Below are 68,974 nucleotides of genomic sequence, written 5' to 3' on the forward strand. Positions count from 1 at the left end.
CCACCTAACTTACTATGTTATCTTCTGTTCTGCTTATTGGTATGTTCAATAAATTGCTGTACCTCTGCTTGCACCTCTTCCAAAAAACGGAACTATATTTAGGTACATTTCCCCTACCTCATTTATTCATTCTCATGCCTTTTTCTTAATCTGATCCCACTCAGTTATATGTTCTCTCTTTATATGTTCTCTCTTTACAGATCTATTCATCTCAGTCTTATTTACCCTTATTTTCTCCTCCTGTTGTTTAAGCACACACCCATATAGGAGGAATGATGAAGTAATTAAAGTATATTATTAATATGATTGCATTTATTGTTTGTAGTATTATCTTGATATAGATGATTTAGTAATCTTTTGTGGGCAGCATTTACAAGATGGCTCAGGACATTGGACCAGGATTTAAGACCCTAGTTATCCTTGTCCTCAATTTTAGAATGCTGGTCATTGCGCTCTGTATGTTCTTGCCATACAGTTTTCTGCAGTATGAATTTTAATTTTAAAAAAAAAACAACCTTCTGATTATACTCCCTTGTCTCCGGGGGCTCCCCAAAATCATATTCTTGTGAGCTGCTGCATGGCTCAAGAGGGGAATGATGGAGACACTCACTGATGACGGGTAAGTTCTAAAGGGACACTAAGACTAAGAAGGTCCAGACTGGGATTTAAAAGTAAGCATTAGCATTTCCAATGCACAAAGGCCTTAAAGTACCCATTAGTTCAATGAATGGTGACTGCCTAAGACATCTGGAATCAGCCTCTTTGGCATTTGCCAAAAACCACAGATCTGCCTAAGACCCCCTATAATTGAGTGTCCTCTATATAGACAACCTAAGGCAGGTGATTGGGAGTCTTAAAACCTTCTGATTATACGCCCTTGTCTCCGGGGGCTCCCCACAATCATATTCTTGTGAGCTGCTGCATGGCTCAAGAGGGGAATGATGGAGACACTCACTAATGACGGGTAAGTTCTAAAGGGACACTCAGACTCAGGTCCAGACTGGGATTTAAAAGTAGGCATCTGGAATCAGCCTCTTTGGCATTTACCAAAAACCACAGTCCACGTCTGCCTAAGACCCCCAAAATTGAGTGTCCTCTACATAGACAACCCAAGGCAGGTGATTGGGAGTCTTAGAAGGTATATAGAATAAAACAGTTATATATTAAGGCATGGGGCACACAGAACAAGAGATGACCAAGCTCAATTATCCTCATCTTTTCTCTGCAGTTTAGCAGTTAGCAGGCCATGAAGTAAACGCTGACCACACAGAACATTTTTGGTGGAAGCTTTCAACCAAGAGGAATCTTTTGTGACCTTGCGCATCTTGTGTTATCTATGTAATTTATATATATATATCTATTATCTATAGTAGGGTCATTTCCCTAGAGAAACTGTAAATTATAGCCAAAGACATCACTTGCAGCTGCTGTTCTCTCTCTCTCTGCAGCTTTCCTTCTGCTTGTCACCCCTCTCATCAGACTGCCAGACTCAGCTTGTACTTATGCTCCTATTGCCTCACTTCCTCTAAACTTCTTTCTTTACTTCCCTTTCAGTTCTCGCTATTCCTACTCCTATGTCTCCATTATGTCTCGCTCCCCATTCACATCATGTTTCTCTGGTTTCCCTTTCATTTCACACAACCCCTGTGTAGTATTGCTCCCCCTCCCTCCGGCCCGCCATCACAACTCTTTCTCCCCCCCACTTCCCCATTCTGGTCTTCAGTTCAGTCTCCCTCTACACTTGCCTTTTCCATCAGCAAAAAAGAAAAATCCAGAAAGAACACAAATACAGGTGTTTACCTCTTAAGGAAACGACTAGAGGAAAACTATATGTACTGATATTAGCAATGAAAACAGTTACATATAACAAATTGAAGTGTAGCATTTTATTGAACATAGAAGAAAGCCACAGATTTTAGTACATTGGATTGGGTGCATATGTTGGGGGTGGGTGCGTATGTAGAGGATTGGGTGCATATGTTGGGGTTGGGTGCGTGCATAGTGGGTTGTGATGGGTTGGTTGCTTGTGTCCAGATTGTGTGGAGGGGGAGGCTATTGTATGTATACAGGGGTGGGTGAATGTATGCATTGGAGGGTGTGGGTGGGTTCATGTGTAGGTGGAGATTGGTGGGCAGGGGAATTAGTATACACTGATAGTACATATGAAGCCATGGTCCAGGGAGTAAAACCGATTGCCGTTTGGAGTCAGGAAGGAATTTTTACCCTCAGTGCACATTATCCCAAGTGCTGCAGGTTTTTTGCCTTCTTCTGGATCATTCGCTGTTAGGAATGCCTAACCACCAATTTGTTAATATCAATAAATCCTGTGTCACTCACAGGTTTTCTCAGAAACATGTCTTTGTGTTTTTATTGAATCCCTATGGTGCATACTGAGGGAAGGTTTTCTGACCCTCACTCTGCTAAAGGTGAATGAGCAATTGTGTTAGGGGGTGATAGATACCACTGAACTCTAAAATTTAATAACAACTACACTATTGCTTTACTCAATAGGCCATTAGGCAACAGCATTTCCAGAACTGCACCCCTTTCTTAATATTGGCAAGCTAACCACTTCCCATCAGCTCACTGACACTATACCAGTTATTTATTATATGGATGTGCTTGATATAAGGGAATGCCACAACCTTTTGGGGTGGGTCCTACTAATGCAGTGGTGGAGTATGCTATTCCTTCTCAACCCTACATTTAAATGCTCCATTGTTTGCAAGGCCATATGGGGGAGGTAATAAGGAAGGTTGGGACGAGCTAGCTGGAGAATAGAAGAAGAAACACAGAAGCTACAGAGGCTATACACAGAGTTGGGAATAAAAGATATGGGAAATCAACCAGAGATGTTTAACTAGAATTCAGCAGGATCAACCTCCTATACATACGTATGGCTCACTTAGAGAATGGCTGCTGGTATTAAAGGAGAAAGCAGAGAAATGCAGAGAAGCGCAGTGGAGCTCCTGGTCGCTATCTTGCGGATCTTTGTGTAGTCTTCGAGTCTCCAGATACACAGTTGGGCCAAGTCAGGAATCGGCTTCAAATACACATGCGTAAATCGTCATTGAGACCCGAAGATTACACAAAGATCTGCAAAATGGTAACCGGGAGCTCCGCTGTCTTTCTCTGCATGTAAGGGTGAGAATCTTTTAAAGGTTTTTTTTTCACTAAAGTGGGGAGGGAGAGGGGGCAATGCCTGGAAGCTTAGGGGGGGCTTATTGAAGGGGGTTTAGTTCTCCTTTAAATCCAATGACCAACATGTAGCCCTTTATAGAACTTCAGGGGTAGGCTGACAGAAGTGCTGAAAGTTGAAGTTTAACAACAGTTGAAGGTTCCAAGGCGATATGTACAAAGTATCATCACACCTGCACTGCAATTAAATTTATAGATGTATAATTTGGGGGGCAAACATTAATCATGCTGGGGTTATAGTGTCTCTCCTGGAGCTTTCAATGGTGTATCTACTGGGGTGGCACTGGAGGTGGCAATTGTCCACATTTTTTTCTGCCCTCTTTCTTCTCTACTCCCTTACTGACCTTACGGTGCAAAGACTGGAAGTGGCGGGGTTGTGATGATGAACTGCTTACTTCTGATTTCAAGACCAAACATTCCACTAACAGTGGGTTTACTCTAGAAAACAATTACAAATTACTGGAAAGAACAGATTCTGACAAATCCAAAATGGGTAAAAATATCTACTCCAAACTACCAATTTGCAATTCTTTCCTAAAGTTATAATTAAAGTATACATTTTTATATTAATGTGTGAAATTTTTTAAAAATTACCTCAAAGCTTCCAGTCTACAGCATCTTCTCCCGCATATTATTAGGAAACCAGAGTAAACCCCCTAAATATGATCCCTGGGGTCCGCTAAACAGTTTGATGCCTGATATGCATAGGTTTACCTCAGCATGTGGCATATTGGGGACAGGGGCGATGCTGGCCCCTCCACCGCCTGAGGCAGCAGCAGTTGCTGCTGCCCCCCCTCCCCTGGAAATTTGCTCTTAAAGTACCAGGAGCAGCATTTTTGCTGCCCCTGGTACCTAGTGGGGCGCTGCCGCCTGAGGCGACAGCCTCAACTTGCCTCATTGGCGAAGCACCCCTGATAGGGGACCAAAAATGAAGACACCCTACATGAGCTTCTGTAATTCCAGATACAGCAAAATCCACACATTTACAACAATTAATGAAAGGCAAAGGAGCAGGGGAACTGAGCTGATCTGCTTCTCTCAGCCTTTAAAAATATGCAGGCTGTCCGTAGCCTTAGTAAAATGTGTAGTGTATGTGTAAATGGATGTATGTGTGTAAATGTGCAAAGAAAATGCACTTACAGTTTCTGCATGCAGGAGGATCTATGGCAGCATTGGAGGGTCCCAGGAGCACAGAGCGTGCACAGCAGCAATTGAGTGGGTGGGCAATGGATGAGGGGTCTTGCTATGCGACGTTCCTGTAATGGATCCCATGTTAGGTGTCAGATCAGGACCGAGGTGCCTAGGGGGTTGGGGGTACATTTGACTTGCTGCATGGCGTTAAACGCTGCTAGTGCAGTGAGGAACCGCTATACTGCTCAGCTTGTAGGAACTATGTGCTTGGCAGTTTGAGCATTTTCCTGTCAAAATGTAGTACCTACGTGCTTGGCAGTTAAAGAGGCTATGGGCACACAGGCTGAAGGTTTCGGCTATTGTCAAGCTGAGAGAAGCAGATCTGCTCAGTGCCGGTGCTCCATTGATATTAATCTGACCAGCCTGCGTGCGCACACACACTTAAAGATACTGGGCCCCACACCAAACTATGTTAGGATCCCTAACCTTTGCCTCTCTATTAACAATCTTGGGTTGATCAAAGTCCATCAAAAACAAACCCTCCAAATGAATCCCAGTGCACATATCTGCACAAATATTTATAATGACCAATCTAATATTCTCACATATATAACTATATATACTGTACCAGTACCTATAGCAACTTACTATACATTGTATTAGCCTTGCATATACTGTGCTTGTTTAAGAAATCATCCAAGCCACTATTAATCTCAAAGGAGAGAGACTGCCAAGACCCAAACACTGGTTTTACAAGCTTAATCCTCCCTCTGACTCGGGTTTGTAAGAGAGAAAGATTGCCCAGATCATCACCCAACTGGTAACTTTGCTGGAGCAGAGAGGAGCAAATTGCCCTTTTCGGAATAGTAAAGGAGTATAGAGTAGTGAAGTGTGGGCCGGCCCAAAACCCACAGGTTCTAGCCAGCTTGAAACCCGCAGGATCCTGCACAAATCTTTACGTCACGGCGGGTCCAGGTTGAGCTCTTCTCCTACTCTCCCCACAACCTAGCACTGCCAGCTTCCGGTGCCTACGTTTATAGACTCTCGCCCTGGTGCAAAAAAGGTTAAGGACTACAGTTGCAATCCCTGACATCATTTTGCCTTACTACACACACTATATCAAAGATACAGCCAAAGATACATCCACTACCACAAGACACATAGGGGCAAATTCACTAACATTCGGTGTTGCGCCAGGCGCAACTTCACCGCGCTTCGCCAGGCGTAGTTTCGCCAGCGCTCCGCAAATTCACTAAAATCCAAAATTGCGCACAGGGGTACCGTAAGATTGCGAAGTTGCACTAGCGTTGATTCGCTAAGTGAAGCGAAGTTACGCTAGCGAAGGCTAATTTGCATACGGCGCCAAATTCAAATTTCAATGGAGGAATACGTGTCAGCACTACAAATGGCTAGAAAACCTTCAAAACATCAAATAAAAATTTTATTTTTCCCTACACATGTGCCCACTGTCTAGGTAAGTTGCCATGAGTCAGGAAATGTAGGGGGGAAGGAGGGGAGCCCCAGAAAAATTTTCGATCTTTTTCAGCCTATCACCCATAATGTAGAATACACGCCAGCGTTTTTTGGGACTTAGAAAAAAATGTGACTTTTTTTGAAGCAATCCCTATCTACTCTATTGCGCTTCGCCTGGTCTGAGGTGGCGAAGGAAGTCTAGCGTAAAAGGTAGCGTTCAGTACACTGCGTGCGTTAGCGAATTTGTGTAGTTACGCCGCTAGCAAAAATTCGCCAGGCGTAAGGGTGCGAAGTAACACTAGCGAAACTACGCCAGCGTTCGTTAGCGAATTTGCGCAGTAACGAAAATGCCAAACGCTAGCGAATTAACGCTAGCGTTCGGCGCTTCGGCGCTTAGTGAATTTGCCCCATATTGTCTTACTATACACATTATTTCAAAATGATAGCTTCTACTCCTGTGAATATATTGCCAAACTATACTCGCTAACCCAGTTATAACCCCCATTCTTGAGACCATCTTGGCTTAGTATACATATTTCCGAGAGTTACAGTCCCCACTTCAGTGACCATCTTAACTTACTATACACAATATCTCACAGTTACAAACACTTTCCTTGACAACATATTGCCCTACTGGACATCATTTCCCACAGTTACAGCCCTAATACCTGATACCATCTTGCATTACTATACACACTGTTCCACAGTTACAACCACTATCCTAAAGACCATCTTGCCTTACACTCCACATGATCCCACTGTTACAATCCCTATTCCTGAAACCATCTCCTCTTCTACACATACATTCCCACAGTTACAGTCCCTAATCCTTGCCTTACTATACATACTATCCGACATTTATAGTCCAAACCCTGAGACCATATTGCCTACTATATAGCAGTAGAACAATGGTCATTGTAGACTCACCCAGTATAAGAGGAGGTCCAGGTGCACCTCCCTGAACCTTCACATTCAACCCCTCCAAATGAAAACCAGCATCCATACACAAACTCACGCTGACCCCTCCATACACTCACATAATCTATATTTGCCATTATCTATATTCATTCTAGATTTTTTTTATCACTATAGCCGTGGATATTAGGCTTGTCCAATAAAGTATCCAAGCTTTAACTGAATCACCAATCACAATTGCCCCCAAGGAACATATAATACCACCAGGGCACATGGTGAAAAAAATATACACTGCCCAATTCATACCTATTACACCGCAGGGCACATGGAGGAATGCAGTTCTAATTGTACAGAACCAACTTAATTAATGCAATCCACAACCCATGGCAGTCTTTTAGAAAGTTGCAATTATATTTTGCCACTTCAGTTTATTAGACCACAGCCTCACACACTGTATAATCACCTCTCCTTGCATCCTCTTAAAAATGAGTCATTTCAAGTTCTGATGCAATCACCCCAAAAATAGGGCAAAACAGAAATTGGGGGCAAAAGATAGCCTGGTTACTCAAGTGTACTGGTCCTCAAGGTCCCCAGCTTGGCACATATTGAAGCAACTATGTGTTGCAACTGTATTGACACTGCACATATTGAGGCAGATTTCGGCACAAGAATAAAAGATCTCTAATTTCTTTAAAGCCTTTAAATGCAACAAACTTGCTCTCTGTCACCTACTTTTTCCCACAATAGAATCCTTGGAACAGACCAGTAGCATAACAACCACCCCAATACCTGTCACATGAGCAAATCATTGGCAACCCACTACCCTACCTCTCACCTGGCCTTACTGGTTGCCCCAGGCCCTCCTGACAGATACAAGGTCTGTGCCCCTATCGTTACATCACTGATTAAGACCATAAGAAATCTAGAGGTGAGAAGTGTTTTCACCAAGGTAATGCTATTCATCTAGAGAGGAGATACAAGACTGCTACTGTGCAATGGTTTTCATGATGTCTGGAGACTCTGAAGCAATGTCCTTTTCCAATTGTACACATTTGGAAAACATTTAGGGACTCTATTTGTAGGGGTATAAGAAATGTATTGTTTTGATTTGATAATCCGAAAGTCAAATCATGGGTATGGCCGAATCCTTGTGCCTGGCCGAAGCGCACGGTTCTCTTTCTGCCTTCCTGCCCCTAATTTGCAGTTAGGCAGTTTAAAAAAATAACTAAAAGGTTGAACTTGATGAATATCTGTCTTTTTTCAACCTTACTTACTATGTTATATGCAAATAATATTGGCATAACTACAGACAAAGCAGGGTAAGACTAAATGGGTCTCTCATGTCCTGCTATAAGGTGAAACTAAGTGGGGCCCTGAACAGGTAACTTGTTCTCCTAACGGGCAGCCCTGGCCTGACACACAGGCTGTTAAATAGTTTAATATATGTGTATAATATGTCTAATTCCTTACATATAGGGGAGTCCTAAAGTGATTTTGCTATTGGGCCCTGTAACTTCAAGTAATGCCACTGTGTGCTAGAGGACTGGTTTTTATAGGTGACTGCCCTGGAGCGAATGGAACCCAACACAAGGTGCCTTTTTGCGAGATATGGGTAAGCTGGGCAGCCAGGAAATATAAATAGAGGTCGGGGAAGGCCATTCCTCCCTGGTCCCTTGCTCTCATTACTGAGGCGAAGTCTAGCCCTCGATTTACCCCTAATAAATTTATTTAATAGCATGTTGATTTTTGTAAATTGAGCCTTAGGAATATAGACTGGGGAGTGCCAGAGGGTATACAATAGCTTAGGAAGAATAAACATTTTAATCAGGTGGATTTTGCCTGTGGGGCCCAATGGGAGCGTGTTCCATGCTCTGCATTTGTCTTGTACCCATTTTATCAACGGGTCCACATTACTCTCTCTGTAGTGGGCGAGGGGGAGAGTAACTTTCACCCATAGGTACGTGAATTCAGTAGTGGTTTGAAGGGGGCAACTCAGTGGGGACCCTTCTCGCCTTTGACCATCAACCAGAAAGAGCGTAGACTTGGAACTGCTGGTGATAAGGGCTTATATCCCCCCAAAGCTATGTGTAAGAGACACAAGGGCATCTACGGAGGGGCCCGTATCACCCAGGTATACTAAAGTATCATCAGCATAGAGCTGGATTTTGTTGTCTGCCCCAGTACCTCCGAAACCTTTGATTAGTGGGTGAAGCCTAATTGCCTGGGCAAACGGCTCTGTAGCCAGAGCAAACAGCAGGGGAGATAAGGGCAGCCCTGCCACGTGCCCCTGGCCAAGGAGAACCCCGGGGTGCAAATGGAGTTAATGCGGACCGTAGCCTGGGGAGCCTTGTACAGGAGTTGCACCATGGCAATACACTTTGGGCCTAGACCAAAGCCCGTCAGCACCTGCCAGAAATATGGCCACTCAACAGTATCAAAGACTTTGGCTATGTCCAACACCGCTATGGCTCTGTCCCCTGTACTGTTAAATGACTCCTCTAGGGTAAGGTATAGTCTCCTAATGTTCATGGCGAGGATTTTCCCTGAAATGAATCCCACCTGATCGGGATGGACTATTTTGGCTATCACCTTGCCAAATCTCCTAGCTAAGACTTTGGCATACATTTTTACATCAGCGGTTAAGAGCGATATGGGCCTGAAAGATTTGCACAATTGGGGTCTTTGCCTGGCTTGGGTAGAAGGATTATAGCTGTTTCATATAGCGATTCAGGAAAGTGCCTTTTCTGAAATGCTTCATTAAATAACTTCAAAAGTAAAGGGGTTAGGGTTCTGCCGTGCCTCTTATATAGCTTGATTGGAATGCCATCCTAGCCAGCAGCTTTGCCCAAGGGGAAGGAATCAATTGCCTCTTGTATCTCAGTGCCTGTGAAATCCCCCTCTAGATAATCACTAAACTCCTGCGGTAACCTTGGAAGGGGGGTTAAGAATGCACTTATCTCATCTGCGGTGGCCTGCAGTTTTGAGGCATACAGGTCACGGTAAAAGCGTACCAGTATTTCTTTCACTTTGTCAGGGTCTGTTTGAAGGCTGCCCCTATGGTCCTTCAATGCTGGTATGGACGGAGGGGAAGTATGGGCTTTAGCTAGGTGAGCTAGTAACCTGCCCGACTTTTCACTATGTTCGTAGATATTAACCTTGGAGAAGAAATGCTTGTGCTGGGCTTTTTGAGCAAGGTGCTGGGAATACCGCTCTTGGGCGTCCCTTAGCTGTCTAAGGACCTCGGGAGAAGGATTTTCAACCGCCTGGGTGTCTATCTGGGAGACCTGAACTTTAAGGCTTTCTCAGCCTGGAGGGACTGTGCCTTATAGGCTGCTATTTCAGCTGAGACGGAATTTCTGAGATAGAATTTCAGGGAGTCCCAAAAGTGAAGAAGCTGGTCAGTACTTTGGTTCAAGTTTAAAAAAGCCTGCAAATACCCCTCTACCGTCTCTTTATTGTCTAGAATATTTAACCACACTGGGTTGATAGAGGGCCTAGGCCGCTCGGTTCTATAAGGGAACTGAAGGCGCAGCTGCAGGGGGCGTGGTCCGAGATGCCCCTGGGGAGATAGCTGGTTTACCACAAAATGGAAACCACTGGGGCATTGATGAACGCCAAATCAATTCTAGAAAGGGCATAGTGGGACGTAGTGAAGCAAGAGTATTGCCAGGAGTTAGGGTTAGCTTGCCAGGGATGTCATAAACTTGTTCAGGAGGGTAGTAGAAGGCAAGGGACCGACCGGGTTCTGGCTGATTCTATCAATACTCGGGGACATCACCTCATTGAAGTCTCCAGCTATTATGGCCAGCGCGTGTGGATGTTGTGTTAGCTGGTCGGCTAAGGTATGCAGTACCGCTGGTTCAAATGGCGGGGGATATAGATATTCCGCAGCAATACTTCACATGCGTAAATATAGCAATGCAGGAATAGGTATCTACCTTTTGGGTCGGTTTAAAGGTTAATAAACCTGAAGGGGACGGCCTTTCCAATCAGAATGGAAACCTCAGAGAAGTGCGTGGAAAACGTGGCATGGTATGCCCAGCCTATCCACAGCCTCCTCAGGGCCAAGGTCTTAGCCCCAACTAAGTGAGTTTCCTGCAGGAATGCTATTGCTATGGAGTGGGTCTTAAGGAAGTCAAGGACTAGTCTACGCTTAATTGGGCAATTTAGACCCCTCGCGTTCCAGCTTGTCAAGGACACTGCCATTTCCCCTTAAAGTTGTAGGCATACCATACATACATACATCATTTCAGTGCTGTAAAAGTCAAATATACATTCTTGAGCTAAACAACTGAACTTAAACACATCTATTTTCCATACTAATCACCCCACCACATCATTTCAGTGCTGTAAAAGTCAAATATACATTCTTGAGCTAAACAAGTGAACTTAAACACATCTATTTTCCATACTAATCCCCCCACCCCTTCCGCCCTTTCCCCAACTGGGGGCAGAATTTGTCCCGTAACCAAAAAGGAGTAGAAAGTCATCTTATGTGGGGTAATGCATACCACCGTAGTGAGTCATGGTGAATAAGAACAACTAGGGGATCCGCCTTAAGAACATATAGACCGCCAGTAACCCCTATAAATCAACTGGGTTGCAGCAGGTGGTGTCCAGATAGTTCCCGAGCCGGAGTTGAACCAAAAAGCTTAAATGAGCTGCCATGAGGGCAGGAGTTTCTAAGTTGTTCTAAATGTGTTGAGCTGCTAATGATTGCACTACATGTAGAGTGGCGGTAATGGGCCCCCTACGCCCACCTAGGCCGAGCGCCAAGCTGGGCAAGCATCTAAAGACATGCTGAAGGGTTATGGGTGCCATGCACTAGTGTGAGCGGCCTGGGCCCCGATTGCTTGGATCCGCCCTATGTAAGTGAGGTGTAGCTGTGGGGTTAGATGCGAGCATGGGCCCATGCTCACAATATAAGGGACCCGAAGATCTCAAGCTGGTATTCCTCTCGCATCCATCCAGGCGTTCAGCTCTTGAGGTGAGGTGAAGAAGTGCGTATTTCCTCCTACAAGTACCCGAAAGCGTGCCATGAAGAGCATAGCGTTTGTAGCCTGCTTTTCCCGCTCTGGAAGACTGCTCTTTGACGCTGCACCTCCATTGAATAGTCGGCAAATATTGCTGCACCTCCATCGAATAGTCGCCAAATATTGAGATGTTAGTCGGCAAATATTGAGATGTCGAAGTGGGCCGTGGGCTCTTGCCAGTGATAACACCTTGTCCCTAGCATTCAGGAGGCGGGCGATCAATGGTCTGAGGGGGCCCCTGGGGGGGACCTACTTGTGGGGACTCTGTGTGCTCTCTCTATGGCAAAGGTGTCAGATAGGTGAGCCGCGTCAAAGGTATGCCTTAGCCAGCCTTCCACAAAGGCCTCAGGAGCTTTGCCCTCCACCAGCTCGGGGGAACCCCACAAATCTGAGGTTGTTGCACGGTTCTCAAGGTCATCAGTTTTGCGCTGGCAGACGGTTACAAGTTTTTGGACCTCACGATATTGCTCAGGAAGGTAACGGCAGTTGTCTTCTAGGGTGCTCACCCGCGCTTCGACTTCTGTTGTGCGCTCATGCAGCCTCTGCAGATCGCCTTTGATGATGGACAGGTCAATCCTGATTTAGTCCGTCTTAGACTGTATTAGAGCAGTGCATGAGGTGTTGGCAGCCTTAATCTCGGACATGATGTTTCCCGGTGTGGGTTCTGCTGCTGCTGGAGGCCCGTTAGTATCGCTCACTGGGCTCGTGTTTTGAGTGTCTCCCTGGGCCGTAGCTGTGTTGCCAGGCTGGCTTGTAGCCTGCTCCCCCACACCGCCATTTTGGGAGTCTTCACGAGCAAACTTTTCCAGGCGAGATGCTGCTCTCTTCTGCGCCTTGCTGTACCCCATGATTTGCCTTTGGGGTAAGGGGTGCCTCAGGTGCTCGGCTGGCTCCGTTCTGCGTGATTTAGTGCTGCTAGATCAGGATATTTTGCGGGGTCTGTGGCGGAGTTCTTTTAGATATGTGTGCTCACATCGGCAGCTAGACCACGCCCCTCTAGCATCTTATTAATCCAAAATGAAGATACCTCCATTTGATCTGTCATTTCAGCTACTGCAAAATCAACACATTTACAGCATTGTATAAGGAGTAAAACTACAAAAAAGTACATTCACCCCAGACAGCCATATATTTTTGGAAATTACACATTCTCCTGATTCCAAATGGGTTTGATTTACTCCAAAGTACCAAGCCAAAAAGCTTTCCTAAATGTGGGTACTTGGTTAAATTTCTGAAAATCACCTCAAAGCTTCCAAGATAAATAATGCTAAATATGAATGCCTTTAACAGTTTGAAACCCAATGTACATAGGTTTATCGAAGTACATGGCATGTGAAGACCCCAAAATTTACAGTACCATGTCGATTTCTGATAACCGATTAAAATATTGCAATTTGTCACATTTATCTCACCCCATTTCTTAGATCCAATGGGAAACCATGCTAAATATGAATGCCACGTTATTTTTGGTTTTGTTAAATGTTTTATCTTTTCTGAAAACAATAAAAAAATGTACCTTTAAAAATGTACATCCAAAATGTGCTGAAAAAGTCTACCTCGGCTTATACTCGAGTCAGTGGGTCAGTAGCTCAGATTGCAGTCACTTTTAATCATTCCTATACCAACAGTTTGCTTGGGGAGAGACTGCAATATCACACAGCGCCCTCTGTTGGTTATATGAAAGGATAACAGTGACTGCAATATCACACAGCGCCATCTGTTGGTTATATGAAAGAATAACAGTGACTGCAATATCACACAGCACCATCTGTTGGTTATATGAAAGAATAACAGTGCGCCCTCTCTGTTGGTTATATGAAAGAATTACAGTGACTGCAATATCACACAGCGCCCTCTGTTGGTTATATGAAGGATTAACAGTGATGGCAATATCACACAGCGCCCTCTGCACATGGTAGTGGGACAATGCACACAGTAATCCATTTGGCAATTCTCTGTCACCATCAACTTTGCAAAGAAGTCCGGTTGATCGCTGGGGGGGTCACTTTGACAGAATGTACGCTGCTGGGAGACAGGGCTATACTCGCGTCAATACGTTTTCCCAGTTTTCATAGGTAAAATTAGGTACCTCGGCTTATACTCGGGTCGGCTTATACTCGAGTATATACGGTACTCTCTACCCCGAAGAACATCTTGACTTAATATATTCACTATTCTACAGTTACAGTCTCCACCCTGAGAAACACTGTTTCTTAAAATACACACTATCCCATTTACTCTCTACCCCGAGGAACATCTTGACTTACTATACTTGCTATCCCACTGTTATAGTCCACACAGAACATTGTGCCTTACAATAGACACTATCCTACAATTCCAATCATGTTCCCCAACACTACCTTGCCTTACTATACTCATCAAGACATTCAAAAGGGTTGCAAAGGAGCTTACAGTAAATGATGATAACAACATCCTTTTAAGGGGTAGTCAAATACTTGTTCCATACTGTCTACAAAACAGAGTGTTGGCCTTAGCACATGAAGGACAACAGGGCACAGTAAAAATAAAAAGACTTCTTAGAGAAAAAGTATAGTTTCCTAACATAGATCAGCGAGCAGAGATGGTGGTGCAAAGATGCATTGCATGTCAGGCAACAACACCTGGTATACATAAGGAACCATTACAGATGTCTGTTTTAGCAGCAGCCCCATGGTGTCATGTGGGAGTTGATTTTTACGGGCCATTCCATACCGTAGAATACTGGTTGGTTAACATTGATGATTACTCCAGATACCCAGTAGTAGAGATTGTTAGATCAACTTCCTCTGTTACAGTTTTACCTGCTTTAGACAAAGTGTTCTCATTGCTGGGCATCCCACAGACTGGAAAAACAGACAATGGCCCACCCTTCAATGGAGATCAAGAACTTCAAGAACTTTTCTTCATACCTAGGCTTAAAGGACCAGCGCATAACTCCACGATGGCCCAAGCAAATGGGGAGGTTGAAAGGTTCATGCGCACGATGGGGAAGTTTCTTAGAACAACTACATCTGAATGGAGCCATGGAGGTAAAATCTGTTTTCTTTTCTCAGAGACTACAGGTCCACTCCACATTGCAAACAGACAGATCACCTGCAGAGCTACTGTTCAAACTCAGGATAAAAATCCCAGACATTGGTGACAGCAAAACTGAGACTCTGGATTGAGACCTGCTGCAAAAGGGTCTTAGTGCTAAATCCAAAATGAAAGCATATTCTGACACCCATCATCAAGCCAGACCTTCTGGTTTGGCAGTGGGAGAAACAGAAAAGGCAAAAACTGGATCCTTTGTATGATACACAACCATATAACGTTACAGATATCAAGGGCTCTATGGTGACTGCAGAAAATGATCAGCACAGTATCACTTGCAATGCCTCCTATTTCAAAAGGATTCCTGAACAGAATCGAGAACGATCTAACATTGAGGATGATGGTTTGCCTTTGCAAAGGCTATTTAAAGAGAATGCTGAAACTAGCAACGACTAATGTACCAGGAGGAGCTGTGTAGATGATAGCATATCACAGCCACCTGTGCTCACCAACAGATATCCAGTGAGAACTGGTAGAAAACCTCCTGCATATCTGAAAGATTTTGAGACCTAAATATATGAGGCTACAACTTGAAAGTCACTGTTATTATCTGTTTGGCTACTGCTTTTTATATTGTTTATGTTTTTCTAATTTGAAATAAGGGAGGGATGTAGTATTTAGTAAGAGCCCTTCTAAGGTCATTTTTATTAAGCCATTTTTATGTTTATTGCTATGCAGCACTGCTGACACTAGAGGGCACCCTCTACAGCAGTACAGGGAGTATCCTAGGATTCTATGGTTATGACACATTCCATGTGGAGCCGGCTAGATAGTTCTGCAGTCTATTGAATAAAGACTAAAGCCTTCTGTGTGTGTGTGTGGGTCAAGATTCTACACCTATGACACAGTTAAAGCCCATAATCCTAAAACCATTTTGTCTTCCTATACACACAATCCCAGAGATACCTATTGTTTTTATCAGTTAAAAGAGTAATTCAGGCAGTGTAATTCAGGGGCTACTAAAGCAATTAAAATGCTGTCCTTCATCTTGAGTATGTAGTGCAGTTTTGGGCTCAAGTCCTATATAAATATATTTCTGGATTTATCTTTATAAATATATAGCTGGAGAGAGTGCAGAGACGTATAACTATACCGGTAAACGTTTTGGCTCCTAAAACCAAAAGCTATGCCATATTCGCTTCTCATAGACAAATCCCATAACCTGAATATCCTTTTGGCCACTGACCCAAAAACAACCCTATTGATAAATATCAGACTGACTGCGCTTGACTGAATAACCCCAACTAAAGAAATAGGAGGTTAAGCGGGGGACAGACATATCCTGAGGGACACCTGAGCTGGGAAGGCCTTGGTGAGGAACAGATGTGGAACAAAGTGTTAACAGCAATCTATAGAGTAATTGGGATAAGAGGCCAAATGAGCAGATTTCCATACTGTCACTAGCAAACTCCTACAGTATGTCATGCACACTCACATTACCTCTTGCTATTGCTTCTTACTATTCTGCATATCCTTCCTGCCATATTCCAGCTCTTCTCGGTCCTTCTCTCCTTCTTGGTACCCCTTTCAGCATGCTTACAGCAGTGGTTTTGGTCAGGATGGCTTGCAATCTCCGACCTGCTCAGCTGTTCCAATCATGCAGAAACCTATTTGCAGTGGCGTGATGATCAGGGTGTTGAGGTGCTACAGTACTGCCGCCCATCAGCAGCCAAATGCATCTGCAAAATAATTTTCAGGCGGTCAAAGTCATCAACCAATAGCAAATTAGGACTTAAACTATCAAGGTTGGGGTCTGACAGAAGCACAATATGATGTGGGGGAGAGCAGTACAACCGATACAACCAATACAGGTATGGGATCTGTTAGCCGGAAACCCTGCTAAATTCGGAAGGTGAACGTGACGCTGGGAGCACAAAAGAGCAGCTCTTGACTTGATATGCCCACCAAAGGGGGACGATATCAGGTAAATCCGATTGTTCGGCCATAGGGCTAAATGATCGTTGATCATTGACTTATGGTATTGCTCTCTGCAGACTATGAGCAAGTTCTATTCCAAACATAGAGGAACAAAGAGGAAATGAAAGGATAGATTTAGGGAATATAGGAGAAAAATTATGGGTATGGACAGATAATATGGACTGCCCAAACATTTCTTTGATCATCATAGAGGGGATCCTTCAAGTTTGGAAATCTTAGGCACTGAACCAATTAACTATACTGTAATTAAATCTAACATAATTAATGAACTATATAAAAAAGAGAATTACTGGGTTTATACATTACAAACTTTGGCCCCAAACCGGTCTCAATGAATGGTCTAATTTTACAATTAGTTTAGTTTTGATAAAAAATTTATCTTAGGTTTAGTTCACACGAGGAGATCCGGGGAGCTTTTGTCGCTTGGCGACTAATTGCCTAGTCTTCTGTGCGACAATCTCCCCGAACTGCCTCACCGTGCTTTCCCATAGGCTATAATGAAAAGTTGCCTGCGCTAATGCACACGCGGCGATGCGTTTTCCATAGTCGCCCGAAGTTGCATCGCACAGGCTCAGAAGACGAGGTGATTAGTCGCCAGGCAACAAAATCTCCCCAAATCTCCTCGCGTGAACTAAACCTAAAGGGTGGAGTCCACCAAAGTTTGAACTGAAATCATAGTCTCAATTTTTATATCAGTCTTTTGAGTCATTACACATTTTTTATTTATTTAATATATATATATTTAGTTAAGTAAAATCATTTTAGTTATGTAATTTTATTATATATTGCTTAAAAGCACATGCAATCTTTAGCAATTACAGTATTTATTGTCTTTATGTAAAAGTCCCGCAACTCAGGAAACCATCATCTAAACAGTCTTATAAATCAGCGCTGTCCAACAGGCGGCCCGCTGGTCCTTCTTTTGAGGCCCCTGAACGTCAGGGGAAATAAATGCAGTTTACATATAAACATCCTTGCCGTAAATCTGACTTGCATTGTGCGCTTTTCTAGATAAAGTTTTAAGGTGATTTAAAATGGCTTACTGCACGGCTCAAACTTTTCAAAGACACTCATACTAAGAATTGAAAAGTTTCCTATCTGTTGCTGGATTTAGCCAAGGGAGTGGAGTCTGAGCGTGACAGCGTGAGAAGGGAATGAGCATCTGTAACTGACCCAAGCAAAGCACACAAAGAGATGGAGGTTAACAGAATTTAGCTACGAGGCTGAATAGTGCCGGAGGTCAGTTAAAAAACCATTTCTGTGCAGATTGCAAGCTCTGACCAATGATTTATTGCTAAGGACCAAAGACAGATCTGGACTTTATACTCTGTTTATTGAGAATTCTCTAACCACCTACCACCATAGGGAACATGTGCAAGGCACGGAAACTGCCTTGGTTACTATACTGTTTGCCAAAACTGTGTGCATAATGCCACCAAGCAAATTTTAATTCTAAATGGATGTTTAATCTGCAGGTTGAAAAATGACCCCATGACACTGCATCCAATATGAGTACAAAAAAAACCCAATTATCTCGTCTGCAAAGTCTCCTCACTGAACTGGCTCCAGGATCCCCGTTTCAGCAATTCCTGACACTTTAGCATAAGGAAACCGAGCATCTGTAAACTCTTGATATAACCGGAGCTAAAAAGAAAACGAGATAGCATACTTCTTAGTAAAGAATAATACTTATAAAACAGAACGGATACATTCAGTGTTAGTCAAGCACTGAAAATTATAATACTGCCTGTACAACTACATCCCTTTTTATTCAAATGTATACAAATATGTATGGAACTATTTCTAGTCCATATACGATCACTGGGACCTGTCATTAAGATCTGGCAGTACCCAGTCTGATCTAAGGGCCCCCTTAGCTGATCACAAAGATACAGAAATATAAAAATAAACATTCACCAAGAATATCTAACCTATAGCCTACAGTACATCTCATCCTATCTGACTGACTGAAAGTTAAATATCATCATATAAGGTGCCAGAAGATGACATACATAGTAACATAGTAAGTTAGGTTGAAAAAAGACACACGTCCTTTAAGTTCAACCTTTTAACTCTAATTTAACCTGCCTAACTACTAGGTGATCCAGAGGAAGGCAAAAAACCCATTACTGTATCAGCCTGTACAACTGATTCAGGGAGAGAATCCCACATCTTCACAGCTCTCAATGTAAAAAACCCCTTCCGAATATTTAGGTGGAACCTCCTTTCGGAGTGGATGACCTTGCGTCAGCTGGAGAGACTTACCGGCAAATAAAGTGTTAGAGAGATTATTATATGATCCCCTTATATATTTATACATAGTCCATATATACATATTTAAACATGCCCATACATTTAGGGAATGACCTGGTGGACATGGTAAAGGCAAACAGCAACTAAGTGCTTTATGTATGACAAGTTAATGTATATCTGTAGAGAAATATCCAGCACTTTTAAAATTTTTCAGTACCTTGCACTTGATCCTAACTAAGCCAGCATAAATTTATATTAGAGCTTATTTTATTAATAATTTATTAATAATTATATTAATAAATGAGACTGTGCACTCTATTGCGTATTATGATGGTCTATTTAGTCAGCAATAGCCGACGGTACGTGAGATTAAAATTAATGAACCAAAAAGAAACTCAACCCGCACTCTGTAGGTATAACTCAATTCATTAAATTTTATTCAGTCAGGGTGTACTTAGTTAATCACCAACCATCTATTTCATGTAAAAAGCACATCAAATATAATTTTAATTATTATGAAAACTCATGTATAATAAATTATTCAAATTAATCAATTACAAGTTCATTAGCCATTAATTCTGTAAATAGATGAATTCATGTAAGAGCTCAATTAAAATCCATTGTGATATTAATGGTTTCTGTGCACCAATAAACTGTTGAAAATTCCGAGGGAATACAAAAGAGTTTAAATGTCCCAGGATTATACATCTTTGCAAGACTAAGACTGTGCACATGCTCAGTGTGGTCTGGGCTGCTTAGGGATCGTCATAAACAAAGCTGCTTGAGTTCTGCATGGCTGGGAAGTAAGGCGGGGGCTCCCCCTGCTGTTCATAAGTATGAGTGTTTCCCTGCTCAGCAGTTAGGGACCATCTGACAATTCCTATCCACAGCAGTAAATGAAGGGAGAATTTCACTGCATACAGTCAGGTTTCTTATAAAAACGGTACACATTTTTTAATAAAAACATATTAAAGAAAGTAACAATGGGATTTTATTTTTTTGCCTTTCCTTGTCCTTTAACCTTTTTTAAATGTTAACTATAACAACAACAGAATACAACAAACTGAAGTGCAGTGTGTATGTGTAGGCCTACTTTGAAATAAATGAAACACTGAATAGCCCTATTAAAGGGATACTGTCATGGGGAAAAAAAAATTCAAAATGAATCAGTTAATAGTGCTGCTCCAGCAGAAATCCATTTCTCAAAAGAGCAAACAGATTTTTTTATATTCAATTTTGAAATCTGACATGGGGCTAGAAATTTTGTCAATTTCCCAGATGCCCCAAGTCATGTGACTTGTGCTCTGATAAACTTCAATCACTCTTTACTGCTGTACTGCAAGTTGGAGTGATATCACCCGATCCCTTTCCCCCCAGCAGCCAAAAAAAAGAACAATGGGAAGGTAACCAGATAGCAGCTCCCTAACACAAGACAACAGCTGCCTGGTAGATCTAAGAACAGCACTCAATAGTAAAAACCCATGTCTCACTGAGATACATTTAGTTACATTGAGGAGGAAAAACAGCAGCCTGCCAGAAAGCATTTCTCTCCTGAAGTGCAGGCACAAGTCACATGACCAGGGGCAGCTGGGAAATTGACAAAATATCTAGCCTCATGTCAGATTTCAAAATTGAATAAAAAAAAAACTGTTTCTCTTTTGAGAAATGGATTTCAGTGCATAATTCTGCTGGAGCAGCACTATTAACTGATTCATTTTGAAAAAAAATTTTTTCCCCATGACAGTATCCCTTTAAATGCTAGTGTTCTCATCTGTTTAATGTGACTTCTGCTTCTGAAGCTCCATGCTGATCTTCCCTCTCTTGTCTTGAGTGTGTGACTGCGGTAAGGTTCAAGCAGGAGATCCCCTTGCGTGTTTATTTGCAGAAATGCAACGTTTTGGGCTATACCCCTTTGTCAAGCAATGCTTGACAAAGGGGTATAGCCCAAAACGTTGCATTTCTGCAAATAAACATGCAAGGGGATCTCCCTGCTTGAACCTGCCGTGAGTGCCAGAGTATTCTTGTAATTGATTGCTTGGGAGGGTGCCGATTCCTCCAACACCGTGCATCAGGCAGCTACCTTTGAAGGCCAGGGTGTGCGAGCGGGCCATATTATTCAAAGACTGCGGTAAGTCTTACTGCAACACGGTCTTGCCTGTCACTCCAGGGACGTCTATACACCCCTTGCGCCTGTTGGCGGCTTCATGAGGGGTTGCGACCGAAGTAAGCATATACAGGTATAAGCCACCAATAAAGAAAACTTTAACTATGCAAGAACATATAGCTACTACATTCTTGGCAGTTAGAGCCTTTGCTTGCAAGCATGTAGGAGTTATGTGATTGGAAGGCAAAGTGTGAAAGGACATGTCAACCCTCCTATCAAAAATCTGACCAGTAAAAAGTCTCACTACTTTCTTTAAATACCTGCCACTCCATTCGCTGCAGATGCTTTATTCCTTTGACCATGCAGCATATCTCCTGCTCAACCAGCCCCTCTCCCCCTCCCTTCAGAATTATCCCTGGCACTTGGCGATGGGAGCATGCGCAGATTGAAGCTCCTTGTGTGGGCATGCGCAACAGAAAGGATTTGTTCCTTACTTAAAGTGGACCTGTCACCTACACATAAAAAGCTGTATAACAAAAGCAATGGAAATTAAACATGGAACCAAATTAGTTTTTTTCATTAAAGCACCAATACCTGTTATAAAGGGGTTTAAATATATGAGCTGTCAATCAAATATTACCTGCCCCGCCTCTATGCCTGAGGCCATTCAGCACTTACTACTTGTCACTGCTCTCCACACATTCCCCCTCCCTCCTCTGTAATTGTGTAGGGCAATGTGTATGGGCATTAGGTCCCCCATTCGGGCAAATACACAAGATTTTGGGGTGATACACAACTTGTCTTAATAACAGTGTCCACAAAATGGCTCCTGCCTGCGTGCTGTGATTGTGTCATTCCAAGACTGAAGGAAACAGATTTTAAATAATAAATGTAGTGTAAGTAAGCTTTATTTTGCTCAATTAACATGATAAAAATAATTTGGAATTATTTTTTAGGGTGACAGGTCCCATTTAAATTATCCATCTTGTCTTCACTCCAACTCCAGTCATTTATCCAATAACCAGATGGAATTGGCTGTTGCTATAGTCACAATTCCTTTGTAAACATGAGTTTATGTTTGTAAGGGTTTGAACATTTCAATAAAGTTTTACTGGGCATGAGATAGAATTTTTGAGGTCAGGCAGGAGGGGAATTGCGCACATGGGCAGTAAGAACAGGATTGTGTCAATGATGACATCACGTGGGGTAAATGGCTGCCGGGTAAAGTGCATCTAAGCACATTGAAGAACGCGGGGTTGCAGGACTTTGGAAGAGAATTGGGGTGCTAATGAGATGCTCTATGCAGAAGCAAACTATGTATCCAGTATATATATATATATATATATATATATATATATATATATATATCTATAATATATATATAAATTTATATATATATATATATATATATATATTATATCGTTTTAATCCTCTATCACAGGGGTGTCCAAACTTTTTACAACGAGGGCCAGATTTGGTGAGGTGAAAATGTGTGGGGGCCGACCATTGAGCTGACATGCTGGATCCCAAGCAAAATGAATTGTGAAACCACTACAATTTATGGGATCTCTTTGTACAGAATATGAGCAAACTTAGGGGAACTGTTCCTGCTGAATTGTGCTTAGTACAGGGGAATATCTATATTGCCATAGTTTTATGGCATCTCTCTGTACAGACAATGAGCAAACTTAGGAGCTGTTCCTGCTGAATTGTGCTTAGTATGTTTAAACTTGCAGCAGTGGGTGTAATGAGGGAAATGGGATCTTTAGTTGTGCTCTCATTTTTCCCCTCACTCTTGAGATGTGCGCGCGAGAGAGAGCGACTAGCAGGAAAGCTAATGTGATGATCATCATTGTGTACACCACGTGCATTATTATTATTATATTGTGCCTGTATATTAGATATATGAACTTGTAATGACACTGGATGCCGTGCTGATTATGTGGAGCTAATTTTGCTGCTTAAACATTCAGAAAGGACATTTTGGAGAGAGAGAGAGAGAGACAATGCAGATTGCACCCAACATACGGTGCCACCCCAGACTATTTGGTAACCTGGCTAAAGATGTGCAAACTCCTCCCTCTCTGGAGGGGTTTGTAGTTCATTCAGATTTGGAAAGAAACAGGTTGCCAGTCTTGGGTACATATTCCTGCTTACATTCATGGTTAAAGTGGAACCTTTTACTATAAAGTACCCTTTTATTACACAAAAGTACCCTTTTATTACCCAAAACAGATTTTTCTTCGTCACATAACTTACCTATTCCCATAAAAACTTGGCTCCTGTACAACACAGTTCACAAAGAGCACAGTAGTGTTATACATCCAAGTTATTTATTCATGCATATTTACAATCAGTAGAGATTAGGGAACGAATTATAAATAAGAGTCTATGAGGCATTTATGGACACACAATTTGTAGACAGCCCCAGCATAGGAAAAAACTGCCATCAGAACTATGTTTTTGGAGTTCATATCAGTAGGTATTGGATTACATAGAATTACATTTAGACATATGCTGCTGACTGTACTGATATATAGCCATATGGGATGTGTATTCAGTGGGGGGAGAGAGAGAGAGTGCGCGCATGTGCGTACTGGATTCCCGTAGTATCGCAACAGTTGGGCAGCATTTCCCCCGCCAAGTCTTCTCACTTTACCTCACAAGTGCGCCGGACGTCACAGGGCCCGGAACAAGCGGTTGGCTGGTGATCTTTTTTTCAGCAGGGGGGCAGATCTTTTTCTCCATGATGGGCCGGCCTTTCAGGTTAGCGGGACCTGATTGGTGGGAGAGCAGAAAACCAGACTGTTTACCGGGTAATCTGGCCCTGTCTGCGGGCCAATCAAAGATCAACCACGGGCCGCAGTTGGCCCGCGGGCCGTAGTTTGGACACCCCTGCTCTATCACATGGCAATAGTGAGCAATAATGACTTGTACCAGAAATTATACCAAAAAAACTGACTAATTTACCTAACTTTTTCGTTATGGCAGATTTTTTATATACTTTTCCATTATACCTAATACCCCCGGCACATGACGGAAAAAACACACTGCCAGACTCATACCCCAAGAGCACATGGTGGAATAAATACACTGCCCAAATCATACCCAATACCCTCATGGCACCTTTTAGAACAAATACACTGCCCAACTCACACAAAATACCCCAAGATCCCAGGGCATAATAAATATACTGAATGGCTCATAGACATATTATTCCCAGGGCACATAGCAGAACCAACACAATTCCCAATTTATACCCTGTGGTGATTCTCTACCCCTTGTAGCCCTCCTTGCTCTCCATTGCTTACCATTCTTGTGCAGGAAAGGAGCAGCTTTTTGCCACCCCTGGTAACTTTGGGGCTTCTGCCTGAGTCAAGTTTCTCAACTCACCTCATGACAGCAGCACCTCTGCTTATACCTAATACCCCCAGGGCACATGGCAGAATAAACACACTGTACAACTCATATCTAATACCCTCAGGGCCCATGGCAAAATAAGTGCAATTCCCTGACTATTACCTAATTATTTACATTACTTCCAGAACATCTGCTGGAATACACTGCCCAACTCATACCCAATACCCACAGGGCACAAAGTGGAATAAACACACTGCCCAATTCATACCTTATACCCCCAGGCATGTGACAGGATACAATGACCAAACAAGGGCAGACAGACAGACGGAGAAGCAGGACTGGTTAACAGTGACAGAACTGCCAATCAGTGGGCACAGCTGCCATTCAGTAGGGAGACCCAAAATAGAATAGACTTTATAAGAAGTGATATACAGAGAATAAAACTTACCTTCTCCTAATGGAAGAAATACATAGAAGCTCATACAGGAATATGGTGGGGTCCCACATCGCAATAGTCATGGTCAGCCATGTCCCTCACTTACTGCACAATAATACTCACACACACACAAACACACACCGTATGCTCCCAAAATCACATCCAAACAGAAACAAGTGGATTCAGTCCACATTGCCATTTTCTGACTCTTCTCTCTCCCAGCATCATGTGACCAGGGTGTGGGACACAGACTCTGGATGAAACAAAGTTGCAAGTGTGAGGCTGCAGCTGCCATGGAGATGGTATCAGGAGAGAGGCACCGAATTTGCACTTGTTCTGATCTCAGGAGTTCTTCATCTTCCAAATACTTTTTTCAGTTCAGTTGTTTTCAGATTGTATCGATTTGGAGGTTTATTGGTTCCTGGTACTACAAACATTTAAACATTAACCCTTTAAGAGCTAGCAGAAATTCCCATTTCATTTGCACTCAGTGCCAGGCGCTTTTGGAACATTTTCACTTTAGGGGCATTTCCTTGGGGGGTTTAGTTTATGTAGGAAAATACATTTTTTCAGGAGAACTGAGCTTTCTAATTGTGCCTGAGTTATTGTGTATTTCCACTTCTGGGTAACCATGTCTTTCTACTTCAAACTAGTAATGAGTCGCAGTTTTGATGACATAGCTAAAAATCACCTCAAAGCTTGAATATTCTAGTACCAAGACAAAATATACTAAATATTTATGCCAGGGGTCCAATGAACAGTTTGATGCCCATTATGCATAGGATTACCAAAGTAATGAAGTTAAAACATACAAATTGTCCCAGCAACTGAATAATCAACAGCTTTACTACATTTTTGCGGGGTAAAAACTACAAAAAAAATAAGATGACCCCACAAAACCATATATTTTTAGAAAGTACACATTCAACTGAATCAAAAATCTATATTTTCTAAACTACTGAGTCACAACAATTTCCCAAAACTGGTACTTTGATGAAATACCCGAAAATCACCTCAACTCTTCCACATTTTAGCATCTTCCCACACAGCATTAGGGACCAAGTGAAAACATTCTAAATAAGAATGACAGGAGTCCATTGAACAGTTTGATGCCCATTGTGCATAGAATGACTTGGTTTAGAGACCCCAAAATGAAATCAACACATATAAATTATCCTGGATGTCACTCCAGCTACTAAATAATCAACACATTTAAAACATTTCCACATTTAAATTTAAATGGTGACCCTCTGGCTGCTGCGATATAAGCACTTCTGTGGTACAGAGGGACAGAATTTTTATGGTCTACGCGGTGGAGGACTGATAATGGAAGCCAATGTTGACCATGCCTCCTTTAAACCACACCCATGTTATCCCAAGTACTTGTAAATCCATATCCACAGGCCTGGATTTGTGGCGAGGCCACAAAGGCCCAGACCTAGGGTGGCAGAGTATTAGGGGAGCACAAGCACGCTCGGGAGGGATTGGACCGTGTGGCCGGACGACAGGTCCGTGAAGCCTCGGGGCGACAACCCACTAAATCCAGTGCTGCATGTCCACATTAATGGTGGTAGCACACAAAAAACAAATGTGAAGAATTTAAGTCATACCCTTAAATATACCATACCCTGTAAAAAACACGTCACCCCCCCCCAGAACATGATTAAACAACTTAGGGGTCCCTAACAAAATTTCCAAATGCAAACAAACCCCCAGAACAAACCCTGCCAGGCTCAGGGAACAGAGTATGGCAGGCAGAGTATAGCACACCCATGGAGCAGAGGCCAGACAGAGTATGGCACACCCAACACAAACAAGCTTAAAGTTTTAGCATATTTTGTTTTAAGAACTTTAACTGACTTCATTTGACATGACATCATGTGACATGACACAAGTGGCTAGGACTTACCAATGAGAGTTGTGTTGATAGGGCTGCTGCTAGGCTTATCTATGGCCATATGATAAAAAAAACTTTAGTTTTACAAATATCTTGAAGTGAGGCAGCATGGTGGCTCAGTGGTAAGCACTTCACATTTCTTTGTTGGGTTCCTGAGTTTGATACTTTGGAGTCTGTGTTCTCATGTGTCTGTTGAAGGATGAATGTGCCAAGCAGGAGGGTTGACTGTTAAAGAAGAAAAAAGAAAAGCATGCCCTGTGTCTGGATTGATTTATCAACCCTTACTCTTATCCTCCATATCATAATTATTTTACCTTTGCTTTAGATCGATCACTCCGGTACTTCATTTGACTATTGACATATTACTTTAAGCCTCCAAGAAAGATTTTCCACTGGCCCACAGTGAGAAATGAGCAACCAGGGAGAGCAGGACATAGCCTGGGCCTAGGATGGCAGGATTTTAGGGGGTGGCATGCTGCGCAACCACACCCCCATGGTAGGGGACAGGGGCAATGAACGGCAGTGGGCCTAGGGGCGACTGCTATGTAAATCCAGCTCTGCATAGGGCTCTGGGTTCATCCTTGGTGGATGCTCAGGACAGATTATGCCCAAGAGGGTTGGTTCCTATGCCCAGGCTAGCAGGCTGTGATCACAAAGTCAGGGTTACACTAGGGAAATGCCCCTAACTTTATACTTACCCCTCGGTGCAGATTCAGGGATCGCAGTTCACCGCAGCCATCTACAGATATCAATAAAGATGTTACAAAACTGTTGCTATGGCTTGTAACTCCTAAGATACTGGTTCATCTTTCTTGTGGGGGTGGGGGGGTAAGACTATTATGGGCGCAACAAAATACCGAAACCTTTTCTAGACAGTTGCAAGGGGCATCTATTAACCGGTGTGAAATGAATAAAAAGGAGCAGTCTGATAAATAGGTTGATAACACATATACATATACAGAGTTTGAGAATAACTGAATATTATATTCAGCAATGTAAGTGTAGCTCCTCTTCAGGATTCTTCCCTGAGTAGTGCATTGGTACTGTTGCCATCACCACAATCATCATCCTCATCCTCACTATATTGTGCTATGTGCCTCATTCTGTCACATTTTTCCTTATCCATGCAGGGTGGTGTCAAGTGCTCCAAATTTATAAAAGTGGACTTAGTATACAACTGTTATGTCAAAATGTACAAAAACACCTCACCCACAAAACTCGAGGCTTTGGTGAATTTGGCTTAATTTGACTTTCCATTCATTTACAGTATTTTCTCCTGTTTTAGTTTTTTGTGAATAATCGCAGAAGTATCACTGCTTAGTTTTAATACAAGCTTTACTAGTCGTCAATGTTCTTTCATTTTAGAGTTTCAGATTTACCTGCCATAAAGCTCACCAGTGTAAGAAAATGTGTCCACTGAGGATCTATTATAGTGATTACAAATGTCATTTACCTATGGATAGCAATATAAGGGGTCTTTAAATATGTGCAAAGTGCAAAAACACTAGCAATCCAATATTTTGCAGCATGCTCTGCACACTGAACAATTTGGCACATGTCTCTGCACTTCAAAACAGAGCACAAAGAGACATGCTTCTGAATATATGAATGCCTCTTTTCCACACCACTGAAGGGAAGCATGTAGTCACCCCTGCCCCTACCAGTCCCCTAAGTTGCTGGAGGTGCAGAGCAGGATACTGCCGCTGCCACAGATCCAACCTAAATTAACACTAAGGGGGTTATTTACTAAACTTCAAATGCAAAATTCACGAAAAATGTGTGGTTTTTTTTTAATAAAATCTGACTTTTATAAAATCACAAATTTTTCAGAATTTATTAAACCCAGAGGATGGAAAAGTCTGAATCAGAAAATCCGGAATCTCAGACCTGTCGAGGTTGCATATAAGTCAATGGGAGAAGTCCCAATGATTTGGGTTTTGTGCAATACCAGTTTTTGGGGCAAAAAACATAAGAATTCAGAGTTTTCAGGTGAAAAATCTGAAAAAAATCATGAAAATCTGATTTTTTCGCAGATTTTTGGGAAAATGTAATAATAAATCTTAAAAAAAACACTAGCTGATTTGATCGGAGTTTGCAGCAGAAAATGTTGAGATAAAATCTGACTTTGATAAATAACCCGATAAGCACTCGTGCACTTGTGGCTGTGACAGTTGTAGCAGGCAAAACTAGGGAACAAAGGATTGCACCAACATGACCAGTGAGCTTATATATTTTAATCAGTGTGCAATTGGATGCTAGCACTCATGTATCAGAATCACAGTGTTTTGGTGCAGTCCACATAATAACACAAACCCATCTATTGAAGAAAATTTGCACTCACAGGGGTGCCACCCAGCCCTGAAAAACAGGGCTGGATTTACATAGCGGGCTGATAAAGCTTATTGCAGGTGGCAGGGGAAAGTCTTTGGCATGCATCTCGAGAGGCGCCACTGTGCAATCACGGGGGGGGGGTTGCACATCCTGCACCTGAACCCCACCATGGCTAGTTATACCACTGAGTTCCTTGACCCACATTAAAGAGGAAGCTGAAGAGAGGCAGGATGTAAAGTCAAATAATTAAAAAACAATTAAAAAATTAAGAGGCTAAGAATAGGCATTTATGTAACATACTAGAAGTCAACTTAGAGGTAAACAACAGCCTTAATGGCTATTCCCAGACATTTATACAACAAAAAAAGATGAACTTTCCATGTAATATTTAATGGATGCATTAAGTGCACACACACACACACACATATATATAAATATATATATATATATATATATATATATATATATATATATATATATATACACCTAATTTTCATATTTACATGATCCTGTATATAATGCACGGTGTTCATTAAGGAGGAGTGGTATATCATTTTGTAGGAACAGGGATTCTAATCTACATACAATGTGTCTTTCTTTTTTTCTTGTTCATTCAAGAAAACCCTGTCTATACAGTAGGTGCCCAAGATGTTACATGAAATAATAAACCATTTATCACAACCCTAGTGGCATATACATTGTAGCCCAGCACAAAAGTTTGTAGTGTGCAGCTCAGCTCAAAGACAGCAAGACATATCAGCCCGCTATGTAAATCCAGCCCTGTTTTTATGAGCACCAATTTTTTTTTGTTTTCAGTAAATATCAGATATATTCAGATATTAATGAGATATGGTGAGCCCCCAGTATGATCAGATCAATAGCACCTGTTAGTTCTTTTCAGTAGTTGTCATTTATTTGTACCACTATTGTGCACATGATAAGCAATTGGTTAGGTCCTCTAAACTAAAAATGTAAATAAAAATATAAAAAACAAAACCTCCACTGGACCACCCATCTGCTGCTTTGATTCCATGAATTTCAGCACTCTCAGGTTAAACATTTTTATACACAGTTAGGGGGAATCAACTAGCTAGGCAGGGATCTGATGCCACTCTGCTACACCAACTGTACACCAAACCATACCATCTCTGTTTTGTATAAGCTCCCAGCCTCACCAGGTGATCGCAAGCACTTAGGTCATAGGAAAGGGACTCAAGCTTGACCTCTCAGTGGAAGCCCTTGGGAAAGGGATATGTAACTTATTCTTCAGTTCACAGTGCTGCAGAATTCAATAACTAAATTACAAGATTTGGTACCACACACCCAATAAAAATTAAAACAAATCTTCCCACAAGCTAGAAATGTCTGCTGGGTATGCCAATCAGCTACAGGCACTCTACTCCATATCCTATGGGACTGCACACTGAATCAGCCTTACTGGGATTCTGTATTGCAACTATGTAGACATATCTTGGGCCAGGAAGTAACAAATTCCCCAGCAAAGGTCCTACTCTTCTGGGACATAAGAGATGAAACAGATACCCCAGATTGTACTTTGGAGAGGCATTTGCTTAATGCAGTCAAATTTCCTATTCCACTTAAAATTAAATCGGTCACTTCTACCTTTCCAGAGGAATGGTTGCTTAAGGTAAACTTTCTGCTTCTACATCTAGACAGATAAATGATTTCAGGGATACCTGGCTCAGGTGGTTCCTTTTTAAGGAAACAAATTAATACAAAACTACCATAGGTCCTTGATTTTATAACGTATTGGGATCACAAGAGCCACATGGGAAAAGTACTTTATATAGGTTGACTAGGCTTGCTTTGCATACATCTTGGATTTGCACCTGAATAACTTCACTCGTGTTGTTTATACCTGCATATACTATATTTGTTGTATTGTATTTTGGTTGTATTATTAATAGCTTGTACTCCCCCTCCCTGCCACCATTTTTCTTCTTTCTTTACCGAGCCCCTACTTGACAAAACTACTCAATAAAAATCTATGATAAAAAACATAAATAAAACATTAAACGCTGAATAAATACAAAAATGTGAGTATCTTCCAGCAATCTACTCCTCACCACCTCACTCATTACCTCTTCATATGCATGCATACTGCATCCCATTTCTTTGATATCCTTCCACGTCCTATGGAACTTTCTTCCATTCTCTCTGCCTTTCTTGAAAAACACATTCCTTTAGAGAAGCGTACCCGCATCTAGCATAGAATTCCTTCAGTGGAAACTGTATGCCACAATGAATTTCTAAGTACACTATCATATCCCTCTTTTCTAATGCCTGATCGTGCCCAACCCCCCACACATATTGCTTCTTACCCCTTTCTTGTTTTAAACTTTAAGCTCTATTGAGAAGGGCATTCTTTCTGTATGTTCAGTAAATACACCCATCTGTTGTACAGTGCTGCAGAATATGTTGGAGTGGAATCCAACATATTCAATCAATAAAGTCATCACTGTACAAGGAACCAGTTTTGATGTATTAAATATAGATATTCATAGGTAGGTTCAGACTGGACTGTTCTTTCCGCAGATGCACACAGTTGTCATGTAATGTGCCTAATAAGAACTCTTGACAATTTCTGGATGTTATTTCCTTCTGTACATAGGTGTTACTTCTCCTGAACTTTTAGACTCATTATTGATTTGGTCACTGGTTTTCCCAGGGTTACTGCATCTATGTTTTTTCATTCTCTTTGCACGTTGCTTCCTTTTACTCCTCTCTGTCTCTTTAAGTGTGTGTTTGAGTGTCTCTTCCTCCATATCCCTGTATGCGCCATCTTTTGAGACTTTGCCTGTCTTTAGCACTAAAGTGCTTTCTGCCTCTATTTGCTGGGCCTTAATTGCCTCTTCTTGCCCCAGGCTGATTGCCTCCTTGTGTGGAAGGCTGTATATTTCTGTCCATTTTTGCTTGTGTTTTTGTACAAGTGTATGTACATTATTTACTTTGGGTATAAGGTTTGCTTTGTCAGAAAGCTCTTGGCTGTCTCTTTCAGCGGATTTCTGGCTGTTTCGTTCTCTAAATTTCTGGTATCCTCTAAAAAAGTATCCTTGTAGTTTGTTCTTTAGAAGTCTTCTTCTTTTCTTAGCAATACCACCAAAGACTGGAGACAATGTAGGTGGAGCTTGAGTATGACTTGGGGAAGTGGGTACAAGTGTGTCTCCATGTGAAGAAGCTATAGATGTCTGCAAGTCTGTAGGGTGGGTATAGTTGAAGAAAGCTTGTTTCTGTAGCTCAGCTTTCAGTACCAAATCAAACCTTTTGCATCTATAAAGAGAACATGAAACATACATGAAAAAATTATCAAAGCCAATAGGTGAACAGAAAAAGGTGCACACAACTTTCCCAGATGAACACTCACCCTCCCCACCAGAACCACTCCACACACTGTTCTTCTTCTTTCAGGCTGAAGCAGGACATCTCCAAAATATTGAAGAACATGATGCCCACCAGTGTTGAGATTGTGTCATTAAGACCATGTAAGCAAAGTCTAAATCTGTAGAGAGAAGAGAAGAAGATGTAGTGAGGTTTTTTGGTATCTAGGAAAGTTCACCATGAGGCAAGATGAGAACCGTGCAAAAGTTACACATGCAGAATAAAACTTAATTTCCTGGGAAGCATTTCCTGGGAAGCATATACATATATAGGCTTACATATAGGGCCAGATGTAACCCTCCACATGATTTCTTTGGACTCCCGGTCTATTCAAAGGCTACAATATATGGCATCATAATTTTAATTAAATCTGGCCCTCCAAAATGCTGTGTAAGGTGCAAGGAGTGCAAGGAGATGTGCAGTACATTCAAGTGTGAGGTGGCAGGTTGCAATATCATAATCATTGAAACAATGTGGAAAAGAATTGCATATCCCACTAACAAGTAAAAATAACTAAAAAGAAGACAGTGTCAGGTTTCAGAGGGAGACACAGACAAAAGTTTGCATTTACAATACCAGGCCATGGATTATGTATGCCATAATCTGACATTGCAGCTCCAAAAGCATTTAAAACATGCTCAACACTCCAGCTGTTTTTGAACTACAAATCTAACATTTGGTCAATTTCCACAACAGGTTACACTCACAATACACAGCATGGCACCTTTCTAAGTGACATAGAAGTTAACAATTTTTTTTAATATTCTGTCAGTATTTATTCATTTAGGTGGAGGCCGTTTTAGCATTCCTGTTGACCCTAATGAGAAACAAATACTATGGGAATCACAATTAAAGATACTCTGCAGCTACCTGCTTGGAATGTATCTGCATCTCCCTCTTTGTTGGGAAATCTACACCACTTCCACAGGGGCTGATAATTTATGAAGAGGAATTTATCAGTGATAAATTCCTCTTTATATAAATGTTTAGGATGATATAGATTTACCTATTCTTTGCAACATTTCAATGAGTCTTTTTTTTTTAATTTATGCTCTTATTTTGCAGGTAATTTACAAATCCAGCTCAAGGTACTGTACATTAAGCAGTGGAGCAGGTACAGCGAAGCGCTGTATTTAAAGGAGCAGTATGACCCATTTTTCAACATGAGTGCAGCTTGTGCTGAATATACTATATATATGTCAAATGTATGTTTTTTGTTAGCTACAATCTCCATAATTAAAATAGGCAACAAATGTGTTTAGTACAAGCCCCATTCACTGCACTCATGTTTAACAAAGGGTTTACTAAGGTGATAAGTATAAGGCCCAACTGTGTCCTATGTCCACTGGTACTCCCTAACATGCATGTCTAAATGACCGCAAGTTAATGAGTGGGACAGTTGACACCTACAGTATGTGCTGCACTCATTGTGGAGTCACAAAGACCTTCACCTATGAGTGCTCAGGTCATATTTTCATAATGCAAAAAGGAAAGGTTGTGGGAGCACTCCATGGCTTAATAAAAATGTACTGAAATACAATGGAAGTGCTACTGATCTGGTTTAGTTCTCCCCCACCATTAGCTTTCAAAGGGGAGAGATAATCTAGACCCCAGCATTGGTTGCATGAGATTAATCCTCCCCTGCTTGCGGCTTTTAAGAGAGAGAAACTGCCCAGACCAACACGCATTTCCAAAGGCATGTTCTAGCACCCCCACACCCGTCCCTTTAAATGGTGGAACAATGCCTTTGGAAATGGGTGTTGGTCTGGGCAGTTTCTCTCTCTTAAAAGCAGCAAGAGGGGGAGGATTAATCTTATGCAACCAATGCTGGGGTCTAAGTTATCTCTCCCCTTTGAAAGCTAATGGCGGGGGAGGACTAAACCCTATGACTGAATCCAATGCCCAGGTCGGGAGACCTTTATTTCAGGTAATGCTCTTATGCCGGGAGGCTTTAGCATTTGAAATTATGACCAGCGGTAAATAGTTATAGGTTTTACCGTGACGTGGTATGGTGGTTTAATCAATCTTATGATCATAATTTTGTAACTAAAAAACCCCTGTCTTTGTAAATACATGCATCTGCATAGATTACTGATATGACAGGGGACCAGGGAATGTGCATTGATCAATTTTTCTTCTTTTTTTCTATGTCTCATATTTTTATAAGCAAAATCACAGAACAAAGACATTTACCTTTGGTCACAATGGCAGTGTGACACTGTGTGCAGACGATAATTCCTCATCCCATACTGGAACTGGAATGCTTCAATTTGGTGGGAACAGTGATCATGTTCTCTACAGCAAAGATCTGCCCCATTAAAAATACCTGAACACAGAAAAGCAGCAGTTAAGTGATTGAACCGTAAACTTTGTAATAAGGATGTGGGCTGGTATGTACGTATATTTAAAGAAGTTCAAAAGTCAAAGTCTTCCCAGTCCCACCAATCTGATAATTGATAATGTTTAACCGCCAACAATTAAAATGATTAACTGACTTTATATACATTTATTTCTATCCTGCGGATATAAAAATATTTATATATTTATATATTTTGGGGAGATTTTCTGCCATCATTATTTATTGTGAATGCTAAAAGGTCTCCAGAATTCTCCAGAATAGAACTCTCTAACTGTTATTACCTGGTCTTACTGTGAATAGAGCACATGAGCTGGAATGGCATGAGCAACCAGCATAAGGTGATGTATAGGTTGTAAGTAGCAGTAGGGGCTTCTGGTGGTTGTTAGATACATAACTATAAGAAGTGTTATGGTGACTGTGGAGATTTTCTCTCACCTAGATTGGTAAAGTTATCCGCAGAGCTCCCTGCACCGCACCATAGTGTCCCAGGCATTGTCAAGCCCCTCTTGTACCTGACTCCGGTCTTTGCCCCAGTCACACAATCACATATAATGAGCAGTCCCACCAACAGCACAGAGATGCCCAACACCATTCTGGCAGCTATGTGTTCAGCTCCACTGCACTAACACAAAACTAAAATGTTGCTGCCTTTCAGCCGTTGAGTCAGACAACTGAGCTGTTGGCTCTGACTTCTCTTTTTATAGCAATTACTGACATGAGGTGATGTGTGATACATCTCTTTCCACTCCCAATGTCACACCCACACCACGCAAACCCCAAAGATCACTTCTTTCCTGGTTACTACAACTCTGCTATAGCTGTGGGATTTGTACCTAGCCAGCTAGATTTGCATAAGGGTCAGTTCATTGTGTATTAGTGTCACCATTGTCCTTCCTTTTTCTTCACATCCCCATTTATAGAACAGGAGAACTGTGACATAACTTCCCACACGTTATACGCATCCATATCTGAGATTGGACTATGTGATTTAGCTATAAGATACAAGTCTCCAGGGAATAATAGATATTATGCAACTCAGGTAAAACATGACACCATCGAGGCCCAACCTACATGAAAAGGGAATGAATGAAGGGTGTGTGTGTGTGTGTGTAAACAGATGTCAGCCAGTCATTCTCTCAAACTGATCTCTCAAAGCCACACATGTCCTTCCTTTCAAAGCATGTGGAACACACAGGGTTTGCTTTTACATTCTGACATTCCCTAGGAAGTTGCTTTGGATATTCTTGGTGTCTCAGTTGCAGATTTCTGGAAAAAAAAATCTCATAGTAAAGTCTTTTTTTTTAATGTAACCTTCGTGATATATTTATTTCATTTTGGATTTAAAAACCAAGATTACCACTAAAAATGAATTTACTTTACTCTTTCCTCCTGGAATCAGGCCCAGATTTGTTGCGAGGTCTAAGGTCTAGATTTCAGAGGCGATATGTCACCCAGCCACATCCTAAAAAGTACAGGGGAGCCGAGCTCCCTAGTGAACCGGCTCGTGCGATTGTGTGTTCGGGAAACAGGGCAGACGCTAGGACCTAGAGGCCTAGGGGCACCGTAGGAGGAAATCCGGGCCTGTCTGGAACTACATTTATGTTCTGCAGCTATACATTTCTGTGACACTCAATGGTACATCAATGCTAAGGAGAAAGTGCAATATTTATGTTTGCATATGACACCTTATTCTCCTGTTGTGGGAGGAGTCTCCATGTTTACACACAGTGCGAGTGAGGAGACAAAGTTGGGAGCCCTTGTTGTTCTCAGACACGCATGCAGGGGATGAAAGTCCAGGTTCACTGTGACATGAGTCCTCATTACCGGTAATTCCTATCACATGAGGTGTCACAAAAGTCACCATCCTCTCTAACCAGTATCAGGACATCTTATAAAAGTATTTACCATAATATTTGTATTATTGTCATAATTGGCCACTGAATGTGGGCTGCTTATATAAGGTCCATAGTAGGGACCTCCCTTACACATCACCAGCTTCTGTCTCTATAAAACATCAGTCCCTTCAGCACGACCTACAGTAACCTACCTGCAATAGCTCATTCACCTTTCCCTTAATTCTCTATCCCATTCACCCTAGAAGATAAAAAGATGCAGTTAAGTGATAAGTGACTGGTAGGAAATATGGTGATAATACAGAATAACCATTGTCTAGAAATTTATATCCCTAAATGATAGTGAGTGATTTATGACAATTTTAAAGTCAGTGGGGGTGAGGTAATATAATAGAAAGGCACTAAGTTTGGCCAAGCGCAGTAACTGATAGCAACCAATTAGCAGGAAGAGTGTTCAGGTCACCTGTTTAAAAGCAATTATCATTGCTATGGGGTTACTACTGTGCAAACCGAGAGCCTTTTATTACATATGGTGGAATATTTATTTTACTTCAGTTCATACAGTGAGACAATGAGGTTAAAGGTTACTGCCAACCCTGTTTTATAATATCATTGGAGCCAATGAGAAATGGGATTATGTGGCAGTGTAGCCTTTCTCAGCATCTCTTCTGTTATGTGGCTTTTGAGCCCATAGACTTTCACCTTCATAGAAAATCATAAATTTTTCAGACAACACTATTGACTAGCACTATTGAAGCATTTATTAGTGTGTGTGATACTTCTGAGGTACCCTTACTAGAAATGGAAGAAGACAGTATTTTGGTCAATTTATTTTTGGGTTAATTTGCCAACCACAGTATGTACATTATTTTGTGTGTAGGTCAAAAAAAACTTTTTCAACATAAATTGACCATATCTGTGGTTTTTGCTTATTTGTGCACTACATAGGGCTTTCAGTTTCCAAGTTCTTTGTTCTTCAGAGCAATTTTGGGAAAAGGAGGAAGCAGTTAATCATGTTACCCTTTCCAGTTAGAATAACAGAGGTGGTCATACACGGGCCAAGAAAAGCTGGCAACATATAAAGTATTGTATGGGGCCCTCCAACGGGCTTCCATAATCGATATGTGGCCGAACATCGGCCAGATGACGATCAGGCAGACTTAAAATTCCCATTGGATCAAGGACAACATTAATTCGTTGATACAGTCCTTAGTCCCATCACTTACATTCCTACCCTTTGATCTGATCTTTGGGTGCTAGGGCCCATGTTTAGTCATCTTAAGACAAAGGCTGCTCTTGCTAGGGAAAAGGAAGACTTTGTCTATCGCTTATTATCTCTTTTTAAAAAAAATCGTAAATAGTAATGGCTAGTAACTGTTCTGTGCTTAATCATAGAAAAACATGTAGAAAATATGGATGTTTTACATTAAAAGAACAGGCAGAATACATTTTTCTCATAAGCCCTAATTATTTTGTTCATGTTAAAAAAAGATTTATACATAACTTTGTAGTCGTATACTGCCCCTTAAATGGCACTGCAGTGCTGTAACAGTTGGAATGCTTTGGGATTTTCTGCAGAGCTCCATTCACAATAAAGGCAGATTCTGTTACCAAAGCACATTTCATTCTTCCAGTTGGTTGGACACCTTTCCAGTAGTCTTGCTCGGCACTTAATAACATACCCACAAATTTGATTGACCTGTTATCCAGAATGCTCGGGTCGGATCTTTCTGTAATTTGGAACCATACATTAGAATCTAGAATCTAGATACTAGAAAAGCATGTAAACATTAAATAACCATAGTAGGGTTGCCACCTTTTCTGGGGCCGGAAAATGGGCAAAGGAGCGGATGATGTTGGAGGTGGGGCAGGGCTGGTGATGTCAGGGGCGTGACTGGTAATGTCGGGATGGGACTGATGAAGGTAGCGATGTGCGATTGGCTGGTTGCCATGTCATTATTTTCAATGTCCAGTCTGTATTTCCTAATTTAGAAATCCGGACAGCCCTTCCAAATACCGGCCTGTCCAGGTGAAATCCCAATAAGCTAGTTCTGCTTCCAATTAGCATTAATTATATCTTAGTTTGGATCAAGTACAAGGTACTGTTTTATTATTACAAAGCTAAAATCATTTTTTAAAATTTTGATTATTTGGATTAAATGGAGTCTATGGGAGATGGGTTTTCGATAATTCAGAAATTTTCACATAATGGGTTTCCAGATAACAAATCTCATACGTGTGGTAAAGTTTAAGTATCTCCAGACTTTCTAAGCTGTTTTCGGGCCTGTGCTAGAGCTCACATCTTCCTCACTACAGCTATCTGTATTTAAGCTAACACTTTCAACCTTATAAAGGGAATACTGTAAATAAAGTCTCACATTGTGCACTAGCAGCAACTCACAGCAACTGATCAGATGTTATCTTTCAAATAGGTGATCAGTAAATGTAGCCTGCTCATTGGTTTCTATGTGTAACTAACAATGGGTAACTAGACCTTGTGCAACCTTGCCCAGCTTTTATTACCTCCATAGTCTTTTATTCATGATTAATACAAAAGACAAACTAGTATTAAAGGGTAAAAGTACAAAAAAGTATTAAAGGATTCAGTTAATCATCAATAGTACCATGCAACAGCAATATAACACTTACCTAGAACAGATGATAAAGTGCATTTGAAATCACTCTGTAATGAGCAGTCAGCCAGCATAATCCAGCAGTTCTCTACTCACAGAATCACTGACTGTCATTATGACCTGGGATCCTAACACCAATTCAAGTATCTATTCTAAACTGGATCTATTATATTCTAATCAGTCTGGAGGGGCCTAGTTGGCAGCTTTTATCAGCCTGTATATGGCCAACTTCAGTTGATCTTGTAATTTGAGACTTTAAATGGGAAATAAAACAGCACATTCAAGTATAGGGCACAGAAGAAGAATTTTTTTCTCATTGTTGATCACTGCCATGACTAGTAACAGGAAGTCATATTGCCAAACATTGGGCCATCAGCCTTGCTGTGCTGTAAGGGGTGATGTGGACAGAGCAGGGGTCACTGGAGGGATGTAGTTCCCATTATAAAGTATGCATGCATGAACTGCTCTTAAAAGCATGCAGTATTTAGAGGTATTTGCGGTAATTTGTGTGTCTCTGCTATTTAAAAAATAATAGAAACGATTCATCGTACCTTTAAAGTAAAAAAAAAATGCTAATCTGCCGATTTGGTGCACCTTTCAATAAATCTTATCTTCTGAGTTTGAGCATTATCCGTGTGTCCAGATGTGGTGATTACCTGGGAGTTTAGCTACAGAACTCTTCATTTTACCATTTGTATATCACATCATTATGTGCATTATTAACTGGATTGCTGAGGCACAGAATAAAAACATTTATTCATCTTGATATTTTTCTTCTCCCTGTCCACTTGAGTGCAGCAATGTACAGTTTTCCACATTTATCTATTTACTTGAAAGCCATCACCCTACCCATTCTAGATCAGTAATAATTACTTTACAGACAACTCCAGGAGGAGCCAGCTGATAATGCATAAACATCAGCTGAATCTGGGTGGTCTAGGAGGCTGCACTCCCATTATAATCCTGTACAATTTTCTCCCATTATAAACCTGAACAATATTGTTGGAGTATACATCAAAACTAGTTTTGGGAGTCTTTACCTGTAGATAGTGGCCCATGACAGGCTGCAGAACTCGCTCCATGTCTTGGATTGGGCAGCTTTGGTCGTATGAAACACAAAAAGTAATTGTGGTTAAGAATCGTCGCCTAGGGACCATCTATAGGCTTCTGCAACTACTCATCATTGTGTACTTTGTCTGGTAAGTGGAGAGATTGTGGCAAAAAGAAGGAACATATGGAGAGAGGATAAGCAGAATAGGGTATGATGGCAGGCAAGTGATAGAGGCTTGTATGAAGAGGGAGTTTTATAGAAAGACAGACACAAAGAAAGTGGAGAAAGAGAAACATACATAATGATAATGCATCTGCACCTCTTTAATTATGTGGACACAGATGTGGCAGGGATGGGGTGGAGTAATTAGGGGACCGTGAATGTAGGATAAAATTGAGTGCGGAGCAGAGCATTAAGGGGGCTGCTATTAATGGGTGTCTTTATCAGATCACTGCATGAAGAGGGCACAGGTGAAAACTACAGGCATAACATTAGCTTCATTTACAATTATACTTTAAAGTACTTATGGGCTACATATTTCAATGAAGTGTTACTTATAAATATCTATGTACAGGGCAGATAGATTGTAAGCTCTTTACGAGTAAGTATACTATTTCTTACTCTGTAACACTTGTTTGTTAAATTATTGTTAGACTCTGTCAATTATAAATTAATAAAAAGCTTTGTGTAGCTTGCTGGAGCTCTATAAATAAATACAGTAAATAAATGATACGGACAATGAAGATATAGGAAATATAGGGATATAGAAAATCAGACATAAAACCTCATTGGTACCAGAAAAAGCCTTCCTGGCACCTACGCATCTGTTTTCTCTGCAGGTATGTATTTGTAGTTCAGAAGGGATACCAAGCACAAGAGACAGGCCCAGAAAGTGCAGTCATCACAAAGGTAAAAGGGGTCTCTACCTCCAAGGGCCCCAGAGGGATAAAGAAGATCTGGGATGTAGCTGAGTATGTGAAGCCCCCCGAGGTAAGAACAAAGGTTAAATCCATTGTAAAGCACTGCACTGAGGGTAAAAAACATGCTGAAGATATATTTACTACAAAAGAACATTTGTATGATCAACATTATACACCAGCATTTTCTGCCTATCCCTCTGTCGCTGTATGTCTTTCTTTCCATCTTATTATGTAAACATTTGGCCAAATATCTCACTGCTCTTGTATTCTAATTTGGATGTCTTGTATTATTATAACTCATGTTTCACTCATGTAAAGGCAATATGTACACAGTGTAGTGCCAAATAAATAAGGAGCAAGAAGAACATTTGGAAGTTCAGAGTTTTTGAGCTGTAGAGGAAGATGTAAGAAGTCAATAAGAATAAGTCAGCTGAGAGAATGAGATACAATATTTAGAGAGAATGAGCAGGAAATAAAAACAGGGACGGAAGCTCAGGTTTGAAATGAAAAAACATCAAGATTATGAGAAAGCCCAAGGACTTGTGGGTAAGAATGCAAAAAATGTCAGGGACATACATATATAATGAATGCATAATATTGGACTTATGTATTACTAATTAACTCCTCTCTATGGATCAGGGGGGCAGCGTTTTCACCATTATAACCAGGATAGAAAGCACCAAGCAACAGACCATGGGAACTTGCCCAGAGGTGAGGAGTCTGACATGGTAATGTGTGAAGGGATTGTTTATAAAAAGATTAAGGAGAAAAATAAATACTTGAACAAGGGTCTCCTTGAAGTTAAAGAATGTAATGCCCTTGCTTTTTGTGTATAATTCTCTTCATAACTTCAATATATTTCTATATCTGCTCTTCTATCCCTTCAGTTTCCCTCTCACTTCTCCTGCCATGTCTCTTATAGCAACTCTCTTTCTTCCATAATGGTGTCTTTCAGAGCAGGACTGTACCTAATGCTTTGTGTGTCACTGACGAGGACTGTAAGCGCGGAGAGATGCATATACTTGGGAATGGTGCGTTATCAATATTATCATAGTGTGTTAATATACAGATATTACCTTGCCTAAGTGATGTGACTCCCTTCCCAAAGCACCCAACATCTAATATCTTAATAAAAAGGCAATAGAGATCCTATTCCTAAGGGGAGGTTATATTCAGGGGTGTAACTATAGAGGAAGCAGACTCTGCAACTGCAGGGGGGGCAGGAGGTATAGGGGTGCCATGAGTCCCTAATTCATGTAAAGTTTCAATAAATATTGATAAAACAAGTCAACCTCTAAACATTTTGGGGGCCTGAAAAATAATTTGCTGTGGAGCCCAGTAATATCTAGTTACTCCATTAGTTATATTCAATCAACATATTTAGATATGTTCACAGGAAGTCTTACCTGTAACACGAGTCAAAGCTGCCTTACCGCTTCACCTCCTGTACATTTACTCAAAACAGTGTCCCCCAATGGGAGTTAAAACAATAGTTAAAACCAATTTGTTGGTTTTGCCTAGTTAGAACTAGAACATATTTATGACATAGAATTGTCTTTATTAAAAGCTGTACATATATATACACATATTTAACTGACACAGTTTGCAAAATGTACATACTTGGAGGCTTATTTATCAACATTCTCATTTTAGTGGTTTTAGAGGTTTTTGAAACCATGACTAATCTCACTTTCTCTAAAACCACGAATGTCATGGAATTTATTAATAGATCCAAAAATAAAAAACATGAACAAAAAAGTTCTGAATTATCAAAAAAAAAAATGAATAGCTCTAAATCCTCTAAAAAATTAGAAATTAGATTAGAACTGCATGCTGCACTTACTCATTTTGTATTTGCCAGAATGCATACCTAGCCAAAAATATATGTTTTACTGGGCTTATATGACTCATAAAATGCATGCCAGTTTTTGCGCTTGCAGTAGCCATGAAGATAAGTTTGCATTAGGCATAGTAGTAGCGCACCTTAAAAAAATCCCTCCTCCCCGACCCCCACCTCACTCACTGACTACCTGCCTGCACTATACCGCTAGTTTTTCTTGTTTTCAGGGGTTAATTAGTTAAACTAATTTAAAAATGTCAATATTGTAGAGTTCTTGGAATATAGCTATACAAGATATAAAACTATAAAACACATTTGGAATTGATATATTCAGAAATCAGTTCTATTGTTGCGAGAAACATCTGTCATTTTTTTTAAAGTAATAGAGAAAAAATATATAAAAATATATGTATGTGTGACGTTTTTGGAGGTAACCTAATGATTTTCTCTAGGAAAATGTTGCCATCATTCCCAAATACAATTTTGAAATGTCTTTCCTGCCCTGCTTATGACTTGTAATTCCTGGAATGACAGATTTCCTCTGTAACAAGCTCTCAGCTGCACCCACTCAGTGGATGTCTTATTGGCACTCTCCCTCATGATCTTTTTTTTGCTTTCAAAGTACAAATGTTTCCTCTTATTACTGGCCCTCAGGTTTATTATTATTATTATTGTTATTATTATTATTATTATTATTATTATTATTCTGTTTTTATAAAGCTATGACATAGTCCTTAGATGCACATTCCAATGGATAATAATAATTAATCCTGAAAATTATTTTTATTTTTTCCTATATATAGGGCTCACATATTCTGCAGCACGTTAACAATGTTATACATCATTTACACCTGCCCCTGTGCAGCTTTCAGTCTAAGGTCCCTGCTACATTCACACATATAATGGTCAGTTTTAACAGAAACCAATATAGCATATATTTAAACTTTTAAACTGAGACAACAGAGTGCCAAGCTCTTTTATTTTTCACTGCTCCAGATTCTGGAAATAAACAGAATTATCATTTGGAATGATTGTATCCAAAATGAAATTGCTGTGGGATTTAGTAAAGAAGGTAGTAATGTGATTTCACTGCTGAGGGTAAAGACACTCCTTAGCATTACATCTGTAATATGATCATAGCGATATTATGTTACAGCTGTGACCTCACTAATGCATGATGAGCAAAGATGTTCCAGTTAACTTATATAAGGAAGTTGTAAAAATGTATGTTTGAATCCTGAGCCCTGGATGACGTCCTTTAATGGCACTAGGCCTGCAGGCTATTGCTTAATTAAATTATCTGTGATATCCAATAGCCTTATAGTTTATAGTGAGCATAGCCAATATATATAATACACAAAAGATAAAAGCTATGGATAACTGTGATTTTGTGCCTCATTCATATACAGTATATTGTTACATAACTCAGCAAAACATCATTTATTTCAACTATGTTTACACTTTTAATAATTACATAATTACTTGAATATTTAAATTGAAAATACACGATGTGAATGAATGTGTCTCAGAGCACATAAGAAACGGGAGCTATATACACTGGTATAAATTGTTGGAAAACAACAGACAGAGATTGTTCCAGTGGATGTCACTTAATGCAGGGAAGGTCTATCTTTACTTAGCAATGTGATGTCATGTTTGACCTGTAACCCTGTGTGTTTTTCTTCTTCCTCTTCCTGTGTGTGCTCTCTATGAAAAGTTCCTGTTGCACACGTTATGCTGAGTTGTATAAAGCAACCAAGTTACTGTTCACACAGAAGTTGGTGTGTGTCCTCACTCACAGAGAAGCTGCACATGCAGTTCAGATCAGCTCTCTGCTAACATAAATAATACGCATAATCAAGTTTGTGCACAAAATGATATCATTATATGACAAACAATGTATAATCGCTATGTAACAAAACCAGTGATGTGTACAGTTACTTTCAGAATGAATTAGAAACTTATGAGGCTTGAAGAAAATAAAACTATTCTTAATTCAACTCATGTTTCAGATCTGGTCAGATCTTTCTCAAGGCATATGGTCTTCGACTAGAACCAAAATGTTGACTTAAACAACTTATTCACTTATTTTCAGGCCCCATGAGTGCACCTATGTTCATTTTGTGCACTTTGTCCTATTGGGGTTGCACCTTAGATACTGTTTTGTAAGTTTAGAGTGCATCCGTATACTATAAATTTTCCTATATATAAATATATATAAACAGCTTCCCTGGCGTATGTCTGTCACAGGGGAGCAGACGGGACACTGTATCATTGCTGGACGGGGATCACTCAGAACCTGTGAGATCTTTGCTTGGTGCCCCCTGGAAGATGAAACAGCGATCAGGTCTGTGTCATAAACCATTTAAATAATTGCACAAAGTATATTACATTTTAAACATGTCATGTTATGCAGAATGGGATGTTAAAGGTCTGCCATTGATTGGGCTTTATTTATTATTATTATTATTATTATGAAATTGTGCAGTTAAGGCTTTTTGTTCTCAGCTGATGCCTGAAAAGCTGTACTGTGTCTGCTGTACTATTCAAGGTTAGAATATGTACAAAACAATTTATCCCTGTCCTGGCAGGCATTGGGTAAATACATTTTTCACCTTGGGTTGGCACCTTTTCTGGAAAAAAATACCAGCTTTCTCATGTTTGTATGTGTTTTCCCTATAACATTGGCTTTAAGCATAATTTTTACCAGCCAGGCTAGTAAAAGGTGTACTCTATATTGCACAGCACTGTTTTAATCTCTTTCTATGGCCACTCTTGGATTTACACTTTTCTCTCATTTTACTTTATGATTTAATCAGACTTTTTGCTATTTACCCATATCTCTCATCTGTGAGTTTTATTAATCAAATTGAGTGATTAGTGCATAGCAGCTGAGGTTTAAAAAAATACAAAGTTCAACCAAACTTCTCTGAATCAGAAAAAAAAATCTGAGGCTGTCTCTAGTTTGCATTAGAAAGAGTAAAAAATCCTTACAGCTCTCAATGTAAATACTCTTTTGACACCTTAAAACAAAATCACATTTCTTATCATTTAAAGGGATGCCCTTGTGTCCTCTGTAAAGACCTAGGGGGTAATTCACAAAAATGGAGTAAACAGAAGCTGAAGTAAATATTGTGCCAGATCCCATTTGATGAGATAAACGTATCTGATGGTTTATGACATGAAAACTCTGTGGGAAAAACTGGAACTGGATTAGGAGATACGATTTTCTCATCAAATCTAATGCTGTCTATTACTGGAGTTAAATTGGATTTAAATTCAGAAAATCCTATTTGAGGAATATGGTGTTTTTGTACTCCTCACTAGTTTAATATATTTGTTGACCCAGTATATGTTTTTTTTGTACTGCACATTAAACAATGTTATGATAATAAACACATCATTTTTGCTTGGGTCACATTTAATTGTTATGCAGCAAATTATTTGCTTCCTTAAAGTGTTTTGGGAGTAAGACTATTCAAAGCATTTTCAGAGTAATTAAATTCCACCATGTTTAATACTCGCACTAAACCTGCAACCTTTTCTTTGTATCTTTTCTTTTTTTCCCACAGTGAATCCCTACAGGATTATGTCCAAAACTTTACTATATTAATCAAGAACAACATCCATTTCCCTCAGTTTGGATTTTCCAAGTAAGACTGTTGACTGTCCTGAACACTGATGGGAAGGGGTGGATTGTGGTCTGGTGCCATCGGCAGCACCTGACTTAGAAACAGCCCTACTTTCCGATAACAACTCAAAGAATGTTTGCTTTCAGTAGTCTAACTACAGTACACCAGTAAAAACTGTTAATTGCTTGCATTGCATGAATTGAAGCATTGTTTATTATTGCCCTGGATGCATGAGAAATAGAGAGCTAAGGGGTGCAAAATAATCCCCCATAGTTCCCTTGGACAATGGCTATGTGTACATCATGTGTTGTATTAAAATCTGCCACAAAGTGCTAAGTACACTACTGCTAGATTCAAGGCAACCCTGCGCCAATATCAGGTGGTAAATACAGGGCTCCCCTGCACCTTTCGGCTGCTGACACTTCCTAGTCTATCTTAGTGATGCACAAACTAGGGAAGTCCAATGAATGACCCACCGGCACACCCTGGCCTCTTTTTGTGTGATGATCCGGTGCATGGTAAAAGGGAACGTCACCCTCCAATATCCTACAAGGCAAAATGACTGGCACACAGGACACAATGAAATTGAGGAGACCCTGTGTGTTTATTAAGGTGCAACGTTTTGGGGGCATGCCCCTTGCATCGTGTCCTGTGTGCAGGTAATTTTGCAGTGTAGCACAAACTAGGAAGCATTTCATGGGTACATGTCTTGTTCTTCTCTTTTACCTGCTTTGAAGAAATCTTACACATAGCACCTCTTTTGAATGCAGACAGCCATGTATTCAGAACAAGGTACACTTTTGGTTCCATTATAGGTGCTCAAAGAGCTGCACCTTAGTGCATTGCTAAAAACAGAATAAAGGATATGCCCCCTTTTCACATGGGCCTTAAACAGCTGTCGCTGGGCTATAACACTTCTTTATAGACTATGCCTATGTTATTTAACTTTGCATTTAACTTTACTTATCTTTACTTTGGTTAATCCAGTTATGAGTTTAAAAACAGATATCACATAAAATCTCACATAAGGTCACATAAGACAGTTGTGGTTATCCAAAAGTGTACTCATAATGCTAGCTTGAATTTCAGCCACAGAGCAGAATAAATAATTTGTAAAAGAAAGGTAGGATACTAACCACTTGATTCTACTTCCAGTGCAAGTACAATTATCATTGTAGTTACATTACTCACTTAGTATGAGCCCCATTAAAAGCACATGTAATCAAACATTTAAAAGCATATGAGCTAAACTGTTATATTGGCATGCAGATGTTTTAGTTCAGATCACAGTTAAACATTTACAAACATGCTAATTGGCTTTCTTTACTATGATGATCACTCTGTGTATTCTTTATGCACTTTCCAACAATTTTGCAATATATACCTTTTAAAACTTCCCCACCATATCCAACATGGAGATGTGATATACATACTCTTTGTGTTTAAAAATGGTTGGGCATTTTTTTAAAGGTATATATTGAAACATTGTTTAAAAATGTATAAAGAATACACAGAGTGATCATCATATGAGTGATCATTTTGCCTTCATAACCTCTTTAAATTTAGATGCCATGGTGTCTGCTACAGTATGCAGTTGTCTATGTTTATTATTTGCTTCTCTTTTTCAGGGGAAACATAGAGGGCCAGGGCTTCCTAAGGAACTGCAACTACCACCCTGTTCTGTCTCCTTCCTGTCCCATATTCACTGTGGGCTTCATTGTGAGTGAGGCTGGAGCAAATTTCACAGAACTGGCAAAAAAGGTCAGATTATAGATCAGCAAGAACCAAACTTTAAATGAATATTGTATCTAAGAATTGTTTGCTAACTTTTAACATCATTCTTTTGCAATAAAAATTGCCACCCTGACCAAGCTGACAGCACAAAGTACCATGTCAAGAACCATTAGCAATATTGTAAGTGGCAGTTAATGCAAGTATTGAGCTCTGCAATTTTGGATAGTAGTTGTTCAGGTAAAATGGCCATTATCTGTAATGTGAAGATGTAGAATGAGGAAAATGGTTGATTTTTTTATTGAGAAAAGCATTTTGATTACTGCAGTCCTTTCAGGGAGAAGCATACAGTCCACAGGCAACTGCTTCCCATTTATTAGCTGGTGTAATGTGGGAAAGCACTTGGGAATGCTCACAACTTTCAGAGAGATCTTGTTAGCACCAGCATTATGCATGGATTGTAAATTTTTTAGAAAGGGAGGGGAATTTGATACTGTATATATGTCCCAGTCAATTGATGAACTATGAATATGTGATGGATTTTAGCTGAGATCCCACTTTTAAGCACAAATAAACATATTTATATAAAAAAAAAAAATGTATCAAGGTGCTAATTAACTGCTTGTTGGCTGTGTCTGTCTTCCCACAGGGAGGAATTATTGGAGTCATCATCAACTGGAACTGTAACCTGGATTTGCACCTTTCAAAATGCCGGCCTGAGTACTCATTTAGGCGCCTTGATTTGCAGAATAAAATATCTTCTGGATACAATTACAGGTCAGTAGTTGTTGTAACTTTGTGTACAGGGCGAGATTCGGGGAGATTCTAAGTGCTTTGTTTTCTAAAGTTGCCCGAAGTTGCTGCATGAGGAAACGTTGGGCGACTTCATAAAACAAAGCGCTCAGAGTGCCATCCCACCGACGATTTAGATTCTAGCTGGCAGGAAAGCTTTTCGGGGAAATTAGTCGCCTGAAGAAGATTTGTTGCTGGGCGACTAAATCTCCCCAAATCTAAACGTGTGTCACTAGCCTTAACTGATCTGTTATTTAAAATCCCAGGAGGACAAAACCCTCCATTTAGCCCTGAAAAATAACATACAAATGAAAGTGCCCTTACGCTGCCAGATGTTGGCTGCTGAATTGACTACTCTTGAGTCATCAGCTTATTGACCTTTATATGGTCCAATCATATTTCTGATCTATGTTTAGATATAGATTACGCTGGGCAGACCCTGTATTTGGTGCAGGAATTACAGTTCTGCATAGGCCCAGAGCACTGTACATATGGGTACTAGCCAACAGTTTACTAACTGAGACAGTAGGTTAATGAGAGCCCTGCCAGCAGGGGGACCAGAAAATAATAAGTCACTGGGTACATGTACAGGTATGGGACCTGTTATCAAGAATGCTTGGGACCTGTTTTCTGGATAACATCGCTTTCCATAATTTGGATCTACATACCTTAAGTCTACTAGAAAATCATGTAAACATTAAATAAACCCAATAGGCTGGTGCTGCTTCCAATAGGGATTAATTATATTTTAGTTTGGATTGTGCACAAGGTACTGTTTTATTATTACAGAGAAAAAGAAAATATGTTTTTAAAAATTTGGATTATTTGGAAAAATCAGTCTGTGAGAAATGCATTTTCCATAATTGGAGCTTTCCTGATAAAAGATCCCACATGAGATGACAAAATATTTATAGCAACCAAGCAAGTTAGCAGTACAAAGATAGTATTTAACACGACTGCAACTGAAAAGTTACTGTGTGGCTCAAGAGGTGGGTTATTTCTGAGGGAAACAATCATTTTGCAGATTGGATGATGTCTGTTGTTATTTAGTGAGAAATTACCTCATATTACATTGCTAAGGTATTCTAGTTAATGTGTAAAACTTATTGGAGATTTAAAAATGGGCAGTTTGGCGTGTTGAAACAACAATGCTTGTGAATAAAGGTGGGGTATTGTGGAGAGGGTTTTATACATTGCAGTCACAAGTTTAAGTTTAGGGAGATCATTTATTGTCTTAAAGGATGATTAATAGGTTTAGTATTTCATGAGTGAGAAAGGTGGCAAGTTTTGTGAAGGACTGGATATGGGAATAGGGAGAGTTCAAATCCAATTATGGCAGCAATGTTGAAATATGCCTTCAAATAGATTTTAATGTTAAGAACAGGGAGTTGTAATTCACAGTTTGAAGTTTACAGGTATCACATCCCCAGGGGCATATCTGACATGAGGAAAGGTGACTAGAAAAGCAAACCCCCCCCGACCCCCATGGCATCCAATCAGATGATTGCTTTCAATGCTTAACCTGCAGCTGTCTGAAAAAAAAGAAAAATGACTATGGGTTACTGCCCATTGTGTTTATAAGTGAGTCACACTGACTTATACAGTCAAATACAGATGAATGTCATTCGCTAGCGACTACTGGTCCATTGTCCATCAGAATACCAGATCTTGATCCACCCCACCTTTTCAAAACCACTGCACTAGCAAGATGGAGCTGCCTCAAGGAAACCCAGATTTTTTCAGATTGGAGATTGCACGGTTGCACTTTTTTATATTCTCCATACATTATTACGCAAGAAATTAGAATATATCCAACTGCAATTAGCAAATGTTTTTGAAGCAGGACTTCTCTATCAGTTCTTAAAATGACTTAATCAGTTCTTAGAATCAGAACCCTACAATGATAACTTTATTTAGAAATGGCACCCAAGGTAAGACCTTTTATTTACCAATTGGTAGCACTTTCAGTCATTTTTTAAATGAATGCCGTTTTTAGCACACTTGACTGAAATTAAAACCGAAAATTCCAAAACAATACTGGCTATTTGACTCATAACATACATAGCATACAAAATGTCATGACCACAGTTAAAAGTCCACTCTGTTATGTTAAAAGATCATATATTGTTATTAATATAGAAGTTTTCAAGGTAACTGTGTATCCTATCTCTCTCCCTACCTTACCTTCCTTCAGGTTTGCCAAGTATTACAACAACAATGGCACAGAGACCCGGACACTTATTAAAGTATATGGGATTCGAATTGGTGTAATAGTGCATGGACAGGTACAAGAGAGATTCTCGCTTTTACAACTCCCTCCTTTAGCAATAGGCAATATGCACATTGTGTCCATTTGTTTCTTTTTTTTTTTTTTACAGGCTGGAAAGTTCAGTCTTATTCCCACCATCATTAACCTGGCCACAGCCCTAACATCCATTGGCATTGTAAGTAACTGCTGCAGTCATGACATTGTATAACAGCCCTTTACATGATTATAATACTGAGAAACCAGTAACAGGAGTATGTGGGCAAACAATTAAGCAGGACCTATAAACAGAGATACCTAATGATATTATTAATACCATTAGACCTATACAATGATCAGGACACTTCACACATGATCAAACAAATAGGGACACAAATGACCTTCCCTTTTTACATTAGGCATGTGACTAGACCAGTACAAGTACCTGCATCTCCTGTTTTCTTAATCTTTGCTGAACCATACAACAGAAAGACATTAATGCATGGGCAGTAGCCTATATATATTATATAGGTTATTAATGTAGTAAGGGAAAATGCAAGTAGCTTTCAGCTGAATTGTTTTATGAAAATTCCTTCTATAGATTACTATAGAGTTCAAAATTCTATCATCTAATAACTTGGGGTTATCATTTCACAAACCAATTTTTTCTCATAACACTATTTTACAATGGAAAAATGCGTGAAGGTGATTGCTGTAGGCTGCTGGCAGACAAGGGAACAGCTTGTTTATATGAATTATAGTAGTGTTTCTGAATCAAACACATCAGTTTTGCTAGTGCAGGGCAACACTGCATTATATTTTCATTACTTTAAAACACTTTAATTTTTTGGTGTCACTGTGCCTTTAAAGGCAGGAATGAGGCTACAGCATTTGCTGACATAATAAAAAAGGGCTTTAGCTTAAAGTGTACTTTAGTAATAAGGAAGAGAAAATATAATGAACCCCATTTATCAACATTCTTATTTTAGTGATTTTAGAGGTTTTAGAAACCACGAATACACTCATTTATTTAAAAGATGCGAATATAAAAAGCATGAACAAAAAAGCACTAAACAATAATAAATAAACATATTTGAAAATCTATAGAAATGTGAGTTCTTCAGACAATTATTAAGCTGGCCATAGATGCAAAGATCCGATCATACGATCGGACTTTCCCATATCCCGACCCACCACTAACCATTCAGATCAAAGTCTTACCAGTCAGATTAGTTTTAGAACAGATCAGCAATGTTCTGCCCCTGACAGCAATTGTACGATATCTATGTCCAACCAAAGCTAGTGACAGTCTCCCACTGAAAATCGTACGATCGGCAATACATGCAGAGATATTATCGGCAGCTGACAGAAATTTTCTAACCTGTCCGATCGACCAAACGACCGATCTCAGCCGGACGAAAAATGTCGGGACTGTCGATTCGTACGATCAGATCTTTGCGTCTATGGCCAGCTTTAGCGAGATAAATGAGAACCTCTAAAAGTCCAAATTGATTAAAAATAGTCCAATAGGATCAGCGCAGCATACACTTCTGTAGGACCTTGAGAGCTTTTATTTGACATGCTAGTAAATAGGCCCCATTGCAATGGGAATTCAAAATGACTGTGTAATGTGTATTTTGTAATATTTACTGTTTTTGTTGAAATTGCACAAGGGATCGGTGCTCTGTGACTGGATTTTACTGACTTTCATGAACAAAAACCACACGTACAGCCTTCGGAAATTCGATGAGGTAATGAGAAACTAATTTATATAGAAGGGCAATTAAACATACATAGGGAGGCTGGGAATGTATCAGAGCAGAGAAGATATGTTTGGCTTTTGTTAATGACTGCATTAAGGTGACCATAGATGAAAAATGACGATCTTTACTGCAACCATTGGTTGTGCTGCTTTTAATGTAAAATAATTTGCGGGTGAATATTACGTTGCTAAGCAAAATTTAGCATTAACACCTGCGCTGGAGTTTCGTTAAATATTTTGCGACTGTGAAATTTTATCACATACACTGCGAATGTTAGTAAAATTCATTTGGTCCCAAACTTTGAGAGGAAGTCGTGTAGGACACTGTAATCTGTCAAAAAGAATGCAAACATGGTCGCTAACATTTGCTATGGTCTTTACGAATGTTTTTTGTGCTAATGAAACATATTACATCCTCCCATTAGAGCTGAATCATCAGATATACAGGTAGAAACAATAGACTTCTACCTCTATCTAATTATTCAGCAATAAACACTGGCCAATGTTTGGGTACCTTCAAAGGCGATAACATTTTTCAGCTTTTGCATGTGACTCATCTCCTGTAAATGCTTTCCCACCAGCAGTGATGTGAATTGCTGTTGGTAAAACCCATGTGGTGATTCAGTCTCCCAAAATCTCTTGAAGTTGTCTCAAGAGGCAACTTTCTAGATCACATTTTGGCTAACTAACTATAATGGAAACATTTTTTATTTTTTTAGTGTTGCACAGCCAATTATTTACCTAGTTTTATATATTGCATGAGATTAGATGTACTACAAATCATTTTTTTACCCTTCTTTGCATTACAAATAATTCCCTCACCCAATCTTACATAGCAAGAGGTATTAACCTCTCCTCTGTTTGTAGGTATGGAAGTTGGAGGATGGAACAGCGATTACCACTGTCAGCTCTTTGCAGGAGTCGTCTTGTATCTCTGGTTCTGCCTGCACCCTTGTTGAGCCTGTTTACAAGGACATGGGCCCTGCAGTGGAATTTACAATCATACACGATGGACTGGGGCAAGATGGTATTCTACCCCCACCAGGAAGCTGATATTTTCACTGCCGTTATCTTAAGCCTGAAACTCAAAATAATATACAGTAAGATCATTAGGACAAGGCTCATGAATATCTGTATAACTGTAATAACAGAAGTGTAGAGCAGAGAAAATACTGTATATTGTTACTTTGCTAAATGGGACTGCATGCCAACAGCCCAAACAGAAGCCTGTATTAAAAGCAACCAGTGCAACAGGTGTCGGTATTCAATCTTTAAGGCAGACTGAGAAATAGCTTCAAATTTTCCCTCTCTCTGCTCTTTCTATTGTCATATAATTTCTTGCACTTTTTTGTAATTGTCTATTTTCTACCTATATTTAGTTCACATAACTATAATTTACTGGGCCCACAGTAAAATTATATTTATAATCCCCACAACTCATTAGATATTATTTTTCTTTGACATATAAAAAAACTGAAAATGAATCAGTGCCCCACTGCATCCTCTCTACACTCTTGTATCCTTCAGCATGGCCTCTGTGTTTCATTTTTGCGCTGTGCTTTTCTATTATTCTGTGCCCTTTTCATCTGAGACCTAATTAGCTTCAGTTGCAAATAAGAGCATAACAGCCCTGGTCTGTTTCTGATCTTAATTTATATACTTTGTTCACATTCCACCACTTTTCTTTCATTCCATTTTTCTACCAAATCATCTGCCAAAGACATATCTCCTTTTCTATTATATTGTCTTCTCTCCATCTTGTTATTCTTTACACTTTATTTGTGAAGTCAGAACTCTGTTTATCCCTAGGGATCCATTGGGGAAGTGGTGAGAAACAATTTCTCTTATAACAAGATTTCACAAGTAATTATGGGAAAATGTGGCTCCTGTGGTCTTTGTTTCATCTCCGTTAAAACCTCATATTGTTGCTCCCCCCTCCTCCTGTCTGCTTCTCATATTACTCAGGAAACTAGGCAAGGTGCTTCACTTGGGCATTGTCAGGGGATTTTGAAAGTGCAAAGGATTGTCCATAAATCAATTAGGAACTATTGACGTGCCATGTAATAAACCTTTCTACAAAAGTAATATGTCCAGTAGTACTCATGCCATTGTTTTAGGACTGCATTGTTTCTCAAATGTGCTAGGCAAAATTCGACATTAATAAGTAGTAGTATTGAAAGCTAAAGGAGGTTATATCCAGAGTTTTATTTTTTTTTAGTTTTTATTTTTGAAACTTTTTAACAACAACAAAAACAAAGGAACAGAGAAGAAAGGGAGAAAAGGGAGGCTTAAAGGCCCCCATACATGGGCCGATAAAAGCTGCCGACAGGCGTGTGTGGGGCCATCTGATGGGCTTCTCTGATCTATATCTGGCAGATCTCGAAAGTCGGGCAGATCTCGATCAGCAGGTAGAAAAATCCTGTTGGATTGCGGCCGCATCTGTGCGTCTATGTGGTCCCACGATCCGACCCTTTGGGTACATTCTAAACCGATCGGCTCAGCCCAATATCAATGTGGGCATATGGGAGCGACATCGCCAAATGAGCGGATCTCTACGTCTATGGCCACCTTAAGGCACAGATTACAACCATTCAGGATTAAAACCTTTTCCAATCAAACTCTTTGTGTGTCCAACCAAGTACCCCAAATGGCTTCAAACTTCTCTGGGCACCCTCTGGCTAGTTATGTCACTTACTGACATGGAAGAGTGTCATTTACCAGCTTTTTCCAATATTGTAGTGAAGGGGGTCCAGGGACTTCCAATGCATTAGAATGGCCTTTTTAGCATAATAGAGAAGTTGCCGGTAACAGAGTCTGGAGTAAGAACAAAGTGGTATCTCGCCAGTTAATCCAAGTAAACAGAGTTCTAGAGAGTGAATATTTGGGAGTGCTAGTTTTTGATTCAGAAACCGTAGTACGTCACCCCAGAATCTTTGTATCTCCGGGCAGGACCAGAAGACATGGAACAGAGTACCTATCGCGTCCCTGCACTTTGGACATAGGTTAACTACATTATCATATATTTTCGCCAAGCAATACGGGGTCAGGTACGCTTTGTTTAAAAATGTTATCTAAATGTACCTATCTTTCATTGAGATGGATAATGTAAAACCAGGTTTAGCCAGGTCTTGTCTTTGGAGGTAGGTCTCTAAGGTAGTTTCCGCTAAGGTAGTTTACCTTAACAGAAATTGTGAGCTGCACAGCTGCAATATACTGGCATGTTGGCTTCTTTAACACCTTTACACTTCATGCACACCTGAGTTCATATAAAAAATAACATGTACAGTATTAGGATGTGACATATTTATAAAAGCAAAGACTAGGGACCTATTTATTAAGCATTCAATTTTTGTGGTCAAGTTTTTGAGAGGAAAAAAACTAAAATTTTTCTAGATTTATTATGCTCCAAAACTGCTAAAAATCCCAAACCAAAAATTCTCCACCTAAAACCTGTCAAAGTCATGTAAAAGTCAGTGGTAGATGTCCCTTTTACAATTGTTTTTTGCCTTCATGATCTTCAAGGGTTTCAGGCTGTTTGGCGGTTTTTGTTGGAAAACTTGAAAAATGCAAGGTTTTCTGGGGACAATTTACAAAAGTCCCACACGTGCTTTTTTAAACAGCTAAGCTTCAGCAATACATTTTATGCAAAGGTTTTTCTATCGCCCTAAAATATATTTTGTGTGTTTATGGAATATATATTTACATTACATTTCAGTTAAAATGGACTTTCCACTTTCAAACAAAAATGTAACTCTCTGAACTGGAATCTTGTTGCTAGTGGTTAGTCACAACAGCAGCCATGGAGCAATTTTGAAATCAAAATAGAATACAAATAGAAGTCCTTAAAAGTAAACTGAAGATGATGAGTCAAAATCCATACATTATAAAATATGAAGGCACATGAATTGCTTACAATGGGTCCTTCACTAACATACTAAAAGTTAAGGTTATTTAAAAAAAATTGTTGAAATTGCATTTTACCTCACAGACATATTTTATGAACTCCAAGGCTGGGTTATTAAGGGGCAGGTGTGATCCTGGTAATCTTGAGAAAATGTGATAAGACCTATAGAATGAATAGACAACACGTTTCCAGAAAATAAACAGGCCAGGTCTTTATGGAATTTTCAGCAGGATTATGATTAATTGATGAGTAGGTATTTTTTCCTCTAGTTGTAGGGGGGGGGAGACCATTCAAGATACTAGACTTATCAGAATTGCAGTACATCCCACACTCCCTTTATCACCTGAACTGCCCATAAGAGAATCAGTCTGATAAAGGGATTCTGTCGTAATTTTTATGATCTAGTTTTTATTTCTAAATGACACTGTTTAGACTGCAAATAATTCAGTCTACAATATAAAATTCCATTCCTGAACAAACAAGTGTATTTTTTAGTTGTAATATTGATGTGTAGGCAGCCATCTCAGGTCATTTTGCCTGGTCATGTGCTTTCAGTAAGAGCCAGCACTAGGATGGAACTACTTTCGACAGGCTATTGTTTCTCCTACTCAAGGTAACGGAATGTGTCTCAGTGGGATCTGGATTTTTACTATTGAGTGCTGTTCTTATATCTGTTATCTTGTGTTAGGGAGCTGTTATCTGGTTTTCTTCCCATTGTTCTGTTGTTAGACTGCTGGAGGAGGTGATATCACTCCAACTTGCAGTACAGCAGTAAAGAGTGACTGAAGTTTATCAGAGCACAAGTCACATGACTGGGGGCAGCTGGGAAACTGGCAATATGTCTAGCCCCATGTCAGATTTCAAAATGAAATATGCAAAAATCAGTTTGCTCTTTTGAGAAATGGATTTCAGTGCAGAATTCTGCTGGAACAGCACTATTAACTGATGCATTATGAAAAAAAATGTTTTCCCATGACAGTATCCCTTTAACAATAACAATATGGAGTACTAGGAAAAACAGGAACCAATCCTAATTATATGCTTCCTTTACTGCACAAGATGTAATGTCTCACTGATAACCCAGTCTAGAATGCAATCTAGATCAGGAAGGCCTTGTCTTAAAATTTCTAAGTCTATTTTGGGGATGCTCTATTTATAAGAAGTCCTGCATAATTTGTATGTATGTATAACTTTGTTTGTAAAGCGCTGCTAAGGAGCTGCAGCACTGTACAGTGTATAAAAGTACAATATACTGTATATAAAAGTATACACAGGGAAGACAAACCACATAATAAATATACCGTATACAGAATCATATTAGGACAAGGAGCTTAAGTGCTATGTGGTAAGAGACGTAGTGGGAAGGAGGTCCCTGCCTCGTAGAGCTTACAATCTAAGTGGATGGGAGGCTAACATACAGGCACAAATTGGAGATGAAAAAGTGCAAAAGGTCAAGCATAAGCAGTAGGCACAGGATTAGGCTAATGTTTTAGTGCTTCAAAAGTTAGGCTTTTAGTTTTTCTTGAAGAGGACAAGTTTGCAATAGTCTAAACATTATAAGACAAGGGCATGGATTAGTGTTTTGGCTGTGTTTTGTGGAAGAAAAGGGTATATCTTTGCTATATTATGGATGAAGAAATGACAGGTTTTGGCAGTATTAGTAATATGATTAGAAAAGGAGAGGGACTGGTCAAAGATGACCCCCTAAGCAGCGTGCTGAGTTAACCGGGTTAGTGGTCATGCTATCAATAGTAATGGTGAAAGGAAGAGAATGGCTCGGTTTGGGTTTGGGCTTGACACAGGTCTGTTTGAATAACGAGGGGAAAGTAGCAGACGTTAGTTAGGAATTGAATATATGAATAATTTAAATCTTATCAACACGAAATCTCATCTACCACTTACTGGCCCAGTATGCAATTGACAACATCCCTACATACACAAATATTTAGCCATTTTTCTATCCACAAACAGCATAAGCAAGACCAACAGAAATGCAGAACTGTATCAAAAGCTTTTGCAAAATCCAATTAGATCACATCTAATGCAACCCCACTGTCCTACTTAATGCATCATAAGATGTGATTACATTTGTTTCACGTGATCTGTCCATTATACAGACATGCTGATTTTTAGGGACACATTTAAAAAAAGTCAAAAGCATTATAGGTCAAACCAAAAAAAACGTTCAAGAGGCACAGAAACTTCATCTGATTTTCAAACAAGTTTTAAATGTAGATAAATAAAACCTATTTAAACAGATGAAACAAGGGGGGCGTGGCCGACCGGGCAGCAGCGTGGACGCGTTGCGGCAGAGCTCCTGGCCAAGCACCACAGTTTGCCCCAGCTAACCGCACAAAAGGGGCCCTTCCGACTCCCAACAGGCTCATTAGGGAGCGGAGACCCTCCGCTCTCATTCTCAGTAAACCCCGGCTCCCTGCGACCTATAAAGCCGGAGCGCGAGGTGTGGCCTAGCATCGCGCCGAAGCCGGGAGCTAAATTTTGACCTGCTCCCCGGGCCGCGGCAGAGTGGAACGGTAGCCTCGGGCGCATCCTGCCGTGACAAGCACGCAGGTGGGGAGGAAGAGCCCAGGAGGAGGCAGAGAAGGGGTGAGTGACCTCCAGCCTCTAGATACCCCCTAAAGGGCCACCATACCCACTGCCATCTGCCTCCCTGATCAGCAATAGGTAGGCAAGGAAGGAACTGCAGGCCTATCGACCCTACAAGGCCCTAAAACTGCTGAACAACGGACCAGCTGGGCAGCAAGGGGTACCCCTCTAAATAAAATCACTCACCTCCACTATAGTACCAAGCGGAAGGAAGGTATAGCACGCAACTTGGAATACCTCCCCAAAAGAAATGAAACTAGGACTCTGGCAGGAAGTACAGCAACCTTGAGAATGACGGGCGCCCAACAGAAGGACTGTCAGACAGCGACTTCAAGCACCTCACCACCGCCACCACAGCCAGAGGCTGCAACACAATTGCTGTTGGATGCAATAACGGACTGTAGGACATCTCTCTCCACCAAATTGGAAGAAGTCAAAATCGACCTTTCGCTGCTTAGGGCTGACCTACAGAATATCCGCGAGCGGGTACGTGAAACTGAAAACAGAATCTCGACTCTTGAAGATTCTTGTAACCCACTTCCCTCAACGATTCAGTGTCTGGAAACCAAACTCAAAGCCTGCATTGACAAGCTAGATGATTATGAAAACCGCCTGCGGCGCAACAACTTGCGCATAGTAGGGCTCCCAGAAAGAGTGGAAGGCAATGATCCGGTGACCTTTGCAGAGCAGTGGCTAAAGGACTCCTTCCCTTCGGTCCCCTTCTCGCCCTTCTACACAGTTGAGCGGGCACACAGAGTCCCGGGCAGGAGCGCCTCCCAGAGCCTTCCTACTTAGACTCCTGAACTACAGGGACCGTGATGCAATACTACAAGCCAACCGACAACAACCAGACATCATGATGGAAGGGAAAAAAATATCCATCTTCCCGGATTACTCTGCGGAACTACAGAGGCAACGGGGCACATTTACAGCCGTCAAGCGCAGACTACGAGAAGCCAACCTAAAGTATGGCATGTTGTACCCAGCCAAGCTGAGAATTCAAGCTGGAGACAGAGCCATATTCTTCACAACACCACAAGAGGCAAGTGACTGGCTGGATGCTCGAGCCCTCCCATCCCCTGAAGCCAACCCCAATCGCCCCAACTGACAGGGTGGGATCCAGCGCAGCAGCAGGTGAGACTAGCCCTCATTTAAACACCATAATGTGACATTCTCATGATCCACAGCCCAGGATACACGTCCCGTAGCCTATACCAAAAGCCAATAAGGAACTACCCGATGAGCCTATATGACAAGAGACCCAGGATCCGCATAGTTGCTCCTGTCCAATTCATGGCTACACCTAATAGGCACTTTAAGACATGGGACATGGGGGGGGGCAACTTTTACCTTAGGTGGGCTGCTGTTTCATCTTGACCAACCTAGCTATATTCCCCGAAAGGAAGGGGCAACCACCTACTATAAGGAGACGCTTTAGACCCCCTCTGAACTGATAACGATAATACGGAGAAACAGAGCTTAACACTGCTGTTGCATCTATACTGATATGTTATTTGACATGTTATTTTTTCCCCAAATTGTGTCAACCCAGGTACTATGGAGAATTGTACTATATTCCTGTGTTATATACCCCAAAGTTAACTGCCCACGGGCACCCACACCCCTGTTTACAATGTTATGGGAAGAAAACCTGCCAAGTTTTAAGGTCAGGTCGGGTGGGATGGGAAATATGGGATGTTATAGGGTTAATGTCTATTTGTTGTCATGGTTGCTGCATATTTACCTCCAATACTGTGTTATGATATATATGTTGATGTATTTACTAAGTTTCTCCACCCCTCCAACAATGCCCCAAATTGACACTCATGGGGGGCCCACTTAGATGCCTTTCTTGGAACATCAGGAGCCTGAACTCTAAGTTCAAGAGAGCCTTAATGTTTGACTACATAAAAAAACATGTTCCTGATGTCCTCTTCTTGCAAGAAACACATCTGGTGGGCCAAAGACTCATGGCACTTAAGAGGCAATGGGTGGCTCACACCTACCATTCCACCTTTTCCTCCCACGCCCGGGGTACCTCCATACTGGTCCGCAAAGGGGTGCAATTTGAGCTGATAGACTTGGTCACTGACCACTATGGCCGATTCATGCTTATGGCGTGCACGATAGCAAACCAAAGTATAACCATAGTTAATATCTATATGCCCCCACCATTTGACAGTACCTTACTGGATACCATAATGGGAAAGATAGCAAATTTTCCACCATCTCCAATGCTCCTGATGGGAGATTTCAATGCCTTAGTAAACCCTTTAATAGACAGACTGAACCCGGGTCCACACACTACACCAAAATTCTCTCGCTGGGTCCAGGCCATGAAACTCACTGACATCTGGCGCTGAAAAAACCCAGATAAACGAGAGTATTCATGTTTTTCGGCCACCTACAATACCCTTTCCCGTATTGATCTGGCCTTGGCCACAGCAGATCTATTACCCCTGGTGGTTACGGTAGAATACCTGCCTAGAGCGATATCTGACCACTCACCCCTATTGGTGCAGCTCAACTTCACCCCAGGACCTGGCGAACGCCTTTGGCGACTCAGCCCATTGTGGCTTTCACAGCCAAATGTTGCAGAGGCGAATGAGGCTGCCCTTACAGAATATTGGGAACTTAATAACGGCACTGCATCCTCCGGTATTGTATGGGAGGCTTGTAAAGCCACAATGAGAGGATCACTAACCACAGCAATTAAAGGGGCTAGAGTGGAGGCAGCAAGGGAGTTGGAGGAAAGGCAGAGGGTGTCAGCTGAGGCAGAAAGACACTACATAGAAAAAGAGGGGCCTGACACGCTCAGAGCAGCACAAAATGCTGTAGAAGAAGCTAGAATCAAAACGACCCAAAAGAGGCTGTTATATGCTACCCAGAGAACATTCGACAAAGGGGAAAAGAATGGGAAAATCCTAGCTTATCTTTCCAGGTCCCAAACCCCAATCAATACTATCCCCAAAATTGTCTCCCCCTCAGGTGTAATGGTCACGAACCCCTCCCAAATAGCTAACTCCTTTGCCGAGTACTATCAAGACTTATATGCCTCCAATGTCAATTACACAGCAGCTCAATTAACGGCCTATCTTGATGCTATACCTTTTCCCCAACTTACACCCCACTCGGTCACCTCCTTAAATGCACCCATTACCCTAGTGGAGGTGCAGGACGCAATTGCCTCCCTCCACCCCAACAAGACTCCCGGCCCAGATGGCCTCCCCTCAGACTGGTATAAAACTTCCAGGGAACTCCTCTCCCCCTGGCTACATAAAACCCTAATGGATGCCACAGAGGAGAATCAGCTCCCCCCCTCATTTAACGAGGCTCTGATAGTGGTGATTCCAATAGACGGGAGGATCCTCTTAATTGCGGATCCTATAGGCCTATCTCCCTTCTCAATACGGATGCCAAGGTGTTTGCGAAAGTACTGGCCACTAGGCTTAAACAGGTGATAGGAGAAATTATAGAACCAGACCAAACTGGATTCATGCCGAGTAGATCTACCAATCTCAATATTCGCAGGCTATTCACAAACATACATGCAAAACATAGTAATCAAGGATCACGTATCATAGTGTCCCTAGATGCGGCTAAGGCCTTTGATTCTGTTGAATGGGTATACCTTTGGGGGATATTGAAGAGATTTGGTCTGGGGGACCAATTTATCCAATGGGTGAAGCTACTATACAAGCAACCAACAGCAAGAGTAAGATCCAATGGCTGCTTATCATCAATTTTCAACCTGTACAGAGGCACTCGACAAGGGTGCCCCCTATCACCGCTTCTCTTTGCCATAGCAATAGAGCCCCTGGCAATCCTGATTCGACAGGCCAAGAATATCACGGGGCTCCTATTGGGGAGATTGGAGGAACGCATATCCCTATACGCCGATGACATACTATTATACCTGGACAACCCGGGTGACTCCTTACAGGCGGTCCTCCAAATAGTGGACCGATTTGGTCAATTCTCAGGTCTAAGGATCAACTGGGGGAAATCCAGCATTTTCCCTATTGACAAGGACACTGACCCCAACTCATTCCCCCCCCACCCCTCTAGTCTGGGTGGACTCATTCAAATATCTGGGTGTCAATATACATAGAAGCCTTGATGCCTTCATACCCTCCAACCTAGAGCCAATTCTGCTCAACATGACAGAGAAATTGAAGGTGTGGGCGAACCTTCCCATATCAATTTGGGATAGGATCAATCTCCTAAAAATGGTATTCCTTCCTAAATTCCTCTACATCTTTCATAATTCCCCAGTTCTCATCCCCCGTACATTCTGCACATCTGTAGACACCACGCAAACAGCCTTTCTCTGGGCAAATAAATCCCCCAGATTTGCTAGAGCCAAACTACGAGCTTCGGTCAGGGAGGGGGGTCTAGGCCTCCCACACTGGTATTTCTACTCCCTGGCTGCTCAGATCTACTATATACACTGGTGGTTTAACCCAGACCCAAACAATCCCAAACTCACCAGGTCCTCCCCTGGTTCTCCTACTTTCAACTGAGACAAGCTCTGCAAACACAACTGCAGGGGAACAATACTCCCCTTACAATTACAAAAATAGAATCAACCCTAAGGGCTCCCTCAACTAAGAAACTAGTCACCATACTATACGCATGTCTCCACTCTACAATCAAATCCCCATTCAATACAGCAGGGGCCATCTGGACTAGGGACATCCCAGATCTGGAGGAGGATGATTGGGAAGAGGCAACGGATAGGGCCTATGATTACCTGGTATCTACCAAAGACAAGTTAATCCAATTCAAAATTCTACATAGACTCCATCTAACCACAACCCTGCTGTTCCGCATGAACAGACGCGAATCATCCCAATGCCCCAAGTGCAGCATGGCAGAAGCAAATTATTTGCATCTCATTTGGTCATGCCCTATAATTCAAGCATTCTGGTCACAAGTCCTAACTTATATTCAGGGGAAAACAACACTCCCCAAAATACTGACTCCCAAGGTATGTCTTTTGGGTGTAATAGATGAGGTCGCACCAAGGGCAGCAATGAGAATTCTATATCGCACTCTACTGTTCTATGCAAGGAAATGTGTTCTCCTGAATTGGATGTCCCCCCAGCCCCCTACACTCCAAGGCTGGCTTAACCTTATAAGGATAACACTCCCGCTGATACAACTTACCAGAGCAATTATGACCTCCAGTAATGCTAAGCCAATAATATCCGTCTACAGTTAAGGGTTTTTCTCTTTTGTTTTTTTTCCCCCAGCAGGGAGCATTACGTAAGGGCCCGAGAGTCTGACCCAAAAGAGGTCAATATTTCAATGGATGGGAAACTGAATGGATACACGTGTCATTAAGATTGAACTGATAAAGAAAGCAACCATGGAAATCGTATTGTAATGTTTATTGTTGTGTTGTTTAAAATGGAAATTTTGTTGTTAAAATTGTTGCCTGGGACATTCCGTTTCATCTCCTCTCGCATACTGTGATACACTGACACAATATAAGCTGGTATACAAGCAAAATGGAACTAAGTACACAAAGATGCTGCATCAAGAGATGATAATGGAACTAGTATGAATAAAAATGACATGTCTGTATACACCACACCTCCAGAATTCCTCAACTTGCTGTTCAAGAAGAAAGCAGACTATTGTTTAATGGGATTTCTCAATACTGACAGCAAGTGGGGTACAGAGAAAAATGTGATGAAAAGCAAATGGAAGTGTATGAATTAAAAAAGGTTTCCTTGCTGAGAGAGGTTGTAGATTTTATTAAGCTAGAGAAGGAGTAAAAGATTGGTAAAAGTGGATAGCAGAAAGAAGAATATACTGTAACTTCATAGAGTCCTGTTTCTGTTAATTGGCTTGAATATACAAATGAAACAAAAATAGAAAATTGAGCGACAGATGGCAATTACCAGATGCTGAGAAAATAGATTTAGAAAAAGAAACCCCACCAAAATAGCTATTCCTATATCACTACCAAGTTAATTAAATTGTTGCACAATTAATTAAAAAACCAAGTAGTTCATAACTGGAATTATTAATAAAGAAATAAAGTGCTGTGCATTTATTGAATAAAGTGCTAGTGCAATATGTGTTGGGAGGTAAATCAGCCTCAGTAGCTTATAATAATAAATATAATTAATTAATTTCTATGTAGCTTAAAATGTATATCACTCCACCAATTCATCCATAAATTAACTCAATACACCCATAAATTCATTAGTTAATTATATAACCAAGCTAGGATGATCAATCGGTGTTTAAAAATTGGTTTTCAAATTAATATTTTCAATAAAGTGAAATATTGTGAAAATGGACTTGGTAATTAATTTAACTAATTAAAAAAGGAGGACTATAAAAAAGTGACCAGAATTGGGTGTGGGTTAAAAGGTCATGTGATCACAATCCATAAAATGAAATAATTCATAGAAATTGGAAAAAATAGATGGTGGAGTTGTCCCGTAATCTAACTGCCTGTTTTGTTTCTAAAACCTGGGACACCACAAAGATAAGGCAGGACAGGGTAACCGGGGCTGTGGCCTTGGTATTTAACTTGCCCTAGTTGTTGGAAGAGGCTATGTAACCCTAAAAAGCCACAAACCCACGGCCTCTTAGAATGGAAGGAAGATTGGAGCTTGGTAAAGAAAAGAAGGATTTGACCCAGATCAATACACTCCACATCCGTTGTATCGTAAGCAGATTGTTTCCCTAAGAGAAGTAATTCATGAAGAGAAGAATCGAATATTATCAGGAGAACAAATTTTAAATTAGAAATTCAAAGAACGCCTACGCGCATTTCGCTGAAGAGCTTGGTCAAGGCGAACGTAATGAGTCTGACCGGTACGCGTCTAAAAATAGACTTCCGCATTATGCGTCACTGTCTTTACTTCTCATCAGAGTTAGGACATAGAGGATGCGCCAAACCCAGTCAGCGTCTTTACCTCACCGATGATGATGCGTCATCAGGACCTCCCTACAGTGATGACGATACCTGTCAATATACTCCCATATTCGTGACAGTTGTGGATATACTCTCCTAGACCCATTATACCAATAAACGTGTTTGCATCCATGAATTCAAAGACCTCTCTACAAGAATTATTATATTTTTTTTTTTAAAGTTTTTATTTTTGCATTTTCAAAACAAACATACATACACAGACACGAAAATAATAATATGACATACATAGTGGAAGTAGAACCAGCAGTCAGAATAACGTCACATATGCAACACAATCCTAGTGCGCCTCCTCATATTCCAACCAAGCTCCCCAAATCCCCTCGAACTTCTTGGGGCAACCCCTAGCAACATAAACCAATTTCTGGTAAGGGAGGATAATATTAACCTGTCTCCTCCAGAAGGTAACGGTCGGGGGGTCCACTGATTTCCAGTGTAGGAGAATAGATTTTTTAGCATAAAACAAAAGCTGTAAGTAGCACAGTTTGACTACAGCTTTCAAACCCAGATCATCCATAACGCCCAAGAGACAGACTAAGGGGGTCCTAAAACTCGGGACATCCAAGACTAGAGAGATGTGCTGCAGAACCTCTTCCCAGAACCCCTGAATCCTCGGGCAATCCCAGAAAACATGCATAACAGTGCCTACCTCCCGGCTGCATTTATTGCATTGGTCCGAGACCATAGGATATATTTTTGCCAGTCTATACGGTGTAAGGTATACTCTGTTTAGAAACTTGGTTTGTATATACCTGTCTCTAACTGATATGGTGATATCTGGGACCTGCTTCAGCGCATCAGTCCACATCTCCTCTTCCAGGCCTGGAATATCCCCAGCCCACTTATCCCTAATCTTTGTGAGAGGATCTGGACCAGCCTGTTCTAGTATGACATAAAACCGGGAGGTAGGTTTCCGTAGGTCCTCCTTCCTCAGATAAACCTCTAAAGTAGTCTCAACCAGTGAAATGGGTCTAGTGGGGAATTGGGTGGTAAAGGCATGCCTGAGCTGAAGGTATCGGAAAAACATGGAATGTGGCAAGTGGTAAGTGCCCTGTAGGCTCTGGAACTGCTGCAATTCCCCATTGACCACAATATCGTTCAAGGTTTTAACCCCCCGACTGGCCCAGCAGCTGATATCCGGCAGATCCTGAAAGTGTGGGAGATCTCTGTTCCCCCAAAGAGGCGTCCAACAGGACCACACAGGTCTTGCCTTTTGGGCGATCCTCAGTGCTTTTTGGAACACTCCCACAACAGTGGCCATAGGTGTAGTGATGGAGCACTGCGAGGAGGACCCTCTATACAGTAATTTAGTTAGAGCTTCTAAAGAACCCATTGTCACAGCCTCAAGCATAGTGGAAGGATTGTCGGGCTGAGGAATAGTCCACCAATGCGCATAGGTAAGCTGGCTCGCTAGAAAATACGATCTAAGATTGGGCAAAGCTAGGCCGCCACCAGATGCGGGCGCCTGTAGGATTCGAAAGCCCAGCCGTGGATGTTCTCCCGCCCAGAGAAACTTACGTAGAATGGAGTCAAGATACCTAAACCATTGATTCCGGGGCATTATTGGGGAATTGTGAAATAAATATAAAAATTTGGGGAGAAAAAACATTTTAAATAAATTAATCCTGCCAGGGAGAGAAAGAGGCAAATTCTGCCAGACCTCTGTCTTTGCAATCAAAGATTTGACTACTGGGGTCAAGTTATGCTCCTCAAATTTTTTGAAGTCAGCCTGTATCACAATTCCCAAATATTTAAAGGAGCGTACCACCTTCAGTTGACCCAGTCTCTCCGGCGTCCCAGGGGGTAGTGGATCAATCGGGAAAATAACTGACTTTGACTGGTTGATTCGTAACCCCGAAAATTCCCCAAACTCCTCAATGCTCTCCAAAGCCTTACTCAAGGCCCTGCCGGAATTAGCCAAATAGAGAAGCATATCATCGGCATATAATGATAATTTCTCCTCGATCCTGCCAATTTTCAGACCTTCCACGTCTGGGGAGTCCCTAAGTCTCATTGCCAAAGGCTCTATGGCTAGGGCAAACAGTAGTGGGGAGAGGGGGCATCCCTGCCTTGTCCCCCTCCCCAGCTGCACCACATCTGACAGCAAACCATTCACTAGCACCCTAGCC

At 40.9% G+C, this 68,974-nt stretch overlaps 2 protein-coding genes across 2 annotated transcripts; one reads left to right on the forward strand and one right to left on the reverse strand.

Moving 5' to 3' along the window:
* Positions 1-29,653: 29,653 nt before the first annotated feature.
* Positions 29,654-35,705, reverse strand: LOC108707053 (protein PROCA1). Its single transcript, XM_018243986.2, has 4 exons — positions 35,356-35,705; positions 34,755-34,887; positions 32,548-32,682; positions 29,654-32,453 (listed from the first exon to the last, which is right to left on the reverse strand). The coding sequence occupies exons 1-4, from the start codon at positions 35,510-35,512 to the stop codon at positions 31,775-31,777; spliced, it is 1,104 nt and encodes a 367-aa protein (XP_018099475.2). The 5' UTR covers positions 35,513-35,705; the 3' UTR covers positions 29,654-31,774.
* Positions 35,706-35,816: 111 nt separating this feature from the next.
* p2rx2.S (purinergic receptor P2X, ligand gated ion channel, 2 S homeolog) lies at positions 35,817-55,709 on the forward strand. The gene is made up of 12 exons (XM_041580232.1): positions 35,817-40,605; positions 41,297-41,447; positions 42,017-42,088; positions 42,333-42,408; positions 45,468-45,564; positions 46,790-46,870; positions 48,478-48,610; positions 49,230-49,357; positions 51,567-51,657; positions 51,751-51,816; positions 53,291-53,368; positions 54,247-55,709. The coding sequence occupies exons 1-12, from the start codon at positions 40,463-40,465 to the stop codon at positions 54,430-54,432; spliced, it is 1,302 nt and encodes a 433-aa protein (XP_041436166.1). The 5' UTR covers positions 35,817-40,462; the 3' UTR covers positions 54,433-55,709.
* The last annotated feature ends 13,265 nt before the right edge of the window (positions 55,710-68,974 follow it).

This window comes from Xenopus laevis, chromosome 1S (genome assembly GCF_017654675.1).
Source record: "Xenopus laevis strain J_2021 chromosome 1S, Xenopus_laevis_v10.1, whole genome shotgun sequence".
Taxonomy (NCBI): Eukaryota; Metazoa; Chordata; class Amphibia; order Anura; family Pipidae; genus Xenopus; species Xenopus laevis.

What these genes read in the sequence shown, in the direction of transcription:
- p2rx2.S (XM_041580232.1), top strand. Translation starts at nt 40,463, where the DNA reads ATGACAGGCTGCAGAACTCGCTCCATGTCTTGGATTGGGCAGCTTTGG. An exon ending in GTGTAATAGTGCATGGACAG is followed by an intron (nt 51,658 to 51,750) that starts GTACAAGAGAGA and finishes TTTTTTTTACAG; the next exon opens with GCTGGAAAGTTCAGTCTTAT. An exon ending in CCCTAACATCCATTGGCATT is followed by an intron (nt 51,817 to 53,290) that starts GTAAGTAACTGC and finishes AAATTGCACAAG; the next exon opens with GGATCGGTGCTCTGTGACTG.
- LOC108707053 (XM_018243986.2), bottom strand. Translation starts at nt 35,512, where the DNA reads ATGGTGTTGGGCATCTCTGTGCTGTTGGTGGGACTGCTCATTATATGT. An exon ending in GGATAACTTTACCAATCTAG is followed by an intron (nt 34,888 to 35,355) that starts GTGAGAGAAAAT and finishes TTCTGTGTTCAG; the next exon opens with GTATTTTTAATGGGGCAGAT. An exon ending in CACTGCCATTGTGACCAAAG is followed by an intron (nt 32,683 to 34,754) that starts GTAAATGTCTTT and finishes TTCTCTCTACAG; the next exon opens with ATTTAGACTTTGCTTACATG.